The sequence below is a fragment of the Pinus tabuliformis genome, chromosome 5_2 (genome assembly GCF_031772625.1).
Source record: "Pinus tabuliformis cultivar Carrire ecotype Pingquan chromosome 5_2, CPIR1, whole genome shotgun sequence".
Taxonomy (NCBI): domain Eukaryota; kingdom Viridiplantae; phylum Streptophyta; class Pinopsida; order Pinales; family Pinaceae; genus Pinus; species Pinus tabuliformis.
Genome location: NC_142306.1, coordinates 1,124,700,704 through 1,124,772,792, shown reverse-complemented (window position 1 = coordinate 1,124,772,792; position 72,089 = coordinate 1,124,700,704). Strand labels below are relative to the sequence as shown.

Here is a 72,089-nt window from a genome sequence, read left to right as displayed (position 1 = left end):
CAAACCCCTTCACCACAAGTCTAGCTTTATACCTTTTTCTACCTCCATCTTCTTCCTTCAACCTGTAAACCCATTTATTATGCAATTTTGTTTTCCCTGCAGGTAACCTGACTAAGTCCCAAGTTTGGTTATGTACTAAAGAGTCCATCTCTTCTTTGATGGCTTGCTCCCACTTCTTCCTAGTTTCTACCTACACTGCTTCTTCATAACATTCTGGTTCACCAGAATCAATCAACAATACATAATAGAATGAAGGAGAGTATCGTTCAGGGGTCTACTTATCTTGGTAGATATTCTAACACCACTTTCAGGTGTTTTAGGTGCTTGTTGCTGTTTTCATTGTTGTTGTTGTTCTGGCTGTTGATCATTATGATTTTCAAGTACAACTTTTTATGTGATCTCATCAAGCACTATATATTCTCTGTTTTCTTTTCCCTGTTTCTTTTCCTGCATCTGATCCTTATACAAAACATTTTCATTGAATATGGCATCTCTGCTCCTAATGATTTTGTGTTTTTCATAATCATAAAAGTGATAACCAAAATCATTAACACCATATCCAATAAAGGTACATTTCTTTGATTTTTCCTCAAGCTTTGTTCTATTTTCTTTATTAATGCGGACAAATGCTTCACAACCAAAAGTCTTTAAAAATGAATGGTTTACCTTTTTCCCTATCCATGCCTCCTTTGGAATACCACCATCCAAGGAACATGAAGGCCCTCTATTTGTTAGATAAACAACAATATCTACAGCATCTTCCCAAAATTGTAAAGGCAATCCTACATGAAATCTCATGCACCTTGCGTGCTCCATGATTGTCCTATTCATCCTTTCTGACACACCATTTTCTTGTGGTGTTCTTGGAACTGTCTTCTCTCTGTGAATTCCATTCTCTGAACAGTTTCTATCAAATTGTTTACTACAATATTCACCTCCGTTGTCTGATCTGAGACACTTCAACCTTTTTCCTGTCTCATTTTCAGCCAAAGCTTTCCATTTCTTGAAAGTATCAAATACATCATATTTATTTCGAATACAATAAATCCAAGTTTTTCTAGTTGCATCATCAATAAAAATAACATAATAATGAGAGACAGCGAGAAATGATACCCAAGCAGGTCCTCATACATCTGTATGCACAAGATCTAATTTTTCGCTCTTCTTTTCTTGCCCAACTTTGAGGAATCTGACTCTCTTCTGTTTTCCATCAACACAATTATCACAAAATTCCAAATCAACATGCTTCAAACCTGGCAACAAATTTCTTGAGTGAAGAATTGGCATCCCCTTCTCATTCATGCCTATGATGCCACAATGTTGTATCTGCTCCTGTAGAGGTTAAATAATTAACATAATTAGAAATACTATTGCATAAATACAATGTACCAACCTTTTCTCCTTTTTCTATTACCAGTGCTCCTTGATCAGGTGCTCATGTCCTAAGTGTCATAAAATGCTCAAAATTTAAAGTGCTTAGAACTGATTCAAATTTGAATTACTAGAAATTTCTCGTCTTCGCAATTCCGGCCCCGCAAACGGTTCGAAAAACGGTTGCCGTATGAGGAAGTTATGGCAAAAAGAAGAATTTGTCCATAACATTAGAAATTTTAATTTTTCAAAAAAAAAATTAAAAATGAATATTCCGCTTGGCACAAAATCCGAGGCAACCACCAAACATTAAATGTAACTGCACTTAAGTTGGCGGAATTTTGGCAGGAGTGCCAAATTTGGCGGACCCGCCATAATTGGCGGAGCTATCTGGAGTTAACTAAAGTTAGCTGGAGTTTTTCTAGGGAAAAACTGGAGAAACTTTAAATGGCCATAACTTTGGCTAGGAAAGTCGGTTTTGGACGAATTTCTTTTTTATTTTAGGTATTTTCGACCTTATCAAGCCATTGGTGCAGGTCTTATAGCCATCTGAGGTTATTTTCAGAGGTTTTGGAGCCGTGAAATTTCTAGGAGCCACCAGGGCCCAGTTTTGTGAAGACTGTATAGGGTTGCAGGTATCCATTGGAGGTGATCCAATAGTCAATCCTGAAGGATTCAAGTGTTCTGAATCCATTTTTACCATCTATTTCTCCTGTAGATGCTTCTATTCAGCTATATTTTCAATTTGAGCATTTAATTAAAACAAGGTCAAGCCCGGTTGGGAGCTTTGGACCCAGCAGACGTAGCCCTGGAGGGGGTGAACTGCTTTATCAACTTCTTTTGCATTCGTGGTTGATTTATTTTGTAGAACAAATTCATTTTAATGTGTTCAACAGTAAAAGGAAATAACTCTGCTATGCTTAAATGAGTCATGAACAGCTGAAAATTTCATGTGTTTTCTTTCTGCAAGACATGGAAATCTTTTAAACATGTTTAATTCTGAATTGAATACCTTGCAAACAAATTTCAAGTAGTTTCAAATCAAGATCAAGTTGGTATCAGAGCTCAGGGTTTTTGTGCAAAGATCTTCTAACTATCTTGCAAAGTATTGATGCTTACCAGGTTGAAACTTAAAAGAGGGGAAGGACAGTTGACTAGAGAACGAGAGAATCCTCAGTCAAGGAAGGCCAGAGAGCCATCACCTCCACCTTCAATTTCACCCTCAAGAGTCTCAGCAGAAGCTTCAAGGATGTCTGAACATGAAGGAGAAATTCCTATAGAGACAGATCCAAGAGAAGAAGAAAGAGTCTTCAGAAAGGCTTTCTTGGACCTCACTGAAATGATGAGGATATTGTACCAAGAAAGAAATGAGAAATTGGCTGGAGAAGGGTCCAAACATCCACATGAAGGAGAGGGCTCTTCAGGAGGTAAGAAGGATGATGATCATTCCAAGAAAGGACATGGAGGAAATGGTGATCCACCACCCCCATCTTCACCTTCTTCCTCTTCATCCTCGTCTTCTTCTGTTCATAAGCATAGATCCTCTGGAAAAAGTCCTTTTTTGAAGCTTGATGTAAAATTCGAATTACCTATGTTTAATGGTGAAGTGAATGCAGAAAAGCTTGACAACTGGATTAGGCAGTTGGAAGTTTACTTGAGGATCCAGAATATGCATGATGATGCCACAAAGATTCAGTTGGCTTCTTTAAGAATGGATGGAGCAGCATTGGTCTGGTGGGAGGCCAAGACTAAAGAGGAGATCAAGAAATTTGGTAAGGTTACCTTAACATGGCCTGAATTTCTGTTAGCCATTAAAAAACAGTTTTATCCTCTTGCTCACATGCAGAAGGCCATTATGAATTGGCAAAATTTCAGACAACTTAAGGGTCAGAGTGTCCAAGACTACACCCAAGAATTCAGGAGAAGAGCTCTCTTGTTAGGGGTAGATTTGCAGACCCAGGAAACCTTGTTGAAATACATTGGTAGCTTGCATACCTACCTTAGACACACCATATTGATGTTTAACCCTACTAGCCTAGACGAGGTTTGTGTCCAAGCTACCGATTTAGAGGCAAGGGGAAAAAACACGTTTGAAGAGGGTAGAAACAAGCCCCCCAAGGGGAAAAACAAAGAGAAAACCTCCAAGGGAAAGAGAAAAAAGAATGCATCTGTCAAAAAGGAGAGTGAGAAAGTGATCTGTAAACAATGTTCTAAACCAGGCCATGAGGAGAAAAACTGTTGGAAATTATATCCTGAAAAAAGACCTCAATTTAACAAATCCAAAGGGAAACAGAAAATTGCTGCTACTACATCTACACCACAAGATTTAGGGGAAGATTCAGGTGATGAAACCAAAATTACAGCCATGGGTTTGAAAAACTTGAAGGGAAAAGAATTTGAAACTCAAGCTAGCACTAGCACCTCAAACTGCCATGTACAAGCTCCTAATGAGGAAGAAAGAATTGAACTGTTTCATGTGAGGGTGATTTCAAAACATACTAAAATTGACACACTTTTTGATAGTGGGTCACAAACAAACCTTATATCAAAGGACTTGGTCAAGCAGCTTAAAGTTGAGACCATTCCACATCCGAAGCCATATCCACTTGGATGGATTTGCAAGGATGCAAATTTACAAGTTTCAAGAAAGTGCACATTGCGCTTTGCAATTACTGCACATTTTATTGACACAGTTGAACTTGATGTGGTACCTTTTGATATAGCATGAATTGTTTTGGGAAGTCCTTACTTGTTTGACAGGAAAACTATCTTTCATCACCATGAAAACAAATATCATCTGTTCAAATATGGCAAGGAGTTCATTGTTAGAGCTCATCGCAAGAAGACAAATATAGCGATGGTGAATGCAGGACAGGTAAAAAGGCTGGTCAATTCAAGTAAGAATTTTGTTCTTCTTATGATTAAGCCCAAGGTTGATGTGAATCATGGGTCATTTGACAATTTTGATCCAAAACTTAAATCAGATCTGTATGATGTAGTTGATGCATATCATGAGATGTTTCAGGAGCCTACAGGTTTGCCTCCTAAGAGGGAGATTCAACATGAAATTCATTTGCATCCAGATTGTCCTCTTCCAAACATAGGCATGTACCGCATGTCTATTATGGAGAATGTTGAAATAAAGAATCAAATCAAGGACTTGTTGGACAAGGGTTTCATAAGGCCAAGTATTTCGCCATGTGGGTCACCGATTGTATTGATTCCAAAGAAAGATGGCACTTGGCGTATGTGTGTTGATTTCAGGGCCTTGAACAAGATAACGGTAAAGAATCGTTACCCACTCCCAAGGATAGATGATTTGCTAGACCAGCTGAAAGATGCTCGATATTTCACTAAGCTAGACTTGCGCAGTGGATATCATCAAGTAAGAATTGAAGAAAGTGACATTTGGAAGACAGTCTTTAAAACCAAACAAGGACTCTTTGAGTGGCTTGTGATGCCATTTGGTTTGTGCAATGCACCTGCAACTTTCATGCAGGTAATGGATGATGTCTTGCATCCTTTTCTTGATGATTTCGTTATTGTGTACTTAGATGACATCTTAATTTTCAGCAAGTCTAGAGAAGATCATGTCATGCATGTTAGGAAAGTACTTGATGTTTTGAAGAAGAATCAGTTATTTCTTAAAATGTCAAAGTGTGAATTTGGAAAGACTTCTTTGGTTTATTTGGGACACATAGTAGGAGGAGGTGCTTTGAGAATTGATCCTGCTAAGATTGAGGCTATTGTGAAGTGGCCTACTCCCAAATCCATAACAGAGGTAAGAAGTTTTTTGAGTGCAGCTCAATATTGGAGGAAGTTTATCTCTAACTTCTCTTCTATAGCAGCTCCTATGCATGCAGTGACAAGTGTGAAGCATGATTTCCAATGGGGAGGCAAGCAGCAAAAAGCTTTCGAATCTTTGAAAGAGAAGATTAGTTCAGCTCTAGTCCTTGCATTACCGGATTTGAGACAGCCATTTGAGATACAAACTGATGCTAGTGATTATGCTATGGGTGCAGTTCTTCCACAGCATGGTAAGCCTATTGCTTTTCATTCTGAAACTTTTAATGGTGTTGTTGTAAATTATCCTACATATGATAAGGAGTTGTATGCGTTGGTACAAAGCGTCAAAAAGTGGAAACACTACTTGATGGGCAAAGAAACTGTTATACATACCGACCATCAGCCCTTAGAGTACTTGCAATCACAAAGCAAGTTATGACAGTCACGACACTTCATATGGATGGGCTTCTTGCAACAGTTCCATTTGGTAATAAGGTATAAGAAAGGTACTTTGAATAAGGTTGCTGATATGCTTTCAAGGCCTATTATTGGTGCTGTTACTTTACTTAAGAATGATTCCATTGTACATGATAGTTACATAGAACAATATGCATCTGATGATGACTTTAAAGATGTGTATGCTAACTTGAGTAAAGGGAATCATGTAGAGGAAAATGACTATCACATGCATAACAATTTGCTGTTTCATTTGGGAAAGTTGTGTATACCACAGGGGGAGAGGATAAATGTCATAAGAGAAGCTCATTCTTCTCTTATTGCTGGCCATTTTGGTGTGAACAAAACAGTTGCACATCTACAGAGGTATTGCTATTAGCCTCGCATGGTAGATTCTGTTTCAAGGTTCATAAGAGGTTGTTCATTATGTGCTACAAGCAAGCCTAGCAACAGGAAGCTTGGTTTGTATACTCCTTTGCCGGTACCTTCTAGACCATGGGAGAGCATCTCTATGGATTTTGTAGGAGGTTTTCCAAAATCTCGAAAGCAACATGATTATTTACATGTAGTAGTTGATCGTTTCAGCAAAATGTGTATACTTATGCCTTGTAAGAAAACTATAACTGCTGAACAAACTACTGAATTATTTTTTCATCATGTATGGATTCACTTTGGTTTGCCTACTTCCATTATTAGTGACAGGGATTCCAGATTTGTGGGGAATTTTTGGTCCAACCTATGGGAGATGATGGACACAAAGTTGAAGAAAAGTACTGCTTTCCATCCGCAAACAGATGGAAAAACCGAAGTTGTGAACAGAACCATTGTGCACCTCTTGAGAGGTTATTGCAGCAAGCATCCCAAGCTTTGGGATGAACATTTGCACTACATACATCATGCTTACAATCGTGCCAAGCACTCTTCTACAAACACCTCACCATTTGAAGCTTGTTTTGGTTACTTGCCAAAATCACCTCTTGATTTCATTCTTGAGAAAGATGTCGCCATTGAGGGACATAGTGACATTGACAAAGCTCGTTCATTCATTGAAAGAATTCAGCAAGTACATCAGCAAATTCAAGAACAGCTTGAGAAGAGTCAAGGCAAGTACAAGGAAAGACATGACAAGCATAGAGTCGATCACAAGCTTCAAGAAGGAGATGAGGTATGGCTGTACATTAGTAAGGAATGGATGCAAGGAGAAGGTAAAAAGTTGAAGCCTAATCGTTATGGTCCATTCAAAATCCTCAAGAAGGTTGGAAATAATGCTTTTCAATTAGATTTGCCTTCCTACATGCAAATGTATTATGTTGTCAATATGGACAACTTACGTTTGTATGAAACTCCTTTGATTGCTGATCATGAAAGTGCTATTCAGCTACCATCTATAGAAGATTTCTCGCCAGAATTCTTAGATGAGCTGAAAGAAGATACAATCCTTGACAGAAGGACACACACTTCAAGAAGGGGCAGTGTAGATTATGTTTGGGTTGGTTTCAAAGGCAGCAAACCGAACAAGGCAAAGTGGATGGAGGTGGACAGAGTGAGGGAGCTGTACCATCACCTCTTTAACAGGTAGTCGAAGGCTTTTGGGGTCCAAAAGCTTCCCAATGGGGAGGCGTGATCAGGTGCTCATGTCCTAAGTGTCGTAAAATGCTCAAAATTTAAAGTGCTTAGAACTGGTTCAAAGTTGAATGACTAGAAATTTCTCGTCTTCCCAATTCCGGCGCCGCAAACGGTTCGAAAAACGGTCGCCGTATGAGGAAGTTATGGCAAAAAGAAGAATTTGTCCATAACATTAGAAATTTTAATTTTTCAAAAAAAAAATTAAAAAGGAATATTCTGCCTGGCACGAAATCCGAGGCAACCACCAAACATTAAATGTAACTGCAGTTAAGTTGGCGGAATTTTGGCAGGAGCGCCAAATTTGGCGGACCTGCCATAATTGGCGGAGCTATCTGGAGTTAACTAAAGTTAGCTGGAGTTTTTCTAGGGAAAAACTGGAGAAACTTTAAATGGCCATAACTTTGGCTAGGAAAGTCGGTTTTGGACGAATTTTTTTTTATTTTGAGTATTTTCGACCTTATGAAGCCATTGGTGCAGGTCTTACAGCCATCTGAGGTCATTTGCAGAGGTTTTGGAGCCGTGAAAGTTCTAGGAGCCACTAGGGCCTAGTTTTGTGAAGACTGTATAGGGTTGTAGGTATCCATTGGAGGTGATCCAATAGTCAATCCTGAAGGATTCAAGTGTTCTGAATCTATTTTTACCATCTATTTCTCCTGTAGATGCTTCTATTCAGCTGTATTTTCAATTTGAGCATTTAATAAAAACAAGGTCAAGCCCGGTTGGGAGCTTTGGACCCAGCAGATGTAGCCCTGGAGAGGGTGAACTGCTTTATCAACTTCTTTTGCATTTGTGGTTGATTTATTTTGCAGAACAAATTCATTTTAATGTGTTCAACAGTAAAAGGAAATAACTCTGCTGATGAGCCCCAAAAATGGATAATTATTTGGGCTCATTCAACCTCCTAATTCGACTTAATCCACCATTCTCATTAGTTTATTGCATGTTTTTTATTATATTTATGCTAATAGAGTGAATTGGGTTAGTCATTATGCCAACAAGGCTAATGTGTGCTTTGTGTATCCTTTTTGGTGAATTTGGAGACAAAGTCAATGGTTGAAATGAGCACTTGGCAGCCAAATTCGTGGAGAGTATTTTTAGGAAGGTGTTCCCTTCATTTATGGGCCCTTACCTCGAATTCTCCACCATCAGCTTGGAGTTCAAGGGCCACCAAATCAATTAGCACGAGGGCAGCCAAGCAAGTCAAGTAGGACTGCTGTTAACTACAAGTTTTGGGCAGCTGAGCCCCTAAAGTTTAGGAGGACTGTTGGGGTCCTCAATTTGTATAAATAAGAAGGCTTAGGGCCTCATTTGGGTTAGCTAGTAGTTAGCCAATGGTTAGTCATTTTGTAGGCAGAAGTTAGCTAGTTTGTGTTTCGATTTTTAGGCAATAGATTAGCTTTGCTTTCAGCTCATTTTCAAATTCTCCTTGTGGACAGTTTTGATGTAACTCTTCATTTCTTGATCAATAAAGATGAATCCAGCTTTGCACCAGCTCTAAATCTCTCTTAGGAGGCTATAGCTCTTGGGGCTGGGCCCATCTCAAGCATCCAATACCTCCTTTGTTTACTTTTATGTGACTTTGTTGCATTCTTAGAATAAAATATGCTATTTAGATTTAAATATTGTGTTGTTGTTTAGGTTGCTTTTGATGATTAAGAAGGTTTTTCATGTTCAGATTTGCTTGATAGGTTAATCATAGGGAAGATCTTCAGAAAAAGGCTACCAAACACCTTGGATCTCACCTCCCCCTCAGTGGAATCATGAGCTGGGACCAATGTGACTTTGCTACCAACACAAATGTTGTTTTGCTTTGCCATGCAATTCTTAGTGTTGGAATCCTCTTTTGTAGATGCTAATATTAGTAGTGTTTAAATGATTCAGTTGATGATTTCTTAGTGGCATAAGTTAGTTCACGCATTTCATTTTGAATAAACTACTGTCCATTTCCTTTTGTTGTTACTTAGGTCAGAATAGAGTAAAGTAACTAGGTCATAGGTTTTATAAGTTTTTGTTTGTTCAGTTTGAAAAACCACTTGCAGAGTACCTATTACCCTTCCTTACCTGCACATACTCCATCCAACCTACCTGTTTCATCCTTCACTCAGAACCCTTACCTTACATTTACCTCATTCGCTTACTTTGCCATGATTCTCATCTTCTTGTGCAACATCGTTTCATCCCTCCTTGAACAAATCTCACCATCTGCGCCACTCCTCGACTCCATCCTCCAAGTCTTGAACTCCCCTACATCCCTATTTCACCTCCATACTCATTCCTCCACCTTTTTCCCTCCATCCATGCTCCAAAATTCCATTACTAAACATCCTGTAGAAAAATTATAGAACATCCTGTAGAAATCCCAGAACATCCTGTAGAACCCCTGCAGACTTCCTGTAGAAGCTCATAAATGTGGTTTCTTGGCAACCAAACTTTGTGAAACTCTCTGGAAGGGTGTTAGGGACCCCTTAGACCCTCTCTGAACCTTCCCAACCTTTTCCAAGCATTTCTCCTCCTTGATCCACCTCTGCACAGTAAAAAGCTAGTTAAAAGCACATGCATGATAATTCTAATAACTGATTCAAAAATACAAAAATATGTTTTTTTCAGGTAGAGGTAGTCTAGAAACATGCATTTTACCTTCATAGAAGTAATGGCATCTTTTTTAGTAGTTTTAATTCTCATCTTTGCATTAGTAGGACTAGCTGGTAGAATTAGGGTTTGTTAGGGTTTGCGTTTCTGTTTGGCTTCCAGTTTCTTTCCGCAAGTAGATTAGCTTCCTTTGAGTTAGCTTTCATCCATGAATTAAAAAGCTTCTTCTAAGAGCTCATAGAAGTTGGCTTAAGCTCCTAGCGGACTTGTGCCAGCTGACCAAGTGATAACTGCGGCAAGAGCTAGTACTTGTGCATACAGCACCGTCGCTTCCAAGTTTGTTACGAACTACCGGGTTGATAAAATTAAATAAGGGAGTCTCAGGAGTTGCAGCATTATTGCTGCAATATTGGGGCCCACCATCTGCTATGCTTAAATGAGTCATGAACAGCTGAAAATTTCATGTGTTTTCTTTCTGCAAGACATGGAAATCTTTTAAACATGTTTAATTCTGAATTGAATACCTTGCAAACAAATTTCAAGTAGTTTCAAATTCAGATCACTCCTTTAGTGACATTCCAGGTTTTATCTGTAAAATTAGTTACACAGCCTTCACCTCCCAATTGCCCTGTTCAAATTAGATTTTTCTTCATATCTGGAACATGCCTTACCTCCTTCAATATCCATTGATTTCCATTCTGCTGTTTTATGAAAACTGTACCCATTCTAATGATTTTACAAGGTTTATCATCACCCAATCGAACCCATCCAAAATATCCTTGAACATAATCATGAAAATGTTTCCTATCAAGTGTGGCATGGAATGAGGCCCCTAAATCTACCACTCAGGCATCAATAATATTTTCTAATGAAAGAATCAAAGCATCTTGCAACACATCACCTGTCACATTTGCTTCATTATTGTTTTCTTGCTGCGGGTCTCCTTCTTTTCCCTTCTGAGACTTGCAGTCTTTCTTTAGGTGTCCTTTCTTCCCGCATTTCCAGCACACTATCCCCAAACTAGACTTGGATATACCTTTCCTTGACTTACTATGATATCCAGGTCTCTTCCCTCTTTCCATTTTTATTCCCCTAGTCTCTGCGGTCAAAGTATTACTTGATGTCTCAATGGAGCTTTTCTGTCGCATTTCCTCGCTAAGGATTGCACTGACAACATCATCAAACTTTAAAGTACTAGATCCAGAGACAGAGTTACTAATCACCATAACTAAACCATTTCAACTTTTTGGCAATGAGCATAGAAATAACAGAGCCCTAACTTCATCATCAAAAGTTACCCCTATAGAATTTCACTGACTCATAACTGTATTAAATTCATTTAAATGATCAACAACATATTCGCCTTCTTACATATTCATATTAAATAAAAACTTAATAATAAATACCTTATTTGTGGCTGAGGGTTTTTCATATTGTTTTGCCAATGCCAACTTTAAACCCTTTGTTGTAGTTTCCTTTGAAATATTAAAGGCTACCGATGCTGCTAGGCACAACCGTATTGTTCCAAGTTCCTTTCTATTGATAATATCCCATTCTGTGTCTCTCATACTCGCCGGCTTCTTTGTCTCTCTACTCAATGGTAGGTACAAATCTTTCTGATACAAGTAATATTCCATCTGCATATTCCACAGTTGGTAGTTTTGGTCGTTAAATTTTTTGACCCTAAACCTACCATCTTCCGCCATTTCTCCCACTCGAACTAGGAACCCTTCTCTCCTGCGAGTTTATCAGCCAAATAGACCTTCGACTCTAATACCAGTTGTTAGAAAATGATATATTACAGAGCAATGGAACACATAGAATATATTGCAGAAATGTAAACACAGAAAACACATAAAACAAGAGAGACACAGATATAAGTGGTTCACCCAATTTGGGCTATGTCCACGGAGAAACAACGAATCCTTCCTTTATATTATCCAACAAAATGAATAGATACAACCTACAACAGATCCACTGTAATTCCCTCTTCACTATCACCGTTGTAATTCTTCTTCGTTTCACGCTCAGAATACACATCTATATAGCTGCAATACAATTCCCTCATATATAGCAAGGGGTTTCCTTCTAGGGAAAAAAATCTTAAATTAAACATAACTTCTACCATCAGATTTCCACTTAATGAATGGCCCAGATTGGCTACGAAATTAAAACATTTTACAAGGCAATTTTACATCTATTTTTAGCTTCAGGGGCGCTGCCCCCAATCCCCTGCTTGGGGGAGCTCTAAAGAATCCATGGACCCCCCTGGTGGCACACATAAATGAGCGGTGTTGCCGCCACATTACGAAATGGGGTGCAATGTGGTGATACCTCTTAATAGAGAAGATAATCAAGCTCCACACCCAACAAACACAATTTCGTGACTCGTCCTCAAGTCACTCGACCGATGCATCTATCTTCGCTTGGAGTTCATGGAACTCTAACTTCAAAACCTGTAGATCGGTTGTTCCATGTGTAGCAGCTTGTTGTACCTACTCGACCAATTTTTTGGTAGTTGGGCCATCCACTGCGAGGCCTATGGTCCTCCAAGTCTGTTGCATGTTCTTAAGTTTACTCTGGACTGATGGTCCTCTGAGTCAGCTGGATGACTGCCTCTACCCATGGCTTTGTTCTGGCAGCAAGAATTTCTTCCTTGTGGCGTAGCTCATCAATCTCATTTTGCAGCAGATTTCTTTCTTGCAACCTCATGAACCGCTATACTTGCACTAGTGTTCGCGCAGTCGACCAAATCTCGTCGAACTGCCTCTGTTTTTCTTGGATATCTACGCCAATATTTTGTAGATTCAGGTCCTCCTTCAATGAAGTCCATAACTCCATGGCATGCTTGAACAACTCGGTGCAGCCCTTGAATGCATTTTCTAAATTGGCCATGCCCTCTTTGATAGCAGCTTCGTGCTGCTCCTGGACCTCTGGAGGAGTCATAGGCTGCAAATTTAGTTGCAACTCTAATATCTGTAACTGTAATTCAAACTGGACTCGACTGATTTCATCCTTTGTCTCTTTTACTACTGTGGCCATATTTTGTATCTTCTCCGTGGAAGCAACTTCAACTGAAATGTTGAGCACTAGCAGCTCATTACAAACCTGTGTAATGGATGCTTCTAATTGCCGACTTTGCGCTTGGATTTCCTCCTTTTCCTTGAGTGTCTGTGTTTTTCTGGAAATATATGTTAGTTCTTTGTTTTTAATTCATTAATAACCAATAGTGTGCACTTCTTCCTATCTACAACTCATCGGAGACCCCCTAGTGAAGCTCATATAGGGTCTAGATAGGGAGTGTTGTGAGGTTTAGCCCCAGATTCTTAATCTGTAATAGTTGGGCCATTGCTTCTTTTGTCTTAGTGCACATGGCTCCCTATGGCAGCTGAACTATACAGAGATCCAAGGACATTTCCGTATCCAGAACTAATGCACTTGTTTGATGCAATCTCACTTGCACCCCGCTTTCTTGTCCCATGCTCGCCTATACTCGACCTGTTTAGACCTGTAACTCACACAAGTCCTGCTGAACCTTTCCCAGCGCCTATTGTAATTGTTCCTCAAAGTGGCCCCAAAGTTTTGAGGTCGTGTCGCAAACCACATCACTGATTTCATCTAAGTCCCCCTCAGTGAGGACTAACAAGGTCACCCCAGCTAAGCGGTCAGACTTCTGTTTCTTCCATGGCCCCGTGGATGTCTACTTTTGTTGCTTTTTTACCATGAAGGGGGTTCCCTGCTCTGTGCCCCCTCCTTCTTACTCATCCATTTCTTCTTGGTCCAGTGTGCAATGTGTATTAGACTCTTTAACATCGATGGTGGTCTGCGACGTTGTCGTTGTGCAGGCTTCTTTTGCCTTGTCTGCTGCTTCCTTTTCTCTAGCAACAACCTCTTTCTGCTGCGCAACTTTCTCTCAGGTAGCAACCTTCTGGGCTTCCTTCTGTTTCTATATTGTTGTTGTCTGCCCGGTGGTATCCTCTGCAACCTTGCTTGTACCTACGTCCACATTTGACACGGTTATCCATTCAGGTGGCCATTTGAGAATGACCTTTGCTACAACTTCCTCAGCGACCAAGTAAGGCAGCTTGTACCATGTCTTCTTAGGATCCCTCCTTGCACGAATATGAAAGTTGTGGAAGTTCACTTTGAAATCACCGCGGGGCTTGTACTAGGCGTACAGTGTGGATGACAACCTTGGCCTCTAGCTAATCACCATCCGCAGATCCATTTCAAACATGACCCAAAATATATTTTCCTCCGTGACTTGCGCAGGGTCCTTGGTAGCCCAAAGCAAAGCGAACTTCACTCCCTCCAATAGGTCCATCTCCTGTTGAGGAAATTGACTATCCTCAAGCGTCTGCCACACCACCAAAGCAATCAGTAACAGTAACTAGGAGTAATGAAATGCCTTGCCCTCCTCTTGGGCCTCCCAACAGTTCTCCAAAAATTCGTTTCACAAGTACTGAGCCTAGTTATACTGAACTCCTTGGTGCACTATTCAGTGAAAGAGATGATTGGTGCCGGAACTTTGTCTGCGCGACACTTATGCATGATTTTGCATGCCAATATCTTCCTGGAAAACTGCACCGTGGGATCTGTGATAGAGCAGATAGAATATCCGTGCGACTTCTTCATCAACCCAAACTCGCTCTTCATCTAGTTTGCAAGTTTCTTCTCCTACGTCTTTCCAACAACCACTTCTATCAGATCCATGCCTTGATATGGAAGCAAGGTGATCCGGTGGATTAGCATGTCAGTAATTGGGATGGGTTCTCCCAGCCAAAGACACCCATCATGCACTAATGTGAGCAATTGTCGTATACAAATGGTATTTATATTGGTGCGACTGAAATGCGGCACCCAGAGCATATTCAGGAGCCTCACGACCCCAACACCAGTGACCCACTTCATTGGCTCCAACCGCATAACGTCTGATGCCTCATAATATACCTTGGATAGGTATTTGGTCGGCACCAACTGAGGGAACTTCTCGTGATCCCCTAAGTCCCAGTCCTCCATTTTTAGGGTTGGTATGTGGGCCAACAACGCACCCTCAAACACCACCTTCTCCGGTAAGAGTGGTGTAGTCACCATGAATTTTCCATTTTCGAGGTATTTAGGCACCTTGGCTGTGGCCTTTCATGGTGGGATATACTTTGGTAGCCAATTCATTGACTCACCCTCCTTAGCATCAATCTCCTTGATGCCTTCACACAGTTCTTCTTCACCTAAATCCATCGTCTCAGTCGGTTGTTGTGACTGATCCATCTTCCCCTTCTGGCGGACTTTCGTAGGGTTTACATGGTGACTGCCTCATCGGGACCTGCTCAATATCAACTCTCAGGAAGAAAAGTGTTCAAATGTTGGGAAACATGCCACATTTATAGATGATTTTGAATTTGAATCTCATCGTTCCCTCCAAATTTCAATCATTAATGCATCTTTGGTGGAAAATTTCCAAAGATATGTGATATAAATGCGTCTTCCCCTCTCCTTTCAACGGAAATTTTCTATCCAATCATCTACAGTGCTTCCAACGATCATTTTTCGGCCAGGCCACGTGAAAACCATCCTCGTAGCATAGCTTCTTTGGTGCAACTCCCCTCTGTGCCTTACTTCCATCCACCGCACAACCCTCATGCTTAAACTTTCCCACTTTTGGGCAGTGTAGTTTAGAGTCTCATACTTCCTGGCAGCTGCCTGGAGCACTAAGACTATCCCGCCATCATATAGTCATTATGCAAGGGTGGGATCACCCCTATATAACTTCAATCGACTTCCATTGACTTTGCCTAGAAACAATTCCCCATCCAGCTTCGCGAGCTGAACTGCGCCACCATTTGTAATGTCTTTGACAACATAAGGTCCTAGCCAATGCATTTGAAACTTCCCTGAGAATTTTTTAAATTTGTTGTCATATAGCAATACCAAATCGTTAACTTGGAAGGTGTTAGAGCCTAGACGTGTCTCAGGCTGAAAAGACAAGGTTCTAGGTCCACATCAAACCACGCTCAGCCTCGTAGCTAGTCCTACGAGGACAGGAGAGGGCTCTCTCTGGGTCAATATCGGCAAAAGGTGATCAATGAGGCTCAAGATGACTAAATTGGAAATTGATCTTAGGCTAGGTATGTAGTACAAGGAGTTTGAGGTTGATTTTTGAGGTTTTTGTTGAATCAAAGGGAAAGGCAATTTTGGGTGCGGGGATGAGACACAGTTTTTGCAGAGGTCTACTTGGGGAAAAGTAGGCGATTGTCTTGATGCTTTTAAATAAAATGAATGGCTAGATCTGACTGGTGAGAAGCTAACGAGAGCAAGAAACTTTCAAGGATTCTCCTTAAGCAGATGAAAACATGAAAAATCAAACAAATTTAAAGGCAGAGCATAACAATCTATGGATTCTACCTTAACACTTCATTTGTTCAATTGCAGAAGATGAGAGAAGAAAGATGATACACATAACAACTTACAAATATTGAAATAAGCACACCATATATACATAAAGCCACATGGATCCAAAACAGTGCTGCAAAACCCTGGTCTTTCCTTTGCCAAAAATGCAGAAGTGAATGTACAATAGAGTGTCAAGCTTTTCCCAAGAGTCCAACCCTGAAAATGACTTAGAAATTACATAATATAGGCAAGCCAACCTATTCCCTTGCCTCTAGGGGTCGAGATCATCATTCTAGGAGCTGTTTCAACCAATTCTAAACAAAGCACTACAATCTAGGCAGTCAAAACAACTTGCCTCTATAAGGTAGGAAACTGATTCATTCATTAAATTTTCACTCTTTGGTGAATGAATCTTCTAGAACAAGTAACTAAGTGTCAAAATTACATCATTTTCAATCAATTACATCAAGAGAAGTCAAAAATTACATCACAAATCAAAACTAGTCAAACTGGCCGAATTTCTGAGCTGAAAGATGAAAAATTGGGCAAAAAATCTATATGCGCCATGCTACTTTGCTGCTGATTTTGAGGCACTTTCTGAAGTCCAAATTGAGCTCAGGTTGGCTTGTTGGAAAGCCCTACCTGTCTACTTTCCAACCCAAGTGGAATTTTCCAATTTGGTGTCCATTTTCCCCTCCAAAAGTGCATTCTCCCAAGACTGCTTCCTGTGTGTCAAAATAGGGGCAGTGAGGTCATTTTTTGCATGTTTTTGACCTTTTGGGGACCCAGAACTTGCCCAAGTTTCTTGTCCAAGTAAAAAAATTCATGATTTCCCATGAAAAATCCAAAACTGCAAGCCATTTGTAATTTGGAGCTCCCAATCCTATGGGTCGCGCAAGGTGCCCGACGCATATAGGGAAAAAGCCTGTTTTTAACACAAAAATTTCCAAAATCACCAAAAATGCCCCAAATTTCATGAAATTTGGGCTAGAGCTTCCTTATCAAGTGTGATGCTGGGCCAAAGAGGCCTCGGCCAAAATTTGAACACGATCCAGCTCCCTTTGCTTCTTTTGCTTCTTGATTGCCTTCTTCAAATTTGCCTTTAGATTCCTTATCTGAGCCTTGCAAACTTTGTTCCGTGCCCTGTAGTGGACAACCATGTGTCTTAGCAATGCATTGTCTCTATTGGCCTTGTTCAGCTGCTTCTGCAAGTAAATGTTGACTCTCTCGAGATTAGACTCTCGATCCTCATTGATCTGTCGCTCTAGAGAAGTAAACTCAATCCTCCTATGTCGGGCAGCTTGGAAATTCTCATGGATGTTCTGCAGCTCCATGATTGCATGCTGGTCTTCAAGCTGCTCATTTCTCTGCTCCAGATACCTGATGTTCCATTTGGCCATCTCCAACTGGATTTCCAAGGCTTCAATGTATTTTTCTTGCTCCTCGATAATCCTTCTATATTTGGCCTTCTCTGAATCTGTAGTTGTCTCATCATCATGAACGAGAACGAAACCTGATGGCTCACCTGAAGGCCCCTTCTTATGCTTGGGCTTCTTGCCCTTGTCCTGTACCTGTGGTGCTGATGTCGGAAGCGAGGCCCCTTCCACGCCAGGTGGAGATAACACTCGCTTTGCTGCTGCAAACAAAGGTCTGGTGCCTTTCGGATAGCCTTTCTGATATGTAATGAAAATAGGCCTGGTCTCATGACACTCATACTGCTGAGAAGGTTCACCCTCATGTTTCACCTCTGATACTCTTCGTGAAGCTCTGAAGAAATCACGAGAGATGAAATCATCCCAAGTGATGCCCTGCAATCCAAGCTGATGAACCACCAAAATCTTTATAAGAGCAAAATGATAGACATTGTTAAGTTGCTGCTGAGGGGTTCTATGTTGTATAAAGGTGGTCATCCTCTCTATATTCCAGCAAATGAAATACGGAATGTTCATCATCTGCACCCTGGTGAAATGCATAAGCAACCTGATGTGATAAGCATAAAGACGAGAGAACCGTCCCTCACAGCTGAAATATTTCATGATCAATCTCATGACTGGAGCATATTCATCTTTCAGGTATTGGAATGGGAAAACTCTCTTGAGCTACCTCAAGAAATTGGTTTTGATGTATGGCTCATAATGTTGCCGGTCAATCTGTTGTTTCTTGTGCCATAGTTCACCAATATTCGGTATACCTGTTGCTAATGAAACAGTTTCTCGTGTAAGTGTAAAGGTGACACCAACCAAGATAGCTTGATCTCTATGAAAGTGCAAGACAAAAAGTCGAGCCAACTCATGATGAAATTGGACCTCTGCCACCTTTTGACAAAACTCATAGCAAGACTGATGCTCAAAACATTGCATAGCAAGAGGACAGGCATGCAATTCTATAAGGGTGATTGGTTCTTCCCTGACATGTTTGCCACTTTTACGAGGCCTCCGGGGTTCCTGTTCTCCCAAGGGAGAATCACTTTGGGTTTCTGCCTCATATTCAGATGAATGACCAGATGACATCACTGCTGATACACAAACTGCCATGAATGAATTCTGATGTATGAATCTGTTGTATACAACTGAAGATGGACTGCTCTTTTTGATATAAACAATGTTGTAACCAAGGGGAAAATATTAGGGAATTAGGGAATATTGACATAAAATTTAATTAGGGAGAGGAGGGGAAATCTATATATGAGAATAGGGTTTTAGAGTTTGGGATAGTGAATAGGGTTAAGGAGTTTTTTACAAGGGTAAGGGCTTAGGAATTTAGGGATTTGAATGTAGTGTAGGATTGATGAGGGGATTTTTTAAAATGAGGAAACAAAGGGAAATGGGGAAAGGGAAAAATCCTTGGTGGCAAAACAGTGTTTCAAAACCTACAGCAAATTTCCTTACTTTCAAAGGGAGGGTTCCAATTCTTGTTTCAATGGCTATCATCCATAAACCAAACACATTCATCACCAAATATCAAGCAACAACAGTGGATGAGAGCCTACCTGGCAAATTGATGGAAGGTTTGGGCGATTTGATGAGTTTCCAAACGAATTTCGGGCTTGAATCTATAAGCGCCGCGCTCATAACCCAGTGCGCCGCGTGCACTATATGCGCTGCGCTGGTTCAATTTAATACTGGGCAGAAGTCCTGTGTGCGCCGCGCACACTATATGCGCCGCGCTGCCTGTTATATGCGCCGCGCAGGTGAACTGTGAGCCAATCTTCTCCAAAACACGCAAACTCGACTTGACACGATTTTCTCCACCCTTGGCATGTACAATGGCTTGAATCTTCATTGAAAAATATTTATATAGACACCAGTTTGATTTTTGCCTCTTCAATAACCCAATTTGTAATGTTTTGCAATTGACACTTTTTCAAAATTAATAGAATTTTGAACTTTTTGTTTCCTCCTTAATTTCGGTTGAAATAATGAATTTTTTTGATGATTTTTTGTAGGGATAGCTGACATATGGTCTGGAAAAGGAGACCAGGGCTGTGCCTGGACAATTCAAGAACTGAAATTTTTGAAAAATTATTACAAAAACGAAATGTCGACTTATCTTCAAAACAGAGTTTTGAAGAGAATTCAGAATCCATCTATATGACAATAAAAATCTTTGAAATAACAACTTATCAAGGACCTCCCTCGGGCCTGCTGGCTTTATTAGACTTTGTCAAAGACCAAATTGACTAACCCTAGACCTAATGACTAAAATAACTGTTATGACCTAGAAATTGAAACAGGACTGCAAATGACTTTTCAAGACTTGATTTTTATGAACAGACCTGAGCCAGCAGTGCCAAGCATGAGGGGAATGAGTGACACAAGCCCTTCCATCAGATTTATGGCATGCTCCTAACGAAATGCAACTGATCGAAAATGATGGGACACCTAAACATGAAATGCAAAAAAGAGTTTTGATCTCTGATGGAGGGATGACCAGACCGACTCTAACATTGGCTCCAATGGGGATGGTAGCTCCTCGGAGGTGCCAAGAACAACAGATCTCTGTAAGAGCTAGACAGTGCCTTCGTCCATTGGGCTATGGAGTCATTATTTCGACAAACAATTCAAGATGTTGACTCAATTTATTTGACTGAAAATTAACTTGAAAATGACTCGATAATATGACTAACAAACTGACTCGACAAACTGAACTCAAAACTGAAATCTTTCTTCAGAATTATAGCCTTCACTTCGGGCCCCAGACTAAAGAAAAGATTCACAGCACACACTTGCAGCGAAACTGAAATAAAATGGTATTTACAATGATAACGGAACAGCAGAAAAACTCAGAAAATGTACCGCTTGAGCAGCTGACCATTGACCGGCCCTCCTGGAAAATCTTCCCCATTCATCTCCTTAAAAAGAAAGGCATTCTGACCCCGATATGCTGCAATTTTAAAAGGACCTTTCCAGATATTTTCAAACTTGCCGTGCTTACCCTTTTCTTCATTTCTTGCATCCCACTTTAATACCACATCATCCAACTGAAATGTATCTGCCTTTGCTTTTCTGTCAAAAATCCTTTTAATGCACTCCTGCAACTTGAATGTGTTCTGAAAAACATCTTCCTGTGTTTGCTGCAAGTGGATCATTTGATTTAGCCTTCTCTGCATTGGATCCTCTTCACTACCAGCCTCTTGAAGAAGTTTGACTACCGGAGCTGCAAGAGAGGTAGGGAACACTGTATCAACTCCATAAACTAACTCAAAGGGGGACATGCCAATTGATTTCTTTTGACTCACTTGATCTGCCCAAAGTGCATGGACCAACTTCTTATGCCAACTTTTCTTGTTCATTTCCAGCATTTTCTTAATGATATTAACCAAAGATTTATTGGAAGACTCCGCCAATCCATTGCCTTGCGGATGATAGGCGGTTGAGTGTCCCAAAGTAATATGATATTTACTACAAAACTCAACCATCCTCTTTGACTTGAAAGCTACTACATTATCAGTTATTAACTTATTCGGGCAACCAAAACGAGACAAAATATTGTTCTCAAGGAATGAAACTATTACCGCATCCGTAGCTTGCCTGGTGGGAATTTCTTCTATCCATTTCGTGAAGTAATCCATTCCCGTGAGGATCCATCTATGCTGACCTGAAGAAGAAGGATGAATTTCACCAATAAAATCCAACCCCCACTGCTGAAAAGGGGCACTCACCTCAATGGGCTTAAGCGGCAAGGGCTGTAATTTTTGTTTCCCTTCAAAAATTTGGCAGTTATGACAGCTCTTGACAGCCTTAAACACATCAGCAAACAATGTCGGCCAATAGTATCCAGCCCTCAAAATTTTATTTGCTGTTGTTTTCCAAAAAAGGTGACCGCCACAATCCCCTTTATGGAAATCTTCTATGACCTGCTTCGCTTCTTCTTCCACCAAACAATTTAACAAAACGCCACCAGGATCTTTCCAATAAAGTGCAGAATTCAAAACAAAAAACTTAGCAGCCTTCAACTTAAGAGTTCTCGCTTTGTTTCTAGCCATACCAGGTGGTGCAGACAAATTTTGAAGTACATATATGATATCTGAATACCATGGAGAAAGAACAAACATTTCTGATACCTGAAGCGAAGAACTTTCCTCATTTTCATCAGACAAGGCAGCGATCAGATTTATGTCTAAGACGTGCAGATTTGATTCAGCCATCAATTTCACCAATCCCTGACCTTTAACAAGCTTTGTGGGCCTCATCTAGACATCATACTCCAGCAAAGCTGCTATCCATTTGCCATGTCTTCCTTTAGGGTCGATCTGAACCAAAACATCTTTGACAACAACATCAGGAACATAAGCTAAAATATGAGAATGCAGAATGTACACATGGAAATCTTTCAGTTCTTTTACAAGTGCAAGGGCTTGTTTCTCGATAATGTTTTATTTCAAAGCAACATCTCTTATGGTCCGGCTGAAGAAAGTAATAGGTCTCTCATGCTCATCTTTTTTCTGCATTAACACAACTGCCATAGTATGCTCCAAAGCAAATGAAAACAATATAAAATCTTGAGTATAATCCGGGCTGATTAAAACCAGAGCTGAGGAAAGAACCAATTTAACTAAATTGAAATATTTTACAGCCTCTTCCGTCCATGACACTTGGTTGTCCTTCTTAAGCATGTTTGTAATCTCCCTAAGATGCTCAGCAAGATTAGGAACAAAACGGCGCAAAAAATTCATCTTACCATTGAACGATTGAATCTCCTTCTTATTCCGGGGCAAGTCAATTTGCTAAATTTCTTCCACACGTGCTGGATCGATACAAATGCCATCCTTTGAGATAATGTGCCCAAGTAGTTTGCCTTCATCCATGGAAAACAAACTCTTCTTAGGATTCAGCGACACACCATATTTTCTGCACTTTTCAAAGACAATTTTCAAATGAAGCAAGTGTTCATCATCTGATTTGGAAAACACGGTCAAATCATCAAGGTACACCACTAAGAAGACATCCTTCTCATTTGCGAAAGCCAAGTCCATTGCCTGCTGAAAAGTAGCACCCGCATTCTTCAAACCGAAAGGCATTTTTGCATAATGAAAGGTTCCCCACGGAGTGGTGAACGTTGTTTTGTCTTGGTCATCTTCATGGACTAAAATTTGGTTATATCCAGAATAACCATCGAGTAGTGACATGTGTGATGCTCCAACTACTCGCTGTAGTATGTGATCCATTTTGGGCAGCGGATAATTATCCTTCAATGAAACTTTGTTGAGATTCCAGAAATCAATGCACAAATGAATCTCACCGGTCTTCTTTCGCACAGGCACCAAATTAGATATCCAATCAGAAAAGCGGATGGGAACAATGATTCTTGATTTGTACAACCTATTTATCTCCTTCTCAATTGATGGCAGCAATTTTGGATTAAGCCTTCTTAACTTTTGTCTGAAAGGTTTTTGATTAGGCTTAATAGGAATGGTATGCTGAATTATATTTGTATCATACGTCTTCAAATCAGAATAGTCCCAAGCAAACACATTAGCAAAAGATGACAACAAACTGATATATTTGGCCTTTACCTTCGGTGGCAATGCTTTGGAGAGCTTTACCATCTTCGGATGCTCAGTTGTTCCAAGGTTCACGTCTTCAACTCCCTTTTCTATTGGCTACAATGTCGGTTTGCGGGCTACGTCATCATGATCAAAGAGCTCCTCTAAAGGTATCAAGCCTTTAGGAATCACATTATCCTTGAGCTGCAACACTTCCATTTGATTTATCTGCACATCATCTTTACCATCATCATGTTCTACATCCATTGAGGTATCCTTGAACTTACCTTTGTTTTGCATAAAATCATTAATCTCCTCATCATCTTGGAAAACTTGCCAATGTCTCTGATTGTCCGAGATAGTCGGACGGTGCTTCACATGGATTTCAAATTTATTGCTTGAGTTCATAGGAATCTTCAAATTACTGGCTACCTTAGCAAGTGCATCTGCAATGCTATTTTGAATACGAGGCACACACATCAATGTATAATCTGAAAACACCTTCAGGATATCTAGGACAGCATTCCGGTATGCTCGCATCCGAGGATGTTTTGCTTGATATTCGCCTTTAACTTGCTTGATCACCAATTCAGAGTCACCATATACTGCAATCCTCATAGCATTTAGCTTTCTTAGAATTTCAGGCCAGCAATCAAAGCTTCGTATTCAGCTTCATTGTTTGAACAATCAAAAGCAAGCTTGTAAGAACATACCTGCACATTACTAGGCACTTTGTCTGAAGCAGAAAAAGGACTACGTACCCAAATACCAATCCCAGCACCGTCGTTGCCCACTGCTCCATCAAAATCCATGGTCCACAAACCATCTTCCTCTTCTACCAAGTGCTGAAATGTTGTTTGTTGTGTTTTTTCTGCTTGTTGTCCATTACCTCCAGCTGATTGCTCAATGGTGTTTTGCTGTTCTTGTCGTTCTTTCTTCAAAACTTCTCTGAAATTCTCTGCTATTTTTGGAATATCATCTACTACAATTAACTGACTATCAATATCATTGAAACTATCTGAATACAAAACAAAAGACTCTAGATCTGTATGTACATAATTAACCGGATGATTAATTGGTTTCTCCTTGTTGGTGATCATGTATTTCTTTTTTCTGTTCCCGGTACAACTTTCTCATTTGGCCAAACACGGGAATCGTTGCATAGGAGAAATTAAGTTGTATTATTCCTTGTAATTTTGCTCCCCAAGATCTGGAAAGGAGCATACCAAAGCGGGGAGGAATGTCAGCCACGACAACATCCATCAAGACATTCTTTGCGGGGATCTGATCCAAACTTACAACCAAGTCTTTAATAAGCCCTATACATCTCACCCTGCTAGAATCAAATGAATAAAGATCATGGTATTTCCTGGTGATGTCCAAACCCAACTTCTCCATGATAGCTTTCGGCATAAGATTGTGGGAGGCGCCAGAATCAAACATAGCATTATGCAACACAAACTCATGCACTCTCAAACTGATATAAAAAGGAGGTACTTCATACTGACCACTCAATTTTGGTCCAAATATCAATTCTGGTTGATCATCCTCCACACTCACCATATCTGACATTGGGTCAAAATTTAGAATTTTGGAGACTTGACCTCTATAGCTGCTGTTCTTCATGAGCTCAGTCAAGGGAATGGATACCTTCAGTTTAGAAATTTCATTTTCTAAACTAAAAGCAGAAATCTTTTCCATCTCTTTGGTTGGAACATCTTTCTTTTCAACTTTATCCTTTGATACAATGGGCTGATTTACCTTTTCATTTGCTGGTGGAGGCTTGCTAGTAATAGGATCAGCACTTTCTTTTCCTTTCTTTGGGGCAACCGGTGTTTCATCTTTAGATGTTGGAACTTCCTTTCTTTTCTGGACTGGATTGATGGGAACATTTCTGTTTCTAAGTGAATACTGATGTTTTTGGGTGGACAAAGCATGCATATAACCTCTCTGATACTCATCTGACTCTTCCTCGAGAACTGTATCGTTTGCCAAGATAAAATCTGCATCATGCTGCACTGCTGAACTTGCTGCATTTTCATCATCTTCAGTGATAAATGTGGGCATATCATCAGGAGTAAAGAAGTGATTTTCTTCTCCAACTACATTATCTTCATCATCTGATTCTTGACCAACAAAATTCTGCTGAAGAGGTGTCTTTACTTGCTGCTGTTGTGATGTCGTTTCTTGTGCTCACTGCTCACACTGTTTGATCCTGAATTGTGGCTGCTGCTGGCCATGGAAATTGTGATTCCAAATCTGTGGTTCCGGCTTATCAAGTGCTAACATTTCAGTCATCTTTTCTACCTTGCGAAGAACTTGATCTGATGTAGAGGCTTCTTCTTTTATTGAGACTTTCTTCTCGGCTTTCATTCTGGCTCTCTTATCATTCAAATTTGCCTCAATACTAACGATAATTTTCTACATTTCTTCTAAGGTAGCTGCATCTCTCTCCCTTAATTAATAAGCCATGTCCAGATCAAAACCATCCGGGAACTTAAGCAACGCTGATTTTCTAGTTGGTTTTAAATCATCTGGAATTGCATTATACACTGCATTGAATCTAATGCAATAGTCTTGAACGGACTCTCCAGCATTTCGTTTGATCTTAGTGTATTCAGATTTGATTTGCAGCGGATCTTTCTTTACTTCCGAACGTTCCAAAAACTGTCTCTTAATATCTTCTAATGTAGGAACACTTATGGCCGGCAAAGCTCTGAACCATTTCCTTACCTCACCACCAAAGGTCTGCACGAATAACCTCATGGTCACATTCTCTTCATCAAGCTCATGGAGATCGAAGAAATCTGTCATTTTGTCGACATGTTGCTGAGCTGTGATACTCTGAGGTGTGCCATCAGACAAAGGAATTTTTCTTTGATAATCTGCGGGCACGTCATTCAAAACTTGAGGCAGAGCAAGAGGTGCAAATCGAGCGGCCATTGCTCTTGGCGGATTTGGTCCCGGTGTTGTTGGAGGAGTGGGTGTAACTGAAGTATGAGCAGTATGAGGAGGTGTATGCGGAGGATAAGCAATGTGGGATGAAGAAGGAGAATTTACTGCAGACTTTTGATATGTGATTATAGGTTGCAGGGGAATAGTGGGAATGAAAGGTGGTTCGATGGAATTTTCGAGGCGGGAGCCATGATAGAAGATCCAATATTTGCAAATGAAGCTTCTAGGAAATCAGCAAGATTTGAAAACTGAATTTCTATCTGAAGGTGCCTCAAGATAAAATTTTCAATTAATTTATTGTTTCTTTCAACTTCAAGAGCTGCAGCAAAGTCAGGATCTGGAACTAGAGAACCAAGAGCACTTTCGGATTTGGTTTTAAACAGCGACAATTCAAACTTCTCATCAAAATCAAGTTCTTCAAGATACTTAAAAATTGTAGGACATGAATGAGATTTAAACACGGGAGTCACAGAGCTCTCTTGACGAAGGAGTCTCAGAATCAAATTGGGATTTTCGTAAACAGGAGGAGGATTAGGATCTGGATTAGCTCTGGTATATCTCTTTGAAGCCAGCGTGTTATTTTCAAGAAATCAAAGGAACATAAACAACTTTTTCAGCCTGTCAAACCCTAAACTTATCATCCAGAAGCTTAGAATTTGCAGATGTACTGGGGTGTTTCAAGCGTCATGATTACAAGCTAGACCGGAGATTGACTGAAGTAGCATTTATCTACTTGCGCTAATGCAAAGCAAAAGCGTTTCGAAGGCTACCTGGCTAATCTTCAGGCTCCGTCTGTAGCTTATAAAAGAAATGACATCAACGAGCAAACCATTTTGTTCCCCAGTGGAGTCGCCACTATGTTAGAGCCTAGACTTGTCTCAGGTTGAAAAGTCAAGGTTCTAGGTCCTCATCAAACCACGCTCAGCCTCGTAGCTAGCCCTACGAGGACAGGAGAGGCCTCTCTCCGAGTCAATCTCAGAAAAAGGTGATCAATGAGGCTCGAGATGACCAAATTGGCAATTGATCTTAGGCTAGGTATGTAGTACAAGGCGTTTGAGGTTGATTTTTGAGGTTTTTGTTGAATCAAAGGGAAAGGCAATTTTGGGTGTGGGGATGAGACACAGTTTTTGCAGAGGTCTACTTGGGGCAAGGTAGGCGATTGTCTTGATGCTTTTAAAGAAAATGAATGGCTAGATCTGACTGGTGAGAAGCTAAGGAGAGCAAGAAACTTTCAAGGATTCTCCTTAAACAGATGAAAACATGAAAAATCAAACAAATTTAAAGGCAGAGCATAACAATCTATGGATTCTACCTTAACACTTCATTTGTTCAATTGCAGAAGATGAGAGAAGAAAGATGATACACATAACATCTTACAAATACTGAAAGAAGCACACCATCAATACATAAAGCCACATGGATCCCAAACAGTGCTGCAAAACCCTGGTCTTTCCTTTGCCAAAAATGCAGAAGTGAATGTACAATAGAGTGTCAAGCTTTTCCCAAGAGTCCAACCCTGAAAATGACTTAGAAATTACTTAATATAGGCAATCCAACCTATTCCCTTGCCTCTATGGGTCGAGCTCATCATTCTAGGATCTGTTTCAACCAATTCTAAACAAAGCACTACAATCTAGGCAGTCAAAACAACTTGCCTCTATAAGGTAGGAAACTGATTCATTCATTAAATTTTCACTCTTTGGTGAATGAATCTTCTAGAACAAGTAACTAAGTGTCAAAATTACATCATGTTCAATCAATTACATCAAGAGAAGTCAAAAATTACATCACAAATCAAAACTAGTCAAACTGGCTGAATTTCTGAGCTGAAAGATGAAAAATTGGGCAAAAAATCTATATGCGCCGCGCTGATTTCTATATGCGCCACGCTACTTTGCTGCTGATTTTGAGGCACTTGCTGAAGTCCAAATTGAGCTCAGGTTGGCTTTTTGGAAAGCCCTACCTGTCTACTTTCCAACCCAAGTGGAATTTTCCAATTTGGTGTCCATTTGACCCTCCAAAAGTGCCTTCTCCCAAGACTACTTCCTGTGTGTCAAAATAGGGGCAGTGAGGTCATTTTTTACATGTTTTTTGACCTTTTGGGGACCCAGAACTTGCCCAAGTTTCTTGTCCAAGTACCAAAATTCATGATTTCCCATGACAAATCCAAAACTACAAGCCATTTGTAATTTGGAGCTCCCAATCCTATGCGTCGCGCAAGGTGCGCGGCGCATATAGGGAAAAAGCCTGTTTTTAACACAAAAATTTCCAAAATCACCAAAAATGCCCCAAATTTCTTGAAATTTGGGCTAGAGATTCCTTATCAAGTGTGATGTTGGGCCAAAGAGGCCTCGGCCAAAATCTAAAGACGATCGAGCTCCCTTTGCTTCTTTTGCTTCTTGATTGCCTTCTTCAAATTCACCTTTAGATTCCTTATCTGAGCCTTGCAAACTTTGTTCTGTGCCCTGTAGTGGACAGCCATGTGTCTCAGCAATGCATTGTCTCTATTGGCCTTGTTTAGCCACTTCTCCAAGTAAATGTTGACTCTCTCGAGATTAGACTCTCGATCCTCATTGATCTGTCGCTCTAGAGAAGTAAACTCAATCCTCCTATGTCGGGCAGCTTGGCGATTCTCACGGATGTTCTGCAGCTCCATGATTGCATGCTAGTCTTCAAGCTGCTTATTTCTCTGCTCCAGATACCTGATGTTCCATTTGGCCATCTCCAACAAGATTTCCAAGGCTTCAATGTCTGTTTCTTGCTCCTCGATAATCCTTCTATATTTGACCTTCTCTGAATCTATAGTTGTCTCATCATCATGAACGAGAACGAAACTTGATGGCTCACCTGAAGGCCCCTTCTTATGCTTGGGCTTCTTGCCCTTGTCCTGTACCTGTGGTACTGATGTCAGAAGCGAGGCCCCTTCCATGCCAGGTGGAGATAACACTCGCTTTACTGCTGCAAACAAAGGTCTGGTGCCTTTCGGATAGCCTTTCTGATATGTAATGAAAACAGGCCTGGTCTCATGACGCTCATACTGCTGAGAAGGTTCACCCTCGTGTTTCACCTCTGATACTCTTCGTGAAGCTCTGAAGAAATCATGAGAGATGAAATCATCCCAAGTGATGCCCTGCAATCCAAGCTGATGAACCACCAAAATCTTTATAAGAGCAAAATGATAGACACTGTTAAGTTGCTGCTGAGGGGTTCTATGTTGTATAAAGGTGGTCATCCTCTCTATATTCCGGCAAATGAAATACGGAATGTTCATCATCCGCACCCTGGTGAAATGCATAAGCAACCTGATGTGATAAGCATAAAGACGAGAGAACCGTCCCTCACAGCTGAAATATTTCATGATCAATCTCATGAGTGGAGCATATTCATCTTTCAGGTATCGGAATGGGAACACTCTCTTGAGCTGCCTCAAGAAATTGGTTTTGATGTATGGCTCATAATGCTGCCGGTCAATCTATTGTTTCTTGTGCCATAGTTCACCAATATTCGGTATACCTATTGCTAATGAAACAGTTTCTGGTGTAAGTGTAAAGGTGACACCACCTTTTGAAAAAACTCATAGCAAGACTGATGCTCAAAACACTGCATATCAAGAGGACAGGCATGAATTTCTATAAGGGTGATTAGTTCTTCCCTGACATGTTTGCCACTTTTACGAGGTCTCCGGGGTTCCTGTTCTCCCAAGGGAGAATCACTTTGGGTTTCTGCCTCATATTCAGATGAATGACCAGACGAAATCACTGCTGATACACAAACTGCCTTGAATGAATGCTGATGTATGAATCTGCTGTATACAACTGAAGATGGATTGCTCTTTTTGATATAAACAATGTTGTAACCAAGGGGAAAATAAATGTAACCAGGGAATATTAGGAAGGGGAAAATATTAGGGAATTAAGGAATATTGACATAAAATTTAGTTAGGGAGAGGAGGGGAAATCTATATATGAGAATAGGGTTTTAGGGTTTGGGATAGTGAATAGGGTTAAGGAGTTTTTTACAAGGGTAAGGGATTAGGAATTTAGGGATTTGAATGTAGTGTAGGATTGATGAGGGGATTTTTGGAAATGAGGAAACAAAGGGAAATGGGGAAAGAGAAAAATCCTTGGTGACAAAACAGTGTTTCAAAACCTACAACAAATTTCCTTAGTCTCAAAGGGAGGGTTCCAATTCTTGTTTCAACGGCTATCATCCATAAATCAATCACATTCATCACCAAATATCAAGCAACAATAGTGGATGAGAGCCTACCTGGCAAATTGATGCAAGGTTTGGGCGATTTGATGAGTTTCCAAACGAATTTCGGGCTTGAATCTATAAGCGCCGTGCTCATAACCCAGTGCGTTGCATGCACTATATATGCCGCGCTAGTTCAATTTAATACTGGGCAGAAGTCCTGTGTGCACCGCGCACACTATATGCGTCGCGCTGCCTGTTATATGCGCCGCGCAGGTGAACTGTGAGCCAATCTTCTCCAAAACACGCAAACTCGACTTGACACGATTTTCTCCACCCTTGGCATGTACAATGGCTTGAATCTTCATTGAAAAATCTTTATATAGACACCAGTTTGATTTTTGCCTCTTCAATAACCCAATTTGTAATGTTTTGCAATTGACACTTTTTCAAAATTAATAGAATTTTGACCTTTTTGTTTCCTCCTTAATTTCGGTTGAAATAATGAATTTCTTTGACAATTTTTTGCAGGGATAGCTGACATATGGTCTGGCAAAGGAGACCAGGGCTGTGCCTGGACAATTCAAGAACTGAAATTTTTGAAAAATTATTACAAAAACGAAATGTCGACTTATCTTCAAAACAGAGTTTTGAAGAGAAGTCATAATCCATCTATATGACGATAAAAATCTTTGAAATAACAACTTATCAAGGATCTCCCTCGGGCCTGCTGGCTTTATTAGACTTTGTCAAAGACCAAATTAACTAACCCTAGACCTAATGACTAAAATAACTGTTATGACCTAGAAATTGAAACAGGACTGCAAATGACTTTTCAAGACTTGATTTTTATGAACAGACCTGAGCCAGCAGTGCCAAGCATGAGGGGAATGAGTGACACAAGCCCTTCCGTCAGATTTATGGCATGCTCCTAACAAAATGCAACTGATCGAAAATGATGGGACACCTAAACATGAAATGCAAAAAAGAGTTTTGATCTCTGACAGAGGGATGACCAGACCGACTCTAACATTGGCTCCAATGGGTATGGTAGCTCCTCGGAGGTGCCAAGAACAGCAGATCTCTGTAAGATCTAGACAGTGCCTTCGTCCATTGGGCTATGGAGTCATTATTTCGACAAACAATTCAAGATGTTGACTCAATTTATTTGACTGAAAATTAATTTGAAAACGACTTGATAATATGACTAACAAACTGACTCGACAAACTGAAATCTTTCTTCAGAATTATAGCCTTCACTTCGGGCCCCAGACTAAAGAAAAGATTCACAGCACACATTTGCAGCGAAACTGAAATAAAATGGTATTTACAATGATAACGGAATAGCAGAAAAACTCAGAAAATGTACCGCTTGAGCAGCTGACCATTGACCGGCCCTCCTGGACAATCTTCCCCGTTCATCTCCTTAAGAAGAAAGGCATTCTGACCCCGATATGCTGCAATTTTAAAAGGACCTTTCCAGAGATTTTCAAACTTGCCGTGCTTACCCTTTTCTTCATTTCTTGCATCCCACTTTAATACCACATCATCCAACTGAAATGTATCCGCCTTTGCTTTTCTGTCAAAAATCCTTTTAATGCGCTCCTGCAACTTGAATGTGTTCTGAAAAACATCTTCCCGTGTCTGCTGCAAGTGGATCATTTGATTTAGCCTTCTCTGCATTGGATCCTCTTCACTACTAGGGATAGCTAACATATGGTCTGGCAAAGGAGACCAGGGCTACGCCTGGACAATTCAAGAACTGAAATTTTTGAAAAATTATTACAAAAACGAAATGTCGACTTATCTTCAAAATAGAGTTTTGAAGAGAAGTCAGAATCCATCTATATGACGATAAAAATCTTTGAAATAAAAACTTATCAAGGACCTCCCTCAGGCCTGTTGGCTTTATTAGACTTTGTCAAAGACCAAATTGGCTAACCCTAGACCTAATGAATAAAATAACTGTTATGACCTAGAATTTGAAACAGGACTGCAAATGACTTTTCAAGACTTGATTTTTATGAACAGACATGAGCCAGCAGTGCCAAGCATGAGGGGAATGAGTGAGACAAGCCCTTCCGTCAGATTTATGGCATGCTCCTAACGAAATGTAACTGATCGAAAATGATGGGACACCTAAACATGAAATGCAAAAAATAGTTTTGATCTCTGACGGAGGGATGACCAGACCGACTCTAACAGAAGGTGCGCTAATTTATATGGTGATCATGCCATGCCTTTTCGCGATCCTTTTGCACCCATTGATGAAATCCTGCGAGAAAACAATCTTCTTCCAATTCTACCAGCTGTGCGAGATGCTCCTCCATAGTATCGCGATCAACCATATTTGTCAATGCTGCAATCCGCAGACTAGGCATAATGTATTCCATTAGCATTACAGCCTCCAAACCATATACCAGTTGGAAAGGGGTTTGGCCTGTCAACTTTTTACAAGTGCTCCTATACGCCCAAAGGACTGCTAGTATGTGCACATCTCAGTCATTCCACTTCGCATTGCAAACCTTGGTCAAGGCACTCTCCAAGATTTTGTTGAAGGCTTCTATCGTACCATTAGCTTGAGGGTGATATGGCATACTCTTCTGATGATATATCTGTAATTCCTTAAGCATCACAGCGAGTGTTTCATTTAAGAAGTGTGTGCCCCTATCACTCATTAAGATCATAGGGCAGCCAAACTTGGACAAAATAAACTCAAAGATGAACTTTGCAATGGTAGCTATGCTATAGTATTTTACCAGTTGTGCCTCCACCCATCATGTCAAGTATTCAATTGTTGTAATAATGTATCGTACCCCGGCCTTTTTCCCTAGTGGCTGAATGGGACCCACAAAGTCGATCTCCCATTTATCGAACACCTGCAAGGTTATTTGTGGATTTAATGGCAACCCATCCCTTCACGATGGTTTCCCTATCCTTTGACAAGCATCACACGCCCTACAATACAACTTTGAGTCCTTATGTACCGTTGGCCAGAAAAGTCCTGCGCACAGGAACTTTTGCGCAGTCTCTTTGCCTGCATAATGTCCTCCCGCTACTCCTACGTGCGCTTATGATAGAATCCTTGATCATTCGTACTCTAGGAAATACTTGCACACTATATCATCTGAGCCCATTTTGTGTAAATGTCCAATGATCATATAGAAGTTAGCCACGCAAACCACCAATTCCTTCTTCTGTTGTGTTGAATATCCTTCTGGGGTTGTTCCTATAGACAAAAATTGAATTATATCAGCAAAGTGATTATGTGCGACACAAACAAAAAAGAGTTGCGCATCATTAAACCCTTCTTCCAAACTTGTAGGCTCATCACCAATCTCAATCCTGGATAGGTGATCAGGACCAACATTCAGGGATCTTGGCTTCACGATCACCTCAAAATCATACTCCTAGAATAACAGCAACCATCAGCAAATCCCCCACCCGAACACAGGCTTATTGACCAGGTATTTTAGAGTAGAATGGTCTGTGTACATTTGAAGTGTGTGCCTAACAGGTGGTGCCATAATTTATGTAGTGCGTACACCATTGCCAGTCCTTCGCGGTCTGTGGTTGAGTAGTTCGTATCTGCTTTTGATAATTTCCTACTCGCAAATGCTATAGGATGATCAATGTCTCCTTTGCCTGGTTGTTTAACACCGCACCTAGCGCAATACAGGATGCATCCACATGAACATGAAACTCCCCTTTCCAATCCAGGAACACCAGAATGAGCGTGGTGACCATTTTTTCCTTCAATTGTCTAAACTAGTATGGCCATCTTCATCCCAACAAAATGTTGCGTCCTTCTTCAACAACTTCTCCATCAACACAGTTATTTGCATGTATGCCTTGATAAACTTCCTATAATACCTTGTATGGCCCAACATTGTGCATAGCTATTTTACATTTTTCGGTGCTTCCAAATTAACAATGACAACTATCTTAGCAGGGTCTACCATCAAGCCCTGCTTACAAACCACATGACCCAACAATATTCCATATGGTATGCAAAAGATACACTTTTTCAGGTTAAGGGAAATCTGATATCTTCGACAGGTATCCAGCATGAGGCACAGACTAGCAACATGGTGCTTGACCAACCCAAACATGGTCCAATCATCAAAGTAGACTTCTAAAAATTTGTGGATAAATTCCTTAAAATCCACAATTACCACTCTGGAAAAGATTGCAGGGGCATTCTTCAGCCCAAAAGGAATTATTGTATATTGAAAACAACCCCATTCCATCGCGAAGGTGGTCTTACTTCGATCCCCAGCGAAATATTGATCTGATGGTACCTCAAGAACCATCAGTGAATGAGTAGGCTTCCTGCCCTCCAACATTCTCCAGCACTTCATCTGTAAATGGCATAGGGAATGGGTCATGGATGCATGCATCATTCAACTTCCTTAGATCTACGCATATCCGAATTTCATCCTGTTGCTTCTTTTCTTGGACTACCATGGGACTTACCTAGTCCAATTCCTCCACAAGTTCAATGATCCCAGCTTCCAACATCTTATCCAACGCTTTGCGCAAATTTTCCTTATATTTGGGATTTAATCGGTAGGGGCGTTGCTTTATAGGCTTCATGTCTAGCTTCAAAGTAATCTCCATGACGACCAAATCCCGTACTATCCCTTTTAGATCAGAAAACTTGGTGGGAAACAAGTCCTAATATTCGTGCAACAACTTTGCAACCTTATCAATCGTATCTCCATCCCAATAGTCACCTATCTTACCAAATGTTGGCTGTGTGTCCGATACAATATCTACCTACTTAGTATTTAAAGGCTCTGATATGTCAGGGATTTCTTCTTTGGGTCCCTCGACTTCGCGTTGTCCTTCGGACTCAGGAATATTGATGTTTTTGGGGTCCCCTTCACTTTCTTCTATAGTTACATTATAACATTCCAACGCATGGCATAGCGGGGTATCCCAACCTGGATGAACCCATGCTACCAGTTCCTCAGGGATTTTAAAGATCGTAGCTTTGATTTCTTGGAGCGCCTCATCAATACATTCAAATCCATCTTCAAAGATGAATGTCAACAGGAAACTTTCCTTTAGGATATCCCATTCGACCGTCCCATGTCGCAACTCAGTTTCCAGATACCAGTTCATTGGAATGGTATCCAAAGTGTGACAAAAGATGTGAACCCATTCCGGCTGTGGTTCCTCTCCCCATGCTTTAGTCCATCATGCCAAATGTTCGTGCGGATCATCCTTTCCTGTGTATTTCTCCATCATACGGGTATTAGCATACCCAAACCTCAGCTTCATCATTCACTTGTATTCTTTCCAATCGATGAAGCTTTCCTTATGCATACCCCACTACCGGGTAGGCATAGCGTGAAGTGTCAAGTCTAGTGCTTCGAACTGATGCTCTTCTGGCACGTCCCTCTCGAATCTGTCCAGAAATAAATTAACATCTTCTAACCCATCATAATAAGGTAAATTTTGTACCTCAGTGGATATGCATCAGGTCAATTTCGTCAACATGTTACAACCCATCGAGGAGAAATTTTGTAATATGTTATGCCAATGCTCAAACTCTTCATCAGAATCTAAAGTGCAGGAACTATCCATATACTAGGTGATCCGTCCATTCGGTGTAGGGTTGATCTAGTCCTCATCACGCACAGTGATCTTATAAATCTGATCAAGATCGTCCTCCTCCTAATAATTGTGGGCCGGTTCAGTATATCATGCACCTTCAGATGGATCCAATGGAACAATGACCCGGAGCTCAGTTTCCATATACCAGTTCATTAGAATGGTATCCAAAGTGTGATAAAAGATGTGAACCCATTCCGGCTGCGGTTCCTCTCCCCATGCTTTATTCCATCGCCCCCAATGTTCACGTAGATCGTCCTTTCTTGTATATTTCTCCGTCATACGGGTATTAGCATACCCAAACCTTAACTTCGTCATTCACTTGTATTATTTCCAATTGGCGAAGCTATCCTTATGTGTACCCTACCACCAGGCAGGCATAGCACGAAGTGCCAATTCTAGCACTTGGAACCAATGCTATTCTGGCATGTCCCTCTCAGATCTATCCGTAAATAAATTAAAATCTTCTAACCCATAAAAATAAGGTAAATTCTACACCTAAGTGGACATGCATCGGATCGATTTCGTCAACATGTTACAATGCAACAAGGAGACTTTGTGTAATCAGTTCTTCCAATGCTCAAGCTCTTAATCAAAACCTGAAGTGCAGTAACTATCCTTATCCCAGGAGATATGTCCATCTGTCGTAGGGTTGATCCATTCCTCATCGCGCATAGTGATCTTATAAATCTGATCAAGATTGTCCTCATCCTAATAATCGCGGGTCGGTTTAGTATATCATGCACCTTTAGATGGATCCAATGGAACAATGACCCAAATCTCCTTTCTTTCGAATTCCATTCTTCACTTTTTGAGATTAATAATTGCATCCATATCAAAGCCCAATCAGTGCCTCATAGTGCAGGGTAAGGGTTACTATCATCAACTATCTCAATCACTTCAAAGTCGGCAAAGGCACTCTCTCCTTCAACATCCAGAGTGACCCCATACAGGCGCCCCATAAGAATGATCTTTTGTTGGTTTTCCATGCGTAGCTGGATAGGAGACCATTGCAGCCCAGACCTCCCCATTCTTTCCCATGTTTGCTTCGGCAGAAAATTCACATCAGATCCTAGATCAAGAATTACGTGGTCCATATCATGCTCCCCAATTTGCGTAGTTAGTCGCATTTCGCCACCTGTTCACTTCTTGCTTTTTCCCACTTTGCTTACTACGCGATGTTCTCGAGGAGTTTTAATCTTACCTGTACAATTATCAATCAACTCCTGTAGCCCTTCTATCGCCCTTCTATCCCGTAGGAGCTTCATAGAAGTCTTCAAAAATATAGCTAATAATAAGGGGTCTACATCTTGTGCACTATTGTTTCCACCAGAATTCTCTTGACTTCCTGATGTAGAGGCTTCTGCGAAGCTCTTTTTAGCTTCCATAGAGGTTTCCTTTGCGCGTCTTAGGTTGAACCCAACTTCCTTCTCAACAGCCTTGCGTACCCATGCTTTAGCCTATGGCTTCTTTCCCTTATCTTCTCTTGTGGCTATACCACTTTGTGTCATGATATTGACGTTAGGCTCCTCTTCACGAAGCTTCACTCTCATCATTTGGATATTCTACGTAGGTGTTTGAGCTTTATTTTCCTACATCTTTGCTATAAGTACTGGACAACCTTCTATGACATGGTTGAACTGCCAGCAATACTGATAGGAGGGTTGCGTCGGATTTTGATAGTCGCGTGAAAAATGAACTGCCTCTCCACAATTGTAACAAATAACTTGTTCATGACCCCTTCCATCTCCTCCTCCTCGTCCTCTTCCTCGGCCTTGGAACCCTCTGCATGCTGCACCTATGCCATGATCCTGAGGCCAATTTTCCACCTGCATCCTATATGTAGGGGTCCACTCCATCATCAGTTCATAGCTCTGAAAATTACGATCATCATGCTCAATCAATTTGTAGAAAGTGCAGAACAACTGTTGCGGAGTTCGCACAAACTTCTGCAGGAGATGACAGTTATTAGTCGCGTGTTTCCCATAGATTTGACAGATAGCGCACCATAAGGCTACCCTTGTACTCGACCCAATAATGTTTTCTAGTTTCATGGGGACAAGACCTCCCCTAATAAGGTAATTCTAATAGACTAGACAATGGTCCTTATCATGACCATGGCCTTTACACTTCAGGCACCAAACTTCCGCGCACACCTCGGGCTAAACTTCCTTTCCCTTCTTAAGATTTTGTAACTCCATGTACATGCTGACTAGTTGTGACTGAATCTGTTGTACCCCCAGATTCATATCCTACACAGGTGAAGCCTCCAATCTCATGGAAATCTCCAAGGCTTCAGCTTGCATTCCTATTTTCTGTTGCGACAGTGGTAATCTCAGGTGAGGTAGGAGTGAAGCAATGTACCAGTCTCTATGTTTATCATCTATGATTATCATGTTAGCTTGTTGAATTAGACACTTCAGTCTTTGATCAAAATCCCATGTAGACTCGTTCATCCTCTGCTGAATATCTTTAAATTTTGTTACTGACTGGGCTTGTGATTTTGGTTTCTTAAACTCATTTTTCAATGCTTTTAGTGTCTCAAACATAGTCGTGTTGGGTTTACTTGAGAAAAACTTCATATACCAACTCAGCTCTTTGTCCTGTCACATTGTGACTAGTAGCACTTTCTTCATATCGTCATCAGTAATCTGCTGTGCCTTCCATACAACATCTGCAACGAACAAAAATTGCTCAGGGTCTTAAGTTCCCAGACCCTTAAATACATGCATCGTCAAAGGTGGAGGTGTGTGGGGTGGAGGTGGAGTGGATGGATGAGGTATCACTGTGAAACCTTAGCTTACGATCTGTAGCATGCTTTACGATGTCCTTAGAATATTACCTTAGTCGTCACTATCAGACAATCCTAACATCAGACTATATTTAGAGCTTGAATCTTCGTTCCTTCTGAATGCTCTCCCACTTCACGTAGTCCCAAACATCAATTTAAAGGCATAACCTACTTTTCACACAATAACATCTTAATCTAGGTCTTTAGGGATTTCAGGTACTTACCTCTTGGTCCCTTGAAAAACTGCACTCTGCTTCGCTATAACTGGTGGACGTATTGATCACGAACTCGGTAATGAATCCTCCCAGAATACTATCGATCCAGTGGTCGACAACCCACGCGTTTCTGTTTTCTGAAGCCTCCAAGCGCTTCACTAGTTCTGGGGTCCACACAATAGGTCCGTCAAGCTTCCCCATACCTTGACTATCCGCCAATTTGGACAGCCACTCATGCAATTCGTAGAAGAATATCTCGTGTTCGTCTGTAAATAGGTATCTATTCAGCCACTCTTCCTTCGACAGACACGAATTCATGTTCTCCTGAGCTGCAAACGCGTGTATTTTCTGATCTATCCACTTTTCAATTTCTTTCTTAGTGGGGAATCACTTATCACACATTCCTCAGATAGATCCCGGTCTCGACAACAGAACCATTTGTTGGCTTGATGGGCCATGACCCAGGTTCAAAGTTAGTTGCGCCAACCAACAAAACCCTAAACTTCTGGCCCTTTCGGCAACAAGCGCAGGATGCATTCTCACCCGAAGCAGTATTGGGGGATGAAAAAACCAGGTTTCTACATCCAGAGGTCTGTGTGATGGGTTCCCGCGGCTTTTAGGGCTTAGCTATGTCTTTGCGAACCCTAACCCTTATGAAAAAGTAAATTACAACAATTCACCTAAACATCATCTAGATCTTCGCAAAGATCATTAAATATTCATAACATCAACAAATACTACTAATCTACCCCTTTCGTGCATAAGATAAAGCATTTATTCATATAATTTGCAATACAGGGAAAAAATACAAAAAACTGCAGAAGTAAAAATAGATACACAGATGCAAAATCAATGGATCAAAACTATCTTTATTAGATGTATTCTTTCAAGTACATATTATTTTTCCTTGCGCACTCAGCTGCAAGGGCCTGTGCACTAAGCCTGTGGACTTACCAAGGTCTCCGCGCACTCAGCTGCAGGAGCCTTCCCCTTCGCCTAAGTACAGGAAACATACTTTCTTGCCTTAGCTTACTTTCCCAAAACAATGATCTTCTAGTTATGACTTATCTTCTAGACCCTTCTATATATATTATTTGCTTTTACAATACCATGGTCTGCAGACCATGGGCGAGTCTCAAAACTTCTTATCTCCTAACAACCTAAGGGACTAAAGCCCCTTTGACTCTTATTATCTTTGCGCTCCACTTCCTTAAATCACAGAGACTTTACATTTGTACAAAAATTAAGTACCAAAACTTGACCCCAGGGGACCTTATCCCAATAGGAACCTAGAGGTTATGGGTTTGATCCCATCAGAACCCCCATTTGTTCAACCAACCTTCAAACCTTCTTGACCTTTCAAAGGCTGCCAGATGATGAACTTTGATTGGTCCACCTTACCACCTTGTCAGTTGTTGCCACATCACTTCCAACTCATGTCGATTCACTTGCTAGTTGTCTGCCACTTGTCCTTCCATGTGTTAACCACGTTAGTTCCAACATGGATGCCATGTCAACTCCATGCCATCTGCCCTTGCCACATGTCATCTTTTGGTCTTGCAATATGTCCTTTCTTTGCCACGTGTCCCTGCCATGTCAATTGTATGACATGCCACATATCACTTATACAAACTGCCACATGTCATTATACATACATGTCATGTCTGTTGTACGGATCTACAATGTGTCACCCTTGTCCATCCTTTTGTTGTTTCACAAAAAATTCAAAACACAATAACTTTTGTGTACAAATTCTCTTTGAAGTTTTCAATATGTGTCAGAAAGGTCTCGTCGAGCTCTACATCATGGCGCCATTTTTATCAAGTTTCAAGCGTTTTGATTTGAGACATTTTTGGATCCTCTTGGATCAATATGGAATTGAACAACTTAGCAACTAAATGAAAAAGAAAGTCATTTATCCCATTATTAAAATACTTCATTATTTGTGCCAAGAGACACTTTACGTATAAGAGAGATGTTGTAGTCGTTGTAAAATAAATAAATAATAAAACATAATTTCAACTCAACTAATAAAAGTAACAAATATCTTCAATTCAATTTGTTATATTATAATTTTGTTTGTATTAATAAAATTACAAACAATTTTTTTGGAAAAGATATAATATACATATAACATTAAAATAAATTATAACAATAATAATTTATATTCATAACCATGATATTTCATAACATATAACTAATAAACATTAAAAGAACAATAAAATTAATTGATAAATATATGACTAGAAATAATAATTCTATATATAAAGTTGTGAAATATATATAACATAAATAATAACTATAAATTAACATCTATTTTATCATATAAATTAAAATAATGATTCATATTTTTAATACCTAGTCTAACTAATTGATGAAATGACCTTTTTCAGTGTATTTTTCTTGTCAAATTTAAACAAAATGAGTTAGAGAATTTTATAAACTTGAGTTTAAGTTATTTAATATAGCTTTTACTTAATAATATTTGTTTTTAATATATTAATAAATTAATATTATAATTTAAACATTATTGTTCAAATATAGCCGTTACTTGAAATTATGTCTCTACATTGCTCTTTATTTAAGCCTTTGCCATGGTCTGCCTCTTCATCCGGTCCTAATGATGAACCACACTTGTTGGTTCGAAAGGCGTCGACCAAAAAATTCTCTCATGTGATTTCTACCGAAAGACTTTGTTTAAATCATTATGGATCAGCGAAGCTTGAATACAGAAATTCCAATCTTGTCAAATTTAAACAAAGTGGAGTAGAGAATTTTATAAACTTGAGTTTAAGTTATTTAATTCGTAGAATTCCAATGCCCAAGGGTTTTTTAGAGTGTTGAATTCATTTATGCATTCAAAAATGTATTTTAAACAACAAAAAATCACAATCTTGCTTGAAATTGTGTGGTGGGATTCTTGAGCATCGAAATAAATCAAATATCTCATGATGCAAACTTTTTTTCAACTTTTATACTCAAAAACAAATTTGAATCTATATACACTTTTTTACCAAGGAAATATTCTAAGAGATCTACATGAGGAGAATTGAACTTGTGACCTTCAATTAGCAAGATACTTGAATAATGGAAACTCAACCAATTAAATTAACCCTCAATACTAATCTTTATAAACACTTAATAAATCCAATATTAAAATAAATCTATACTAACCCCTCACAGTGAATATTTATAAACACTTGATAAATCCAATGTTAAAATAAAAATATGCTAACATATATAAATTTGACTTATTTATATAAACATATAAAATTAAACGATATATTTAATTATAATTTTAATATTATATTAAATTAATTATTTATTATTCGATCTTAATTTTTATCCCATATTTAAATTCTAGTTCTTATCTTTATTCTTCACTTAATCTCTGCATACTCTCTTTTCCCCTAAATTAATGGTATGTAACATTAAAAAAAGGGGTACAGTTCAACCCATCTGTGAGTATTTTCATTCAACTGTGACATTTTTTATTGAATTTCTAAACGTTTCCTGATCATCCTCCTTTTGCGAAAAAGATCAACCATGCATTCGATTTAGTCTAAAATAAAATCTTTTCACTTTTCTTACACAAAAATATTCTGTTCTATTGATTAAAATAGAATATAAAATATTATAATTATGATTAATTATTAATAATAGATAATTACTAAAAATGGCCATTAATAACTGACACGGCAGTTCCTAAACTGTCAGCCTGGTTTTCTTGGGGAGCAAGCGTGGTTAGAGAACTGTACGGCAGCTATCGCGTCGCGCGAGAAATAATATGGACGGTCCATAATCGTTCAACACTCCGAAACAAAATCTCTAGGTTTCTTATTATTCTAGATTTAATTTGCTGTTCAGAGATTCTGTGTTCGATTCACGGTGGCTACATAATCGTTCTCCCGTTCGGTTAACACTGTGTCAGTCTGTAAGAAAAAGAAAGTCGGTGGTGATGGTGGTAATAGGGCAGCCTCCATATTTGTGCATGGATTTGGCGAGTCGCCGACCTAAGTGGCTATAGAAAGGCACACACCTAGGCTTTTCCGCTGTATTCCTTCCACACGTCACTTTTCTGGGGGCCTTCGCGTGCAGATGCTTTGCGGCTCTCTGTTTTTATGCATTATTTTCACCTGACCGCCTTGGATGCAGGAAACTCCATGATTTGATTTGTTTGCGGTCGAGTTCTCGCAAAAATCGAGTCGTAACGAAGTTTACACTTGATATAGCCGTGAATTTTTTCTTTCTGTGGTTTTTTCACTGCAAAAAATGGTCATATCGCTTGGATCGGATGGCAGAAATGACATGCGTTATGACCGAGCAAACCGGGAGAGGATGAGGACGTACAGGACTGCAGTGTAATAATCACTTCTAACGGAGATCTAATAAGTAACGTAAGTTTGCTATAATCATAAGGAGATTATTATCAAGATGCTGCAAGGCGCCTTTTGTTCGCGGCAGGTGCACGGTCACAGCCATTACAAGAAGTTCTGGTTGAAGAAAATCGAGGAAATGGAGGACGAGCAAACGCAGGAAGCGTTGCGTACCGTACAGCCTGAAGGTTTTGGTAGCAGAATTATCTGGCATTCAAATGAGAGCTTTAGGTCTAATTTGGAGTTTAACGGTAGAATTAAGCCGACTATTAGGGTTTCTTCTCTTAGATCCGGCGCCGAGAGTAACATTTACGCGCTAAATTCAGAGGCTTCCGAAAAAGATCTGCGAAATGGAAGCCAAACCGCCCGTGCTTTATCTATTGGCATGCGGATGCCGATGCCTTATGCTGCAGATCCAACGAATAAGCTCCGTAAGTCTCTTAATATTGATTCTCTGCAAGAAAGAGGCGAGGAGGACGAAAGAAAGTTGCAGGAAAATGGAATGAAAAGTAACGCCAAAGAAAGTCTGCAGTCGCTCAAGAGGTTTTTAAATGTCGGTACTTTCGTCGTCGTTAACGATTCACATGTATTTTTATCTTGCTTTCTTTTTTGGCAAATTGACGGTTTTTAGGTTCTGTTATATAACTTCCTTTAAATTTCTGCCAGATTGGAGAAATTCGCTCGGATAAAAGTGGAGCAACGGATCCTGAATTTCCAGATGGAGCAGTTGCCAGGACGTGCGCGGAATGCAAAACAGACAGAACGCCGCTCTGGAGAAATGGCCCAGACGGACCAAAGGTTATTGAGTTTCTTGTTTTCTTTCTTAGCAAGAGGTTAATGAGTTTCTTGTTTCGTTTTTCGCAACTCTGTTATGCAGTTTGTTCGCATGATCTCCTCGTCAATTTTCATGGAATACGGGCACTAAAGCGCGGATTTTCGTTTTAACAGTCTCTGTGTAATGCCTGCGGTATTCGGTTCAAGAAGATCGGAAAGCGCGAGCAGCAGCAGAAATCGGCTTCAAGGCTCCCTCCCTTGTCTTCCCCCAGGCAGATGACAGCGAAGCGCAAGCAACAAGACACCGATGAATATGATCCGTTGCGGCCAGATGCAGCCGTCGCCGCCGCGGCGTACCCGGTGCGCAAGAAAAGCGTCGGAGCCGTTACGGCGGTGCCTACAGGCGGTCGTCACAGGGATCGTCGGCGGTCCGTGGAAGAATCCAATTCAACTGAGCGCCGATCCGTTGAAGATTCCAGTTCAACGGAGCGCCGGTTCTTGAAAACTGGAAGCGTTGCTGGGGAGGAGCGCCGGTTCTTGAATAATGGAAGCGTTGCTGGGGAGGAGAGAGGGGCAACGAGCTCCAATTCCTTGATGATGATGCGCAGGTCCTTTGCCAAGGACGAAGAAGAGGGAGCGGTGCTCTTGATGGGTTTATCATGTGGATTGGTCAATGCTTAATTATTTAATCTCTGTATGTATCTATTTATTATCTATTTACGGAACCTGTGTGGTGCTATTTTCCAGAATTTGGATGAGAGAGCACCCAATATTGTACAAAGAAAATAAGTTATATATGTAGCTTTTGGTACGATTTGGTTGAATTCTGTCCACAAATTTTTCTTTTCCGAGTCAATTTTTGGCAGTAGATATGATAGAAGAAATCGTTCATTAAAATAACCATAAACCCACTTGCAAATATTTTTCTGTTGATATATATATTTACTTTTTATTATTCGTGGTATCTGAAATTAAGCTAAAGTATGCGAAGGCAAAGTATTAAGCAATTCTGGAAAATCAAGCTGAAGCATGCAGGTTGCTCGACCGGGTCTGCGCGGATTCCATGGCATTATAAATAGTAATATAATTGGAGCTATTAAATAATTGACTGGCCAAGGCCTCAGCACTCACATCAGATTAGACAATTCTGACGTGGACTATTGGAATATTTACTCCACGCCGCTAAAGCAATTGATAAAAAGTAAAGGGGAGGGGTTGATTGGGAGGGTTAGGATTGTGTTAAAACATTGTATTTTATGCGCCTCTCGGGAATGTTCCTACAACGTGGATCCCATTAGGACCTTTCTTTTCTTCAAAAGGTTTTGGATCTTGTTAAACCATAGGCATAGTTATAGGTATAAATATACAAAGGTGATTTTAGAATTATAATATATTATAAACAAGAAAATTAAAATTCAATTATATATGTTTTTCCTTATTACCTAACTATATGTTATGCATTTTGCATCTTAAAAAGGAAGATTAATAATAAAGAAAATTATATAATAATATATATTGGATTATATAATATATTATAAACCAGAAAATTAAAATTCAAATATATGTTTTTCCTTATTACCTAATTATATATTTTGCATTTTGCAAATTTTTTATGTTCTTTTATTGATGTTAAATTAATAGACACCATTTTTTATATTGTTTCGTTCTTATATATAATTTTTAAAAGATATTTGGATCTTTTATAAGTTGAACTTCGTATTGATGAGGTTACTTATACGCGAGTGTTAATCCAATATTTGTTTATGACAATCCTAATTTGGAGACAATTTTTTATATTATTTCGTTCTTAAACATAATTTGAGGTTATTTATACATGAGTGTTTTATCCAAACCAAATTGGTTTGTGATAATCAAACTTTGAATTTGTATATTTATATAATTTTCTTCAAATTAATATTCATTTTAATGTAGTTAAAATTAAATAATAATGTGGTTAAAAAAAGTGTGAAGGGTTGAAAATAAAGTTTAAAATATTTATTTTTTAACATATATTTGTTATCTTTTATTTATTATTTTAAAATTTAAGTATCTCAAAAATAAATATATATATGAGTAGTTATTGATTTTAGACTTCTGCGATCTGTGTTCTGTGTGGTTGTATCTTCCGGATTCATCGCCTTTGTGTTCTGTGTGGTTGTATCTTCCGGATTCATCGCATCAGCCTTTGTGGTTCATCATCAGGATGAGAATTATTGAAGAAGTCAGTGATGGGTGATGGTGAATAAATAGGTAAAGGTAAGGGAGAGAGCAGAGCCGACAGCATCCAGGTAAGAGGAGAGGTTCCTTTGTATATAATTGTTTTATGTATATTTGTTATGTTTTAACCTAATTGTGACAAGATTAGTTTATTTCTTTTTATATTGATTGGTTTAATGTATTGAGAAATGTATATATTGCTTCATATATATTTGATTTAATGATTTGTTTTAATATGTATTGATTGATTTTAATATATATTATGTATTGATTTAATATGTGTTATGTTTATTTCTTTTTATATACTTTTATATGTTCTTTTTGTTTGATATTAATGAGCTAAGATATGTATTTATTGATTTAATATATTATGATATATGTGTGTATTTTGTTTTGATGTATATTATGTTTTTGATTCATATAATGATTAAATATATGTATTATGTTTTGATTTATATGATGATTTGATACATATTTTATGTTTTTGTATTATTTAAGATATAAATTTATTGATATAATATGTGTTAATATATTTTATTTGTTTGAATAATGATTTAATATGTATTAATAAATTTATTGATTTAATATATATCATGTTTTAAGATATATATTAACAAATTTATTGATGTAATATATATTCTGTTTTATTGATTTAATATGTGTTTATGTGTTAAGATATGTATGTATTGATATATTATGTTTTGATTTATATATTAATTCAATATATGTCATGTTTTGATTTATATGTTTTGTATTATTTGTGATATAAATTTATTGATTTAATATATATTATGTTTCAAGATATGTATTAATAAATTTATTGTTTTAATGTATATTATGTTTTATTGATTTAATATACATTAAATCAATAAAACATTAGTATTATTATATATTTTTATAATTATGAAATTTAAAATATTAATATTTAAAAAAATTAGTATAAATGGTGATATATATATATATATAAATAATTATAAAATTTAAAATATTAATATTAAAAAAATATATAATATAAAAGATGATAAGCGTGTTTTGTTAAAGCATTTTTAATAATTTAATTTAAGCATTATAATTATTTTATTATTAAAATGGGAAAATCTATAAACTATTGATTGAGTTTCTTTACTGGTTAGATGGACAACCTAAAGTTTTAGGATTAAAAACTACTATTAGTTTTTCTGAGGTAAATCTAATTACTCGCCTCATATTTTTTTTTATGATAATGTGTTTTATATATATAGATATAGATATATGTGTTTATAAATTTTTATTGTTTTAAAGATTATTTCTATATGTGAAGAAATTTATTAATGCATAAATATTTTGATATTCCTGCATTTCAAGAGATTTATCTATTTTTTAATCTCATTTCTTGAGATGCATAAATATTTGTTTATTTTATTTTTTGAGATACATAAATATTTGATATGCATAATAAAATATTATAAATATTAAATATTAAATATTCTGGTAATAAAATATTAATTATAAATATTAAAATATTAAATACTCTGGTTATAAAATATTATAAATATTCTGGTTATAAATATTAAATATTCTACATCTCAAGAGATTTCTTGAGATGCATATCTCGTAGAAATTTTTTGATGCATAAATATTTCATGAGATTTATCTCACATCTCAAGAGATTTCTTGAGATGCATATCTGGTAGAAATTTTTTGATGCATAAATATTTCATGAGATTTATCTCATTTCTTGAGATGTATATCTAATAGAGATTTCTTGAGATGCATATTTGGTAGAAATTTTTTGATGTATAAATATTTACATTAAAGAAAAAACAGTTACATCCATGCTATCATTTGCCAGAGGCCATCCCTGGCCTCTGGACTTACAGTAAACAAAAAAAGAACCACCCATACAGGGTCCACGTCACAGTCTTGCATACCCACACAGGGGCCTTAACCAAAAAACTAAAACGCCCGCACAGGGGCAGCTTCCTTGAGATCAAAACACCCACACAGGGGAATTGCCATGAAAATAGAGAGCCCACGCAGGGGCTTTAACCTTTTGAAAATCAGAGGGGCAGAGTTGTCATTCCACTCAGGGGCGTGGAAGAGAAAAGGAAAAATTTTATCACTTGCCCTCGCAAAACAGAGACTTACAAAATAGGGCTTGGAGACGCAGTGGACACTATAATTCGCATACAAAACAGAGCCGTTCAAAACATACCAGCTGCCATAGCGGCTTATATGGCAATTCAGGGCAGAACCAGAGCACCGAGTGTGATGAAGAGAATGAATGAGCGGGCTTCTAATCTTCAGGCTCCTCTTCATATATCCAGCACGTTCCTTCCGGAGGAGGGCCCCAATCCACCTTGGCTTTTCCGGACGGAGGCACCTCCTGAGAAGCTGGCGGGTCGAGGTCCGGCTTGAAACGATCTTCTGGCAGTCCTTCTGCTGCCCTGGAGCTCTCAGCCTGATGGGGCTGTGGGCGAGGCTGCTCCCCGACCACCTCCACTGGTTCTTCCATAAACAAGACAGAGACATGAGCATTAATTCGAGAATTGGCCGGGGCGCTGTTGAAGGAAAAAACTGTTGTGCCAAACGCTGGAAGGGAATTAGTGCCCGCCTCAGAATTGCCAGAGTCCATGAACTGGCTCGATTGCAAGGGATTCGCTTCTTCCACACGATGACATAGACAGCGACAGCAGTGGGTAGAGGCATTGTCGACAGAAGGGCGAGAAGTGCCGCCTCTGCCAGAGCCTCGGCGACTGATAAGGCGTTGTCTGGGCTTGACCATGGTGGCGATGGAAACCAGAGATCCCAACAGAGCAGGATAACCATAAACGTACTCGTCGCCCACTCTTGCAATTTTGCAACCAACTTCAATGGCAGCGGGGGCACCTTGAGCCAGACCTCGTGAACATTCCAATGCACAGACTTCCAATTCCATAAACTGCCGACATTCCAATGCACAGCTCTCCTTACCTGCACCATACTTATGCCTCTCCGCAGCGTCTCGGCCCTCGCGAGCCATAACTGCTCACAGAACTCAGAGCTGTAAACCGGACTGGGCATTAAATTGCCGTCCCTTCTCTCCTCGGCTCCCACACTTGCAATCCGCGACGGCAGATTGCCATGAGTACCTCTTTTAATCTTGGTACCGCCCATGGTTACCATGTGGCAGATCCATCTCCTCGCCCGTGGCACCCGCATCCGGGGAGATTTATCTCATTGCTTGAGATGCATATCTGGTAGAAATTTTTTGATGCATAAATATTTAATCCCTCTGATATCAAATATTTCTGCATCTCAAGAGATTTATCTCATTTCTTGAGATGCATAAATATTTGATCCAATTTATTGATGCATAAATATTTGGTAGAAATTTTTTGATGCATAAATATTTCATGAGTTTTATCTCATTTCTTGAGATGCATATCTGGTAGAAATTTTTTGATGCATAAATATTTGATCCCTCTCTGGTAGATTATTTATCTCATTTGCATAATATTTGATCCCTCTCTTTATTGTTTTAAAGATTATTTCTATATCTCAAGAAATTTATTAATGCAAGAGATTTTTTCTCGTTTTTTGAGATTTTATTGTTTTCAAGATTATTTCTATATCTCAAGAAATTTATTGATGCAAGATATTGATCTCATTTCTTGAGATTTTATTGTTTTAAAGATTATTTCTATATCTCAATAAATTTATTGATGCATAAATATTTGATCCCTCATAAATTTCTGCATCTCAAGAGATTTATCTCATTTCTTGAGATTTTATTGTTTTAAAGATTATTTCTATATCTCAAGAAATTTATTGATGCATAAATATTTGATCTCTCATATATCAAATTTATTCATCTCAAGAGATTTATCTCATTTCTTGAGATGCATAAATATTTGATCCCTCTCAGTGCTCAAGAGATTTATCTCATTTCATTTCTTGAGATGCATAAATATTTGGTAACATATTTCTGCATCTCAAGAGGTTTATCTCATGATTTCATTTCTTGAGATGCATAAAATATTTCTGCATCTCAAGAGATTTATGTCATTTCATTTCTTGAGATGCATAAATATTTGATCTGTCTCGGTGTGGTAAAATATTTCTGCATCTCAAGAGATCTATCTCATTTCTTGAGATGAAGATTTATCTCATTTCTTGAGATGCATAAATATTTGATCCCTCTCTGTTAGATTATTTATTGAGTTCTTGAGATGCATAAAAATTTGATCCCTCTCAGTGTGGTAGATTATTGCTGCATCTCAAGGATTTATCTCATTTCTTGAGATGATAGATTATTTCTGCATCTCAAGGATTTATCTCATTTCTTGAGACGATAAATGCAATAAATCTCTTGATGCATAAATATTTATCTCAAGAGATTTATCTCATTTCTTGAGATGCATAAATATTTGATCCCTCTTGGTAGATTATTTATCTCATTTCTTGAGATGCATAAGTAGATTATTTCTGCATCTCAAGAGATTTATGTTGAAGTTTCTAAGTCTAACAGTCAGAAACTCTCCATGTACTTTCTGATTTATTCCTTCCTACTTGTTCTGATTAATTAACAAGTTATTTACTATGTAAATATTGAAAATAAACACAAGTACATGCTCAACACATTACAGATCATTAAATAAAGAAACAGAAACAAATGTACAAATGACACCATTATTTTTGGATTAATGTCCCTGGAAAAACCCAATGCGGGAAAATTGGTGCAGCTATCTGAGGGTTTGATTTATTAAGCAGTTTCAGAATACAATCTGGGTGCCAAATCTAGCTCACGCAACAGAGAAAAATTTCGGCAGTAGTACCTCTCATTCGGAGACAGATGCTTCAGCTGAAACCCTGGATAAACAATCTGGCAACTCCTCAGCTCCAATCCATCCCACGAAAATCCCCAGCGTTAGACTTTAGGGATTGTGTCAACCTTTTTTTCCCTCTGCGTCAGCTTTCCTGAAAGTTCCTGCAGTTCCTGACAGTTTCAGTTGTTCCCGATGGTTCAGCTTATGCCCTCTGCATTAGCTTTACCAACAGTTCTGGCTATTCTCCGCAGTTTCATCATATGCCCTCCGCGTCAACTTTCCCGGCTTCTGCCCTGATCCTCTTGGCATTATCTCTGCCTCTCTGCTTCTGTATTCACTGCCCCTTAACTGCAGCTCCAGATCACTCTCTCAACTTTCTCAGCAAACCCAGCCCCAGAAAGTCGAAATCTTGATCTCTTGGTGTGTTCTCCACGTGACCCTCAAGCCTCTTCTTATACTTTTCTCGTTGACAAATCAACAGCTGAGATTAAGTCCCTAATCAATGGCTAAGATTAGATATGACTTTTGGACCATTCTAACACAATTTTATATTAATTCACATTAATATTTTAATTTTCCTAAGTTTAGACTTAGGGACTCCATTAAAAATATTAATTATTTTAATATCTCCCAAACTATTTAAAATCTGCATAAACCCTTTCTGGGTATTGGAGATCTCATGTGCCTTATCCTCTCCACCAAATTTCGTGGCTAGAGCACATCTGATGCTACCCCAAATCAACACTCCCTCTTAGCGAGGACTGTGCTCTAGCAATACTCCTCACTGAGTATTACTCTGATCATCTGGCATCGGTCCCTGATGTTAGGCCTGTTGCCCATCATCTGTACTGTTGCATTCTGTATTGCCACCCATGGCTATACCACTGCCACTGCTGCATCTGTACGACAACTCCCTCTGCATCTGTGCTGTTGCCCATGGCCCTGCCACTGCCACTGCTGCGTCTGCACTGCATCCCCTCTCATCATGCTGCATCGTGCTTCCCATAGCACCGCCACTGCTAACTGTTGCACTGCAACTCAATTACTGAGAAGTAAGTAAATAATCTCCCAACTCTAACATCTCTGTCAGGGTAGATACACTCCTGATGCTGAAGCTCCCTCTGTCCCTGACAAGTGATTCCTCTCTAACCTCTGCAATGTTGCAACAACTCTCTGCATCTCGCACCGTTGCACACCTCTCTGTACCATCCTGCACTGGTGCAACACTCTTGTGCCTCTCGCACTGTTGTAGCCTGCTAGCCTCGCGTTTTCCTGGGAATCCTGCACTGTAGCTCTCTCTATCGCTCCATCCTCATCCGTCTCTACCAATATCCGCCAATCCTCCTACTCCTCTTTGAGGCTCCCGTAGCCAGGGATAATCCAAGAGTTTGGGTACCTCGAGGATCCTGCCCATCATCTTCTGTACTCCTCCTGACTACAACTCGATGTCTCCCCACTTTCGCTCAAATGGTGTATGTGCACTCATGGCACAGACATTGTCTGTCTCCACTTCCTTCTCTGCCCTTGTTGGCGCTGCCTTGGTCTCAGAAGCCTCTCCCTTACTCTTCTTCCTCGGACACTGGGTCGCATAATGACCCAGCTCCCCACAGTGGAAGCATTTGACCTTGGAGAGGTCCTTCTTCTTCTGCTTTTCTTGCTTACCCTCAGATGCTAGGGCATCATATACCTCCTCCTCCTTCTTGATTCTGATCCCCTTGCTGTTGCTTCCCGTCTTGGTCACCCTCTTGATCTCTTCTTGGCAAAGAGTCGCCCACATTTCCTCCCAATCTGGAAGGGTCGCCCTGCCCAGTATGCTTTGGACAAACACCTCCCAGTCTTCTGAGACTGCATTCAAGGTTTTTCTCACCATCAACTCTAGATCTGGTGTGGGCCCTATGGAAGTCAGTTGATCTTGGATCTCCTTCAATTGACCGAGGAAGGTGTCGATCTATTCTCCCTTCTACATATGGTTTGACCGCAGTTGATTTTCTAGGATCATCTTCCTCTGCACAGAAGTATGCTGATACAACTTGTTTAGGGCCTTCCACATCTCCCGTGCCGTATTCTTCTTGGCAATATGTGGTACTATATGATCCTTGACCCTATCAAGAATGATGCTCTTGGTCCTTGCCATTGCTTCCTCATACTTATCATTGTAAGCTGGGTCAACTGGGATCGCTATCGTCTTCAAGGCAAAGTGCTTGACACGATTTCTATCAAGTACGGATAAGATTTTGGCCTTTCAGACTACGAAGTTTGAGGCTCCGTCCAGTCTTTCCTGGTCTCTTACTCCGTGTAGTGCCATTCTGTTGCTCTTATACTTCCCTCCTAGATGTTCTCGATGTGACTCCCTCTGAGCCTCAATTTCCCTCCTGGAAATCCTTCTACCGATGTCGAGATGCCCGCTACTCTCATCATTTGTGCAACCGCAACACTGATCCGGATTTCTCGACTAGAAACCCTCGGTAGAAACTCCCTCCTCCTTGGCCTTTCCCTGTTAGGTATTGTTCTGACAACAGTACCCCACTAGCTCCACTCTGCAACTTATCCACATCATCCTAAACCCCAACAACCTAAAGGTGAGAGCTCCTAGGCTCTGCGCAGTCCTAGCATAGACAAACTAGCTCCCTAAGCCAACTACGTTAGCCCTCCTGGCCTCTACGTGGTTCTATGTGAGCCTATCTTTGCCTCCATCAGCCTCTGTGCAGCCTCTTCATGGTCCGAACTTGATGACGCAGGCACTGTGTCACCCCTTCCTTGTTGTTTTGCTCCTAGGAACAACTTTTGTCACTTGGGACAAATATTTTTTGTTGCTGCCGCTCTGCTCGGCTGATGTCCTCAGTTCTCCTGTGATTTGCAACCACGCTCTGATACCATGTTGAAGTTTCTAAGTCTAACAATTAGAAACCCTCCATGTACTTTATGAGTTATTCCTTCCTACTTGTTCTGATTAATTAACAAGTTATTTACCATGTAAATAGTGAAAATAAACACAAGTAGATACTCAACACAGTACAGATCATCAACTAAAGGAAACAGAAACAAGCACACAATTGACACCGTTATTTTTGGACTAATATCCCTGGAAAAACCCAATGTGGGAAAATCGGTGCAACTATCTGAGGGTTTGATTTATTAAGTAGTTTCAGAATACAATTTGGGTGCCAAATCCAGCTCACCCAATAGAGAAAAATCTCGGCAATAATACCTCTGCTTCGGAGACATATGCTCCAAGTGACCCTCAAGCCTCCTCTTATACTTTTCTCATTGACAGATCAACAGCTGAGATTAAGTCTCTAATCAACGTCTAAGATTAGATCTGGCTTGATCCTTGACTTTTGGACCATTCTAACACAGTTTTATATTAATTCACATTAATATTTTAATTTCCCTAAGTTTAGACTTAGGGACTCCATTAAAAATATTAATTATTTTAATATCTCCCAAACTGTTTATAATCTGTCCAAACCCTTTTTGGGTATTAGAGATCTCATGTGCCTTAGCCTCTCCACCAAATTTCGTGGCTAGAGAACATCCGATGCTACCCAAAATCAACATTATCATTTCTTGAGATGCGATAAATTTCTTGATGCATAAATATTTGATCCCTAGATTTATGCTGGTTTTATTCCCCCCTTTAAATAGGTTATATTCCACATGAGTACAATGGGAAATACCATGGGTTCTTTTCATAAACCTCGAGCTCAAAAATCGCATAGGGTTATTTTTGTTTTGATCGAGTCAAAATGTTTATATAGACAACATAAAATGTTTATATAGACAACATGTGGTAGATTCAGAGTTAAGACGGATTTATGTTGGACATTTGCCTCTTGGTGCAATGACATTATCATAGTCTAAATGTATAAATTAGATGATTAAATTTGGATTATTGTTTGATATTATAATGTTTTTTTTTTTTAAATAATAAAGTTATATGCATTGTAAAAGTATTGAAAATAATGTTTAAAAATTCAAGGATGTTTAATAATTATTAGGTTTATTCCAAGCTTCTTTAAGCATTGTAATATAGACCTCAGATCTACCTTTTCTTTTCACTCTAAAGGAGGTTTGCATCTCAAGAGATTTGATCCCTCTTAGCTTGGTAGATCTGTAGTTAAGATGGGGAGTTAATATAGATCTACCTTTTCTTTTCACTCTAAAGGATGTTTGCATCTCTAGAGTTAAGATGTGGAGTTAAGATGGATCTAGGATGGTTTAATTCCCCCCTTTAAATAGGTTATATTCCACCATGAATACCATGGGTTAATACCATCGATTCTTAATACCATGGGTCATTTTTATTTTTAATATTATTTTATTTTTATAGGGTTATTGTTATTTTGTTATTTTTATTTTATTTTATTTATGTAATTTGACTTAGTCAAAATGTTAAACATTATATTACGACATCTCTACCATATTGGGTTGGAGAGCTTGGAGAGTGCCTCTCATGATTGGATTATTTTATGCAAAGAGTTTTATAATAGGATTTTTTTTAATAGATGGATTAATGTGGATCATTATATATGGAGGTCATTACTAGTAAATAATGTTTATGTAATAGTGTAAACACAATTAGTGTAGGTCACATGGTGGGGATGGTTTGTTGTCTTCCTCCCCACTCAAGTTCGAATACACATTTGTTTGTAATGTGATCATCTACCTTGATTCCTCATAATAACATGTAGATGATTATCTACCTTGATTCCTTGGAATAACAGGTAGATGATTATCTACCTTGATTCCTCGGAATAATAGGTAGATATTGTTCGTGGATGTAGCTAGTACCTAGTGAACCACATGAAAAAAATAAGTGTAAACATAATTATTGTAAGAACACTTGAAGGTTCCAATTACCAAAAAGTTCTTTGAAAAATGTATCATATAAAGATATAGAAGCATTATAAAAGATGTTATGGAAATCATTTATAATCTAAATTCACCATTATTGTAATAAATCTTTTTACAAGGTTCCACATACTAGAAAGTTCTTCTCTAGAATGTTCCTAAGGGATAAAAGGTACTATATAATGATTTAGAATCACTATAAAAGATGTCTTGGAAATCATTTGTAATTGGAGCTCTATTTATTGAAGGTTGTCCCCTCGAAGAGGCAAGTTAACATTGCTTGCACATGAAGTTATAATATTTTGGTTTTGCATATTGTTCATCGTGATTGTATTTTTGTTTCTTTCTGCAATAGATTTAAGTAATATCTATACATTATGTTTTGAATATTTCTAATTGGCACATCACAAGTGGTAACAAATCACTTTCCACGACCATTTTTAGAGTAAATACAAGTCTAGTATTTAATCATGGTATATGAATTTTGAGGAGAGAAAAGGGAGAGATCACATGCATGAAATATTAGAGGTTTCATTTGGTTGGAAACCCTTGTAACCTTGTAGTGTTGCATCAAATAGCACATGTATATGGAATTTCACTTCCACATACCCTTGTGTATATCAAAATGTATGTCTATGTGTCCTGAAACTAACTTTAGATTAGCAACTTAACTACCCAACTATTATAGTGGCATTGAGAACAACATTTAGGAATATTATTCTCTAGTAATGCCTAATTGGGTAATATGTCTAAGGGTACATTCAAACCTTCTCAATTAGAGGCTTAGAGCCCTAAGATATTGTGTTGAGTACTATTGGTGTACCTTGCACGTATATCAAAGAGTTATAGCACATGGAATTCTCTTGTCCCAACGAACCTTGAATCCCCACTCCTTTTTGCTAGCCCAAGACACTAATAAAACAAGGGGCTATGTTAAAAATTTGAATATTTAGTCGTTCGAATCCCTACTTCCTATTACTAGTTTGATAAATTCCTACATATTAAGAATTTGGGATTCTGTTAGCATACCATTCTTTAGGTGGGAGTATAACTCCTCATGAGATAAAAAGAGATATATGATAAAATGGTCCCATTTGCACCATTATTTGGGACCTATCTTAATAGACTATATTGTGTTTATCTTCATGGCCCACCTCTCTCTTAAGCCTATTTTTTGTGTGGACTTACTCACCCCATTTCCCACTACCTATCTCAATGGCCACTACAAGACACACTGATCACATTGATATTAATCTCTAGTAAGTCATGTTTGTGTAGACCCACTAGCCCCATTACACTGCAACTATCTCACTAACCCCAAAAAACTATTTTGATCACCTTGATTCCACTCTTTAAAAAAAAATTAATGTGCACCCCATCTCGATGGATATGATACCATGATTATGACACCCATTTTGCTCAATTGGAAATGTTGTGTGATGATTTAAAAAGCATATTAGACCAAACTTAAGCTATCAACAAGAAAAATTTTGCTACAGTTAATGACAAGATCAAAAAACAAAAATCACTCCCTAACTAGCTATCCCAATTCATCACTCTAGGGGTTTGAAATACCCAATTCCATACGGCTTTACTCTAACCCAATTGTTTTTGTTTTGTGACTTCATAAAGTGGATGTGAATAAATCAGGATGGCTTGGACCCAATTGATTGGGTCACTTAATGGAATACTATTTTTTGTCGCATGGCATCATTAATGACTTATGAAACTTTGGTGGGCGTCTTCTATTTGGATTCCTATAGAGGTTATATTGCTTGGAATAAATTTGTCACAAATCTCTATGGATGTCTGAACTTGATATTCATGATCATTTAGGTTACTTTACCAAACTTATAAGTCTAGTACATTCAAAAGCTACATATTTTCTTTTGAGAAACTTTCTTTCCACATCAAAGGCATGTTCAATACCTTCTTCCCATAATGCTTTATTAGTGGATTGAAGGATAAATTCATGCATAAGCCTTAATGGCTTACCCTATCACGTGGATCTAAGCCACTCAACAAGTCACAGGAGCCCAATAAGATTTCAATTGTGAAATTAAAAAAACCATCCTTTATTCCTTGTCCCCATCACACTAATTTCTCTCCTCTGCCCCCTCTTAAGATCTACTAACCAACCCATGCTAAAATGATAGAAATATCAACTTAAAGGCCTTTGCCACAATTGTGATGAAGATTATTTTTTTGGGCATAAATATAAGGAGAAATTTTTTTTATGGCCATTTAGAGGAAATTTTAGAAGATGATGGTGATTCTCTCCCTTAAGAACCTCTACCTCAACCAGATGACAATCTTTCTCCCTATTATCGAACATATGGGGATGATTCAAATGGAAAATCACATCCACCCATGGTAGTTACACATGGTATTTTCCCATGGTATTATTACCCATTGTATTCGCCCATGGTAATTAACCATGGTATTGTAACTCAAAAGTCTATAAATTTTGAGCCTCACTTTGTAAAAGAGGATAATTTAGTCCACACAATGTGTAGAAATTAGGTTGTAGATTTGCAACTGCTCATGAAGTTTTAATCAAAATCACAAGACACAGATCTACACTACTACTTTGCGGATATTAATTCACAATTTAGAACAAGAATTTTTGACGTGCAAGAAGAAATAACACACATGCAACAAGTATTTTTTATCTAGGGAAAACAATCTACTAAAAACCCCAATGTCTCTTGCATTAATAAAATGAAATAGATATGTATTACAATTGCTTTGCTCAACTGAGCTCACCCTGCAAGTGCACAACCTATCTCTCTACTCACTGAAGGCCTCTAACCCAAACTTAGTCAAAATTTCCCTTGGCTTGAGCTCCTAGTTCCTTGTGTTGTTGATCTAGATATCTCAGCTACCAGAATTAACCAAGATCTTTTACTTTTTTGATGTTAGTAGAGTTGCATGTGAAAGAGTATGAAAAACCACATGTTCACACTTTAAAGATGAGGAAACATAAAGGAAACCATCAAATCAAAGAACACACACAACTTGATAATGAAGTTCGTCCAGTGTGTACTACATCTCTGGGCCTGGTATCTAGAGTGGGGGAGTTGCTTCATTAATCGCTGCAAGATGATGATGAATACATGGTGTGTTATTTGTCAATACAAGAAAGAACTCCATCAACTAGAGTGGCATGTATCTCCATGAGACACTCTTCTATATGAACTCTCACTCATAAAATCACTCCTTCAACATGACAAAATAAAAAACTCTCACATGAAGTGGCATACAAGGATCCTTCGACAAAATGGAAAACAAGAATCTCAACATCAAATCATCATCTTAGAAAAAATCAAAAGAATACATGGCATCAATGCATATTATACCTCCATTTCAAGGGGATGGCCTAAAAATGCACCCCCCTGCTGAAGAAACAGACTGCACGGTTGAATTCTTGGTGAAAAATTGTGAAATCTGACTATAAACTTGACCCCTTCCTGACTCCGTCAAATTTGGGCTTCCCGAGAATCTCAAAGATTCCTCAAATTTTCTCTTCTGCGGGCTGACTGAAATTCGATTGTTTAGATGAATAAACCAATCTTACGATCATGTTCCTTGCGAAAAACTGAGAAAAATGAGCATACATTCGACAAAGTTTTGACACCTTCAAAATTTTGCCCCTAGGGAATCTTAAAGATTTCTCAAAAAATCCTCATAAAGAATATTCTTTGAAATATTCCCTAACATATGTTCTAACAATATTCCTAGAATCTTCTTGAGATTCATGACTTCATTGGCTTGCTTCCACCCTCATCTCTCATGTATTTTTCATGGTTCCCTTTTAACCATTTGAATGACATTTTATAACAAAGTGTGAGGGTGAATAAGACAAAGTGTGTGGTTGGCATAATGGTTGGAATAGTCATATTAAGCTACTTGTTCTTAGGGAGATTTTGGATTAAAAACCCATGGACTCCCAATTTTGGTTTTAATATGGTTTTAAAGCTCAATTTTGGTTTTAATATAGTTTTCAAACCATATAATATATGTTATACGTATGACCATATTGTAATGACTCCAAAAACCATGAGAATAAGACAAAAATGGAGTTTTCACCATGCCAAGGCCACTTGGGCCTAATTTGAGGTGCCATGTGGCACCATGTGATTGGGCCATGTGGCAGAGTCTCATTGATCCACATCATCTGCCACCTACTTGCCATGCGTCGACTTGTGGTGTTTCCATGTCACCTGCTTGTGCATCCACTTGGTTTGCTGATTGGCTTCCACATCATCTTTATGGCTCCCACCAGACCCGTTGACTTTTCTACTGCATGGAAGCCTAATGATTTCCACATGGCACCCTAGTTTGACTTTGACTTTTACTTGGTTTGACCAAAACTTTTACTGACCATAAATTTTGCATACGAACTCAGATTGAGGTGTCGTTTGCATCATTGGAGATCTCTCACTGATATCTACAACTTGGTCTTGGTTTCATAAAATTTTGAACACTTTAATTTTTGAGGTTTCCTAGAGCCACCTGGATCATTCCTCTCCACTGTTGTGGGGAAAAATGCCTATGCAGGACGATCCTATCCACCTAAGGTGTGACAGTGCCTTAGCAACAAACAAAAACAACTATTCTAGTATTCTTCCTTTATGAATTAAGAATGAAGAGAGATGGATGGACTAACCGGTGTCTTCCGTTTGTCCCTCGATCTGGTTTCTCTTCTCTTTGAGAGTTCCCAGCTACTTGCCTTCTCACTCACCCAGCTTCAACAGGTTCCTGCAAGATCACAAGAAGGGAACACTACACAAAGACATAGATTCGTATTCATAACTAGTTCAGGATTAGAAATAAACTAAACATACTAATGCAATCATACATCAAAGATACATCAGTATATAGGAGAAACCAAGATAGCTTTATTGATGAATAACAAGGTTCAGGAGGAGATACAACCAAGAGAGTTCCAATCCAGCATCTACCTCCCAGCGAATGAAATCCTTTCTTCACCTCCCTTCAAAGCATTAAGCACCCAATGATTCCAATCTCAAACCAACATCAATTCTTTGCAATAACAAAATTCCAGCCTCCCGGATCTCATGGAGGAGAGATCCATATATAGATGTTTGGAGAGAGGATGAGTCAGCTTGAGATCTGACTAGTGTCCTCTCCCTCTGTCAGTTCTTGCTTCCACTTGGAGACTAAGAGCCTCTTACTCATCACTTAGTCGAACTCATCAAGGCAAGTGTCATGGAGGAAGATTCTGGAAGCTTCCACAGTCTTTACACCTCGCACAAAGGACCCTGCCATTTGTCATTTCCCGCTCAGCGCACCCTGGTAGTGCTTCCACCTGCGTTGCAATGCAACTAGCCAGTGTAGCCTCTGCATTTCAACGCAGGCAGCTAGTGGAGCCTCTGAATTGATCCTGAATTGACTTGTTTTTGAGCAGTTTCTGGTGGAGAACTTCTGTGAATTGCTGTGGTTTGTTAGCCTTGTTCCTCTAGGGGTAGGAACAACATGTTTAGGGACTTTGGATCCCTTGGATTATGGACATTTCATGCTTATAGCTGTAAGGCACAAAAATGTCTATAACAGTTGCCCCCTAAAGTATGAGGCCGTTTATCGGGTGAAATGCTTTATTAGGAGGATCTGAAGTTCTTTCAATGCTGGGAGGAGACCTGTAATACAATACAATACAATACATTATTTTCATACGTTTTTTCACGATCTAGCTGAGGCGGGCATTCCCATGCTCAACTTTATAAATTCATTTTCATGTACATATAACAGACAATCGTCTGATGATAGACTGATGATTCTGATAGAGCCATCATCCTTTTGGTAGGATGATTATCTTTGCTGTAAAGCTGTACATTTCTATGTCTTTATTAGCTGAATATATATCGCAGCCCGGATGGATGAAACTAGATCCGGGCTCTTCAATCTCGTCCGATCTTCACTCTAAGTACAAGTCGATCCATGTGAGAATTGCTCTGAAGTCGAACATGGAAAGACATCACTTGATTACCAGTCAATGATGTAAACTGTTAACAAGCGCGAGAGGAATCACCGATAATGAAGATGACCCTCAAGGTACTGCAGTAAAATTCACGTGGTGTGAATAGAGTACTTGGCGTCGAACACCACGCAAAATCTTTCGGTCGAAGGTCATTGATGTGTACCTGTCGCCGGAAGTGAGAAACTTGCCATTGAGGCATGCAAGCTTCAAAGTACTGAAGGGGGTGTTCCTAGATCAACTTCTTGGATAATGAGCTGATGTCGACAAGAAGTGATCCGTCAAAGGAGGGCCTTAATGAATCCCACATCAATGACACGGAACAGAGCTAATGATTTTGATGGAGGTGAAAACGATCTGATGACATATGATTCAGGGTGGCGGTCGTGAAAGAGTATAATGTATGGTAGTGGATGGGACACAGGTGACTTCTCTGAACGACTTCTCTTGAACATATGGCGACACTTATGCGATGGATCGGTAGCATTACCCCAAATATGGATGGTATGGCGAGACCATGGTGATGTGACCGGTGAATGAAACAACCCAACCCGATTGTGGTACGGAGGAAAAGTGTCATGTTCAAGAGCGACTTGCTACCATCAAAGTTTTCTTAAGTTTCTCCCAATTTTTCCCCAGTCATTGCTGACCAGTACCTCTTTATTTTTGTCAAGCTTGAGGAGGATAACATATGCTTGTTCTATAATTTGCCCTTCGGGCAAACCCATCGCTATGTTTTAACGAGCCTAGCGATAGTGAAACTCGTTCTCGTCTAAAGACAAGTTTGTCGCTATTTAATGCTTTTAACGAATCTAACGACAAAGATAACTCAGTCCTTTTCATTTTTAGAGAGTCTGAAAAGGTACGTAAAGTCAACTCCGAAAGTCCTTTTTCGTCATCTAATCCCTTAAGTCCAAAAAAGTATAAAACAATACAGAAGGGATGAGTTTTCGATAGTTTTAACGAGCCGAACAAAAAAAGCGCTCGATCTTTTTGTGCAATAATCCCTCAGGTCCAAAAAGATTAAAATCTAGAGGAGGGATAGCACTTCTGGTCGCTTTAACGAGCTGGAAGGCCAAAACTCGGCAATCTTTTCATATTTTACGAGTCAGATGAAAAGAGCTTAAAGAAGACTCGTCTTTTGAGGAACGAGTGATAAAACAGGTTAGCAGCTGATTCCAGGTAAGAGTTGGAATTTTCCAATCACGGTAGTGTCACAAGGATGGCTAGTGAAATCACTCTTCGCAGCTGTTCCTCAAAATGGGTAAACAATCACATGGAGGTGAACGATCGGCCAATGGAAAAGTGGAGGTGACGGTGCAAACACGACCAAGGCTTTAATGGCTGATAATGTTACATTCACGGTGGTTATTTACTGGAAGATAGTTCATTTTTTAACGAGCTTAAACGCGGAAAAACACTGCTCAATCTTATGTTTATTTTTTAACGAGCATGAACTATGTGCTAAAACTGCTCGAACTTATGTTTATTTTTTAACGAGCATGAACTATTGCTAAAACTGCTCGATAATCCAGCCTCTGATAAGAATGTCTCATGTAAGATGCCATTTTTTATGGAGCTTGCGCCTTACCAAAGCTATGCCCTGCATCCTTTCTTTATGCAAGTTCGGAAACGACTAATCCTACGAGTTTAAAGGGTTAGACCTACGGGTTTAAAGGGAGGACCTAAAAATTTAAAAAATAAATAGCTGCCCCTTGCTTGCACTCAAAAAGGTTTGCATGCCCCCAGGCATAAAGTACGATTTCAAGGTTACCCCTTCTTAGTCCAATAAAACATTTGTTTTACTGGGAGAGGCCTACCTCTTTCAGGTTACCCAAAGATTGTTTCATCAATGCAGCGAACAAAACACTTCTTCGGCGGTGTCTACCGAGATAGACAAAGGTGAGTGACAACGAGTGCCAAACACATAACTTTAACAAAAGAATCTTATTCTAGAATAACCCCTCTTCCAAGACGGACGGGGTACAGATTAATCATATTCCCTCGTGGAAACTTACCCTATACCCAAAGTTTTCCTGCCGAAGCAGACCAGGACGCATGCCCCCTGGGTCCCAGTCATATCCCTCCGAATTACTCACGCTCATCGGGAGGACGGACCGTGGGTTGAGACATTTATTGTGTGAAGAGACCATTTAGGGATGGTATATGACTATTTGCGATGCGTGATCCGGGAAATGAAAGCTGGTCCACGAGCTTGACCACTCTTCCTTCGTGCAGAAAACACATTACTCTAAAGAGTGAGGAGACGATGGCTCCCATGCAATATATATAGTCTCGTCCAAGGAGTAGGTTATAATCCAAGGGTCCTTGAACGACCATCACGTTCATTTGAACGGTCTTCCCTCTCAATGTTATGGGCACATTGGGAAGGATCCCTAAAGGTCGACTGGTTCCTTTATCAAAGCCTGTCAGATTTCTCATTTCAGGCAAAAGCGCTGGCGAACCAAGCGCTTTCCAAGCAGTGGAGGAAAGGATACTCACAGATGCCCCTTCATCAATGATGGTGCCAGCCATGACCATTCTGTATATTTGGACGATAATACTGAATGGTATGCTTGCTGGCAAACGGGGTCTGCCTAGTTGGTTCCAGTCGAAGGAGACAACTAGGTTGCTTGGCGGTGGGACCGAGTAAACGGCCGGGTATCGCTTTGACGAACTTCCTTCCTGCGATAAAGGAATGGGGGGAGTGCCCCCGTGTTCGTCGGAGTCTGTGTTGATGAAGAGAATTTGGACGGTGTCGTCTTTATTCTCTTTTGTGATGGTATCATTCGAAGATAGAACCTCTGAAGGCAAGACCAGGTCAACTGCCGCCTCGACCTTTTGACTTTCGTCAGGTATGGATTCGGACGGTTCATCCTCAATGATAGGTGCTTCGGCTGACCACCTGAGCGGGCCAGCCAGGTTCTCAACTGGTGAAGGACTTGGCAGGAGCTTTTGATATCCAGGAGGAAGTCACGCTGGTAAAACCAGGCGATCTTCCAAAACTCTTTTAGCCTCATCTAAGAAGGGACAACGGTGGATGGCATGGTCGCCTTCACACAGTTTGCAGGGAAATCTAGCTCTCCCTTTCTGTCCTGTGGCTTCATTTTCACTAGTTGACGGTGTGCTGTCAACATGGCTATCAGAGGTTGACGCCACCGAATTGTGCAAACGGGGAGACCAGTCCCTTAGTATCCGAGGTATGCAGGGACAATCTCTGTGGAAGTGGTCTCCCTTGCATATGACACATGGCGATTTAGGCCTAGTCAGTGCTGTGTGTGGATTTTTGTCAGACGACACTTGTTTGCCCCCAGTCGCTTTTGGCTCCTTCTTCTTCTTCTCTTTCTTCTTCTTTTCCTTCTTCTCCTTAGGAACTTGGTTTTTTGTTTTACCAGTTCCATCAAGCGAAGAGGAAGGAGGAGAGGAAGAATTAGATGAAGTAGAAGGCTGGTGGGTAACTCTGGTCTGGTCTAACTGTTGATTCGACTGTTCAGGAATAGTGGTGTTCTGAATGACATTGGTTGAGAAGAGCCAGATCGGCAAGCCAATTGTCAGTCCTGGAAGCGACAATGTGGCCATATGGGGCGCACCAACATCTCCCCAAGAGGAGAAAGGACTAGGATTTCCACTAAGGGGAATTCCTTGGTTGGTGGGTTCCATTTTCTCAACTTAAAGATCAACGCAGGAAAAAGGGGTGATTATTCCGTTTAAAATAAATTTTAACGACGCTTTAGACACAACTTGCTTTTTCAATTTTAAAGAGTCGAGAAAAAGCTAAAGATGACTCTAGTCTCCTTCGATGTTTTAACGAGCCCGAAGTGACAAATGCTCAGATGGACTTTTTCCGTTATAGAGTCTGAAAAAGGTCAAAAGGAACTGCTCTGGAGTTCTAGGTAGAGGGTGTGCCAAACTTTTCGCAAAACCGCAGAATACTTTTTAAGGTACGGGCGGTCAATCTTCCTGAATGCTGTGTTCAGTGCATTGCGATCAGTAGGGCGGCCGACACGGCTTCCTAAGGATAAAGGTTTTATGCCTATAGGGGTCTCCCAATATATACTCGACGGTACGTGGGAGCACAATCCGTACTGGCGCTATCGTCCCTCAGGAGGAATCACCCACCATCAGCGAGATCGACAGTCACCAGGCTTTACGACGCCGGAACACGTCTCTAGCATAGACCTCTATGTTGTGCGTTAAGTTACAAAGCGTTGTTAAGTTCATTCAATTTATTTTAGGTTGATCTTTTTTAGAAGTTTGCCTTTTGAGGTTCACCACGTGATGTAGATACAACTCCTAAATGCAATCTAAAAGATGATAAGAAAATTTTATCTCTTTTTCAACAATGAAAATCCTAGCTACAAAGGGAAAAGAAAGACACCATCTTTTCTCAAAGAGCAATCAGCACACTCTAAATGCACTTTTCCTAAATCAAGCATGCAAACTATCAAGATACAAATGCATAATGCAGGTGTTTGTTTTCCGCTCTCTTAATATTGATGCCTAAAAAGAAAGCTTTTTGTACAACTTTGAATTTTCTTTTAAATGACAAATACAAACAAGTTTACTTTTTCGAAATCATAAAGGGTAGAAGAGAATACAACACTTTACGATTTTTGAAATGAACACTTGTTTCGACACTTAAAAGAGACAAACTCAAACCAAAAGCAAAAGTAAACGTATAATCAACTGTCAATCAGCCAATGAACTCTCTCCTAAGATCAAAATCAACAGATCTGAATCAAGGGCTACAGGTCGACTATTTCACTCTTGCAAAGGAAAACTGTAAATGACGCAACAAACACATAAAAACACTCACAGTATTTTTGTACAAAAGGAGGCAGAATTAAAGCAGAGAAAAGGAGTTTCAGATAGGTATACTGACTGATAACAGGCTGCAAAAAACAGAGATAAAACTGTGCTAAAAGAAATAGAGAACCACAGCTGCACAAGGCAAAGACTGATCAACGCACTCCCAACACAGAGGTTTTGACATTCAGCACAGGTAGCCTTCACGGGACTTGCGTTGAAATGCAGAACCTCTTCATAGAGTCTGCGCTGAAGCAGAAACGAGAGTTGTTTCCGGGTTCTGGGTTACGGTTTGCAGTTAAATCAACAGTTTTTGGCCGGATCAAAGCTATCAATTAGGTACAATCAAAGGGATGATTTGAAGGAGGGCTAAGATCTATCACAAAGGATCATCAAATCATTTGTGAGTCCATTGTTCAGATCATAGACAAATCCAGTGATTGGATCAAAGCAGCAACTGTCTACTTTGCATCTAAAAAATAGCAGATGCAGTTCGATTGCTGCTCTTGAGTCTATGAAACAAACAATGATAGAGACAAAAATAAAATGACTAAACCGATCTCCCCAGCGGAGTCGCCAATTTGTTGTGGGGAAAAATGCCTATGCAGGACGATCCTATCCACCTAAGGTGTGACAGTGCCTTAGCAACAAACAGAAACAGCTATTCTAGTATTCTTCATTTATGAATTAAGAATGAAGAGAGATGGATGGACTAACCGGTGTCTTCCGTTTGTCCCTCGATCCGGTTTCTCTTCTCTTTGAGAGTTCCCAGCTACTTGCCTTCTCACTCGCCCAGCTTCAACAGGTTCTTGCAAGATCACAAGAAGGGAACACTACACAAAGACATAGATTCGTATTCATAACTAGTTCAGGATTAGAAATAAACTAAACATACTAATGCAATCATACATCAAAGATACATCAGTATATAGGAGAAACCAAGATAGATTTATTGATGAATAACAAGGTTCAGTAGGAGATACAACCAAGAGAGTTCCAATCCAGCATCTACCTCCCAGCGAATGAAATCCTTTCTTCACCTCCCTTCAAAGCATTAAGCACCCAATGATTCCAATCTCAAACCAACAACAATTCTTTGCAATAACAAAATTCCAGCCTCTCGGATCTCATGGAGGAGAGATCCATATATAGATGTTTGGAGAGAGGATGAGTCAGCTTGAGATCTGACTAGTGTCCTCTCCCTCTGTCAGTTCTTGCTTCCACTTGGAGACTAAGAGCCTCTTACTCATCACTTAGTCGAACTCATCAAGGCAAGTGTCATGGAGGAGGATTCTGGAAGCTTCCACAGTATTTACACCTCGCACAAAGGCCCTGCCATTTGTCATTTCCCGCTCAGCACACCCTGGTAGTGCTTCCACTTGTGTTGCAACGCAACTGGCCAGTGTAGCCTCTGCATTTCAACGCAGGCAGCTAGTGGAGCCTCTGAATTGATCCTGAATTGACTTGTTTTTGAGCAGTTTCTGGTGGAGAACTTCTGTGAATTGTTGTGGTTTGTTAGCCTTGTTCCTCTAGGGGTAGGAACAACATGTTTAGGGACTTTGGATCCCTTGGATTATGGAAATTTCATGCTTATAGCTGTAAGGCACAAAAATGTCTATAACACCCACTAAGGAGGATTTGGTCCTCCAAAAGCATAAACACAATCTGCAATCTGATGTACTACCTCATCTGCACAGTAAGAGCCCTAATATGCCACACTTCCTTCTCCTTCACAACAGTAGTATCACACATCCAAAACCACACTGTCTCTACCAGGCAACCTTGCTTTTAGTGTCTCTCCGCCATCCATGCTTATCCTAGCATGTCGTGAATCTCACTGCTTTCATTCAGCTGATGTATCCCTCAGAGTTACCTATCATAACATAAACATAGGTATAATACAAGCATACAATATCAATTCATATCCACATGATACTGGCATCAAAGATTTGTCAGGCTACTCTCCCCACTTGATTCCTCATGAGCCAGGAATCTCTTCATGCCACTCACCCGCACAAGAAATCATTCGTTCACAAGAATGATTCCTGACAACCCTATCATACAATGACATATATACATAGATACATATACATAAACATTAGCATAAAACAATTATGATCCTATCAAACAACGACACACACACACATACATACATATATAAACATCAACATAATCATGATCATAACATAATTACCAAATAGCATAAGGTCAAGGGTTAGAGAACTCCCTTTATCTGTGCACACCATACACAACATTGATAAACATTGTTCCCAACATAGCCAAGTCATCTGACACCTCAGATCCATTTACTTCACCTTTTCTATTACCTTTCTAATGACTGTACTGCCACTGTCCGTTTACACCAATGGACCCAACCAGTCCAACCGATTGTCATATTCTTACCTTCAACTTCCCTTACTCATGCACCAAGCTTCCTTCGGATCTTACATTACCTGCTAGGTTTCATTCAACTCTCCCTGAGCTCCATTAACTTTCCTCTTCCCCAACCAATTCCCAAGACCCTCAAAACATAAAAGTATAGAAAAAACACAAACACAGAGAAAACCATGAAAACCAATGACAATACGACATCGCAAACAAAGTGGTATGTCCATACACTTGACATAAACAAAGCTACAAATAAAACAAAAATAAAGCACAAAGAATTGAAATCACAAGACTCTCAACGGACACCATGACTCAATCCCCATGGTTCCTAGTGCTTCCAAAGAAAAGCTCAACCTGAGCCTTCTTTAGAATTTCATGGAAGTCTCTTTGCCATGCAATCCCCTGCATCACATTTCCATAAACACATAACTTTCAGTGCATAAATAAACATGACAATACACTCATTACCTTACCTTGTCATACTAATGCTAAGTATGTTACCCTGCAAGTTCTCACACATGTCAACCACATGTTCCAAATATCATGATAATCATATCTATCAATTTGAAAACAACCTTTACCAAGACTAACAATCATGTCATAATCCACAGTCAACTCACGGTCAATAGACATAATGTGTAGAATTTTCTTGTAGCTTCAAACTGCAGGTTGTAATATGCTAAAAAAATTGACTTGAATCTACTCTACTCATCAACGGAAACAAAAATTGATCGATGAAGTCATGAAGCAGAAAAGGAACAATTTCAATCACACATAACATAATAATTTTATGGGGAAAGCCACAACTAAAAACCCCTTCTATTTGTATATTGCATTAATCAGAAGTTCTAAGAAGAAAATACAATGTTTCTTCAACTCGAACAATCTCTGCACAAGTATAATCTATCTCACTGGTTCAAAAACTAGCTCAAGCCAATACTTAGCCAAATCTGTTGCCTGCCAAGCTCCTATTTCCTTGCACAGTTTCCTAGTGAATTATCCCATATTTAATTGGGAAATTCCTCATCCATAACTACGTAATCCATCCATAGGCCTTCCTATGATTTCATGCATTACCTATTTAATTTAGATGATTTTACAATTGATAGTACATTGTCCCTGAACTCCAATCTCAACTGGGTCTTTCTCAAAACTGACATGCATGAGCCATTTATGAGTTAATTATCAGTTAATTTGATTGATCACTGCATGTGAATTAAATCCAAATTAAATGACTTGACCTCTCACTAGTTCCTCCATCAGTTAGAACTAATTTAACTGAATTTAACTCAGTTAAGTTGAATTAAATAATTACAACTCATTAATAACTCAACTTAGGCCCCTAAAATTTAGGGGTCACTCTACATGACTCTAGATAGACTCCCAACTCAAATTTACTACGCCAGCTAAGTCAACTTAACTTAGTCACACAAGAACTCTTTGTTGTTAGTAATATGGAATGAGGCTCCACTATCCAGGTACCACACACTACTGATCACCGATATCACCATGCAAGTGATAAGGGTGAAATCTAGTTCGAATTGTGAAGTAAGAGCTTCACCTACCGTTTCTCCTGAGGGATTCTTACTGGAATTCTTATGCGAACACTTTGTGGCATAGTGTCCCAGCTCGTGACAATGAAAACATTTAATTTTCGACATGTCCTTCTTGTTGCCTTGACTAGAATCGGATTTAAAATGGGATGACTTCCCCTTCCCTTTCTTCGCCTTTCCATCTAAGGCACAATTCTCCTCATCATCATGCTTGGATGAGTATCCATCTCTGGTGTTTCGCTGAATCTCTTCCTGTACCAAGTCGGACCATAATCCCTCCCACTCTAGTAGCTTCTACCTCCCATTAACTAAGTCTTGGTAGCTGTGCCAGCTTTTGGGAAGTCCTAGAAGTTCTAGGCTCACCAGATCTCCTTCAGCAATGGTAACACTGACACTTCCAAGCTCATCCTGACATTGGGTGAACTTAGTCATGTATTTCGGTATTGAGTCACCCTTCTCCATATTGATATTTTTGAGCTTTTTCTCCATTGCCATCTTCTTGTGGTCACTGCTATTTTGAAATAGGTATGTCGAGGCCTTCCACATTGCAAATGGACTTTACTTACAGTGGAGATTTGAGACAATATGATCTCGAACTACTTCTAGGATAATTATTCTTGCCTTTACCACATACTTTCTTGACTTTGCCAGATCTTTAGCATCATATGTTGGAGGCTTTGGAATATCATGATCTATGAATTCCTTCAGCCTGTTATTTTCCAACATGCCTCCATCCTGTCCTTCCAAGAAATATAATTCAAACTACCCTCAAGGGCATATTCGAGTCTCAATCTGTAGAATGACATCCTGCTGGCTCTGAAGTATGATACTACAAATTCGATTTCTCCTACAAAACAAACTTGTATTCTCCTCTTCTATAGTGATTTTAGCTCTGATACCATGTAGAATTTTCTTGTAGATTCAAACTGCAGATTGTAATATGCTAAAACAATTGACTTGAATCTACTCTACTCATCAGCAGAAACAAAAATTGATCGATGAAATCACGAAGCAGAAAAGGAATAATTTCAATCACACATAACACAATAATTTTCTGGGGAAAGCCATAGCAAAAAACCCCTACTATTTGTATATTGCATTAATCAAAAGATCTAAGAAGAAAATACAATTCTTGTTCAACCCGAACAATCTCTGCACAAGTACAATCTATCTCATTGCTTCACAAACTAGCTCAAGCCAATACTTAGCCAAATCTGCTACCTACCAAGCTCCTACTTCCTTGCATAGTTTCCTAGGGAATTAACCCATATTTAATTGGGAAATTCCTCATCCATAACTGCGCAATCCATCCATATACCTTCCTCTCATTGTATGCATCACCTGTTTAATTTAGATGGTTTT

General features: G+C 39.4%; 1 protein-coding gene across 1 annotated transcript; it reads left to right on the top strand.

Annotated features, from left to right (window-relative positions):
• Positions 1-42,767: 42,767 nt before the first annotated feature.
• On the top strand, positions 42,768-44,951 carry LOC149163171 (uncharacterized). The gene is made up of 3 exons (XM_089437552.1): positions 42,768-43,906; positions 44,020-44,151; positions 44,302-44,951. Exons 1-3 carry the CDS (start codon positions 43,412-43,414, stop codon positions 44,806-44,808), a joined length of 1,134 nt encoding a protein of 377 aa, XP_089293678.1. The 5' UTR covers positions 42,768-43,411; the 3' UTR covers positions 44,809-44,951.
• Positions 44,952-72,089: the final 27,138 nt, after the last annotated feature.

Excerpts from the sequence above, each read along its gene's own strand:
- LOC149163171 (XM_089437552.1), top strand. The coding sequence starts at position 43,412 with ATGCTGCAAGGCGCCTTTTGTTCGCGGCAGGTGCACGGTCACAGCCAT. Across the intron at positions 43,907-44,019 it reads CGCTCAAGAGGTTTTTAAAT|ATTGGAGAAATTCGCTCGGA; the intron begins GTCGGTACTTTC and ends AATTTCTGCCAG. Across the intron at positions 44,152-44,301 it reads ATGGCCCAGACGGACCAAAG|TCTCTGTGTAATGCCTGCGG; the intron begins GTTATTGAGTTT and ends TCGTTTTAACAG.